The 72,089-nt window shown below is 40.7% G+C and overlaps 1 protein-coding gene across 1 annotated transcript; it reads left to right on the top strand.

Annotated features, from left to right (window-relative positions):
- The first annotated feature begins 15,912 nt into the window (after nucleotides 1-15,912).
- On the top strand, nucleotides 15,913-43,240 carry CD86 (CD86 molecule). The gene is made up of 6 exons (XM_024120337.1): nucleotides 15,913-15,954; nucleotides 16,079-16,128; nucleotides 27,104-27,439; nucleotides 29,023-29,331; nucleotides 39,828-39,873; nucleotides 42,337-43,240. Exons 2-6 carry the CDS (start codon nucleotides 16,083-16,085, stop codon nucleotides 42,431-42,433), a joined length of 834 nt encoding a protein of 277 aa, XP_023976105.1. The 5' UTR covers nucleotides 15,913-15,954; nucleotides 16,079-16,082; the 3' UTR covers nucleotides 42,434-43,240.
- The last annotated feature ends 28,849 nt before the right edge of the window (nucleotides 43,241-72,089 follow it).

The following is a 72,089-nucleotide window of genomic DNA, read 5'->3' as shown; positions in this document are numbered from 1 at the left end:
GAAGGAAGATCTTTGTGGAAAGGTCAAAGTGAGAATTGGAAAGTCCAAAAAGAAGACAGGAAAGTAGTAATAAAGACTAAATAGTGCATAGCATGCTCTGTGTCGGGTGATTTACATGCAAGACCTCATTTGTTTTTCACAACAACGCGGCAGGGAAGCTATTACTAGTAACAATTCATAGATGAGAAGACTGAACTGGGAGGCGTTCAGTAACTTGCCCAGGGTCCAGTGGCTCAAACCAGGATTTGCCCTTGGGCTGACCACCAGTTCCAAACCCGCACTACTTCCCCTGCACCACACACCCTTGCTTGGGTGGACCTCCTCCACCCAGACAACATCAAGCAGTTTTCACTTTGTCACTCTTAATTTCTCCAGCCTCGCAGGGCACAACTAGCCTCCAACAGGCGGGGAGGCATGCTCAGAGGGGGCTGCCTCTCTCCTGAGCTGCAGACTCAGAGGCACATAATTGCCCCCCAAATTGAGCAGAGGGCATTGTAGGGCCTGATCGGGTCAGAAAAAGAAGCTATACGTTTGGGGCAGCATTATATATGTGAGGCCTATTTCTGCCTAAGCACTGGATTTGGAAAAATCCACTTGGAATTCACATACTTTCGTACTTCTTCTTGTGACTTTTCCCCAGACTCAAGAGTACCATCCGCTTCCAGGAAGAGCAAACCAAGGTAACAGAAATATTCTAGCCTACGACAATTAGGATTAGATTAAGGTAATCTGAAAATAGGGGCTGTGTAGGCTCATTGGGTTCTCACAGGATACATGGAGTGGCACTCAATGAATGATTTTGTGGGGAAGGTGACAGGTGAAACACTGGGACTCTCTGCTCTTTCTCGTTGAGGACTGTCTCTTGCAACCCGACCGAGCCAGACACAGCATCTGGCACATGGCTGCCCAGTAAAACATTTGCTGAATTGAGCTGACTCTTTACCTGTAGACCTCTGTAATCTGTCAGGGAAGGTGTCTTTGCCATGTTTGTGGCGGGGCTGTCTTTGGGGGGTTTCCTCAGGGCTTTACAGTCACTCGCTCTCAGGAGTGCATTTGTAGTCATTCTCATCAGTGGAAATGCCCACCTGTCAGCAGAAGTTATCTGGAACCAGCGAGAACACTGCCACTGTCTGTGGTGTTATTTCTCTCTGGTCAGTTCCCCTTTCTGCATTTGAGATCTAGCCTCAGCCCTGACATTCTTTCTCTACTAGGAGTGTTAGGAGGTATGGGGAGCTCACAAAGGCTCCTCTTCATTTATTCTTAATACCTTGCTTCTGTGTTCCTCGGGAATGCCACTGGGCTTATGCCTCTGGTCTCTGGGAGCTGCAGTGGATGGGCATTTGTGACAGGTATGTTCTTATGAATCTTGTATGCCTGGGGGAGCATGGTATGGGATCAAGCTGCATCTGGGGCAGATGTTCAGAGGTGGGGCTGACAGCCAACAAGGGAGTGGGTAAGAAGGGGTGAGGGGTATGTGCTTAAAACCTTTGACCATCAGGCTTGATTCTCAGACTGGCTACGTCGGAGGTGGGACATTATCGAAACGTGTCTCTTCCAGTCAGATCCCTTTGTCTGCTTTGGTGAGCTAAGAGACATGACAGGCAGGAAATAGAGGGTACCACTTACCAAACAACTGGCAGCTGCTCTTGGCCTTGGAGTGCTGGGGGCTACAAGCAGCTCTGCTCCAGGAGAAGCTGTCCAAGTATGCTAGCCCCGACTGAGCCCCTTGTGCCAGTAGAAAGTCCAGAGGACGGGGACAAAACTTACACCCTCTGAAATGGCCTCTGCTTTCTTGTTTGGCCTTTCCCTTCTCCTGTCCAGAAACCTTTGCCCATTTCTTCCTCCCATCCAAGTGCCCCATCCCAATATTGGCCCCTTCTGGCACCAGAGACCAATAGCTTATTTGGAAAGAAATAGTCCTAGGTCAAAAGAGAGCCTGTGGGCTTCCCTGGTGGCACAGTGGTTGAGAGTCCACCTGCCGATGCAGGGGACACGGGTTCGTGCCCCGGTCCGGGCAGATCCCACATGCCGTGGAGCAGCTAGGCCCGTGAGCCATGGCCACTGAGCCTGCGCGTCCGGAGCCTGTGCTCCACAACGGGAGAGGCCACAGCAGTGAGAGGCCCGCGTACCAAAAAAAAAAAAAAAAAAAAAGAGAGAACCCAGGCAGTGGTTTATCGTGTTCTGTATACCATGAACGTATTTGCATTTGCAAATTGGCTTAAAATAGCGCCTCCACTAATACTTATTTAAGGCTCTGGAGAGACAGGTGAAAATAATTTTTGGCCAAGGGAACTTCCCACTCCTCTCAAATTGTAGTAACTGAGGAGTTGACCTGTTCCTCCCAACCTCAATCTTGGGACTCAGGCTCTAGACTAAAATAAGTCAATTTAATTATGTGCACAAGCTCACAGTTTTATATTACATCTTCTGTTTGCTGCTACAGATACCACTAACTCTATTTACATGAGCTATCCTGTGTATAATGGAAGCTTTTTCAAATCTCTGCTCATTTGTGTGTTCTAAATACATTTATTGAATGCTTCCTACATCCTAGGTACTGGGTTTCTAACAGGGAGAATAAAAGACTTGGTCCTTGTCCTCTTGAAGCTTCTAACCTAGTGGGAAAACAGTGCTAATTAAATAGTCACACTAAAAAATGACCATATAGCAACAGTGCTTTGAAGAGAAGAAATGGTTCTTTGTGATTGTGCTCACTGTTCAATAACTATGCCTTTGAGCTTGATATTTTGGTTCCTCTGATATCCCCAGATAACAGATGTCCCCTCCCGGTGGAGGTGAGGACTGGATTTCATGAAATTGAGGCTAGGGTGGGAGGGGAGAGAACATGAAAGGTGAAAGGGTGAGCCAAGCTAGATTCCTTAGGATAAAAATCAAGGTTCAGATACCATGCTTCAAAAATCAGATGGGCTTCCCTGGTGGCACAGTGGCTGAGAATCCCCCGACACGGGTTCGGGCTCTGGTCTGGGAAGATCCCATATGCCGCGGAGCAACTAAGCCCATGCGCCACAACTACTGAGCCTGTGCTCTAGACCCCGCGAGCCACAACTACTGAGCCTGTGCCCTAGAGCCCGTGCCCCACAACAAGAGAAGCTACCGCAATGAGAGGCCCGCACACCGCAATGAAGAGTAGCCCCCACTCTCTGCAACTAGAGAAAGCCTGCGCACAGCAACGAAGACCCAACACAGCCAAAAATAAATAAACAAATAAATAAATTTATTTTTTAAAAAATCAGATAGAGGTGAGAGTTGAGTTTAGGGGTCTCTGGGCCAGGAGATTGAAGCTGTGAAGACACAGAACTAGAGCAAACATGTCTAAACAAGCGAGGAGGTGGTGGGGAGTTTCCTGGAGTCGTTCAGAGTCCAGGCAAGTAGGGACACTTCACCTTTCATGGCCAGGAAGGACAGATAGGGCCCTAGGCTGAGCATATAACCCTTTATTAGACCCTTATCCTCATCTCGAATCTGATATAGAGACCTTCTGAGCTGCACATCAGAGTATACTTAGGCTGAGGTTTGGGAGAGAGACACCATTTTGAATATATGTAGAAGAAGAAAAGAATCCAGCACTTTCTCTCTCCCCATCAAGATGGGAAAGGTCCCATTCCCTGTTCTTCTGCCTCCTTTCATGAATATGATTTCTTTCCGAGTTCCATTTCCTATTTAGATAAATTAACTTGAACTTAACTCTTCTTTTAAAAATTTTATTTATTTATTTATTGGCTACGATGGGTTTCGTTGCTGCGTGTGGGCTTTCTCTAGTTGCAGGGAGCAGGGGCTACTCTTCGTTGTGGTGCGCGGGCTTCTCATTGCAGTGGCTTCTCTTGTTGTGGAGCACAGGCTTCAGTAGTTGTGGCGCACAGGCTTAGTTGCTCCACGGCATATGGTATCTTCCTGGACCGGGGCTCGAACCCGTGTCCCCTGCATTGGCAGGCGGATTCTTAACCACTGCGCCACCAGGGAAGCCCAAACTTCAAACTTAACTCTTAATAGCTAAAAACAAAAGACATTTCTCCTTTGCAGATGGCATTTGCATTTTAACAGGGGCTTTCAAAAAATGCCTTTACCCAAGGAATGAGTAATTTGGGAATTCCAAGCACCAGGGTAGGGTTAGTACATGGAATGGGGAGAAGGGAACATCCCTCAGATCGTGCCCTTGAAACTTTGGTTTTCTCTTTTTGACCATGATTCTGGTTCTGAGAGAACAGGAAGGGGCTCCCTTAGGTTGCCAGAATTGGCATGGCTGCCTTTTGGTGAGTTCTGTGGGTCTTATTCATGGCAGGCAGAGCCCCTGATTGGATGTTTACAGACTCAGAGAGAGGAACTTGTAAAACTTTGCATGATACTTACCAATAGGAACTTTTTGGCAAAAGGGGAAAAGTGGTTTCCAAAACCATTGATAATTTGAAAAAGCAGTGGTTCTTGACTCAAGAAAGGTCCGATTCTAGATACGACTAGGAAAACTGGGCATGTCTCATACACAAACTTGCTGTTGGGAGACTGGAAAAGCTAATTACTACTGCCATGTTACGCTCCTTCTTCTGGGCAAGTGAGGGGAATGGACTCAATTTTAAGACTTTAGTTACCTACAATATTGGGGAGTGAAGAAAAGCATCCCCCTGCTCCTTATGAATCTGCCTAGACATTTCTTCTTTGTACCTAGGCATCTTTGATACTGCTCCCCTCATATCTGTGTGGAAACACTGTGCTCCCAAATGGGTGAGGAAAAGGACAGCTAACGAAAGGAAGGCAGTGTTAGGTAAGAAACTTCTCTGCCAATGAGGGCCCAAAGGGATTTGCTCCAAGAAGAGACTGGAAACCAAGTCAGACATATGATCCAGCCTAAGCTACGAGATGTGGCTGGTGGGGAAGCTCAAGGAAAGCAGAGCTCAGGATGGGTGACGTGTATCCATACCAATCACCTCCCATGTCCACCAGACACAAGGAAGTGTTCACGTTTTCATCAAGGCATCACTCATGCCCATCTTCTTTCAAGTCATGCCTGCTGCCCCTAAGCTGGTTCAGCCTCTTCATCTCAAGGTCTACAAGCCTTTAACATTGGCTTTCTTGATCACCCTGATATCAGCCCTCGCCTCCTTCCTCAGGCCACTGACAGGATTATTTTCTTTAAATTTTCATTACATAATTTTTTTGCTCCCACACTATTAATCCCAAACTCCCAATTTTCTATCAAATCAAATATAAACTCTTTATCTGACTTTCTAGGCCTTGTTAAGCTATCCTACGCTGCTTACAGAAACTCATTTCCCATTACTTGTCCAGAGTCAACCATCAACCTCTCTTCCAGTCCAGGCTGATTTTCTTACTGTGCTATAAAAAGACCATGGTCCTTCTCCTATTTCCAGGTGTCTTAACATTACTATATTTGATTGTGGCTTAGGAAGTTGCCAAAGACTTTTATACTAGTAAGAAACATTGAACACAGGGTTCTGCCTCTGTTCTTATACATGTGCATGCACCTCAAGAATATGGCTAAAATATTTATCCAGTTAAACTCAATCAAACATTTAAAAGTGGTTCATCAGGAGGCAGCAGTTTTTTGAGACACATTAACTGGATGCCTAGGATGGTACTTCTTCAGGAATCTGTTTGAAGGGCTGTCCTGGGAAGAATTGTTGGAAGCTTGCAAAGGCTTTCAAGGACAGAGGCAGATAGCCACCACATAGAGTTCTGGACAATCAACAATTGCTAATATGAAAGGAAGACAGAAATTCTCCGAGAAAGATTCTGTTACACAGTGGCCTAGGCTGACAACTCTCTGGAATGGGAGTATCAGAATGAGTGGGCTTAGGTGGAGCACTGGGTAGAAGCCTCATCTGCTCTAACAGAACTTGACTCTCTCCAGCAAGCACTAACACCCCTAGCTTTCTCTGTTCCTGTCACCAGAGGACAGATCTGAGACCAAATCTGACCTACTTTTAAGTCCCAGGTCAGTTATCACCATCTTCACCCCACCCTCTGGACTATAGGAGTGCCTGCTGTTCTCCATCTCTTCGGAAGCCTTAGACCACATGCCAGCTCAGCAGACCCTCCACAGACCCTGGGATCCTCTAAATGCACCCTACCATATACTATGCTAAAAATAAGAGGAATGGAATTGGGTGGGGGCAGGGAAAGGTGGTGTGTCCAGGTTTTCTCCCTTATTTCTCCTCCCTCCTGGGAATGGAATGAGAAGCTTCAAGGTGAACTTAAAAGTTATGAAGTTCAACCACCCACCCAATGCAAGCATCTCTCTTAAAATGTCTCTCTGCATTATCACCCCACTTTTTCTTGAGAAAGTCTGGTGATGAGGAGCTCATTACCTCACAGGAAAGTCCAGTCCTTGGTTGTACCACTCTATTCAAAGTTCTTCATTATCTGAAGCTGAGCTCTGGCTCCCTGTAACTTCCAATTATTGGAACTACTGGCCCTTTAACAACAGTGCATGTGTCTTCCTGTGGGAGGGCCATTAAATATTTGCAGAGGGCCATCAGGTACTTGCAGGCTTCTCTTCTTTAAGTTAGTTAATCCCAGGCCTTTTAACTGTTCCTCATTTTACATACTTTCACTATTCCCTGGTGAATCCCTTGATAAACTCTAATTTGTCATTGTCATTCAAGTATAACCGACCGTGATACCACAAGTGATGTGGTCTGATTAGCACAGAGCACAGTGACCACATTCTACACTAAGAGTGAATTAACTTTTGGTTAGCCTTGCCATGCGAACGCTTATATGATTTTTACATTTACTATGGATAAGCTACTTCTCTATTGTCTATTTAACTACTTCACTTAGGTGCAGATCTTCATGTGAACCCTGAGATTCAGCATGCTAGTATCACACTTTCTTTTCAGGCTTTATAAATATTAATTCAGCTTACCAACTGACCAGTAGCTATCGGGCTCATTCTTGTGCACATTTTTATGCACATCTGCACATTTGAAAGCAGAAGTATGATTTCTGTGCTTTCATTCATAGTTTTACTAAATATGTGAAAGTGAAAAAGTAAAAAAACAGAGCCCCACAGCATCCACCATGGTATCAGTCTATTAAACAAGAATGATTCCTGGCACTCAGTTGTTGAGTGAATGACTCAATCAATACCTTGTCCTCATTCCCCATATTTAACCCATCACCATAGCCTATTGGCTATAATCCTGCTTGAACCTATAAACTTCTATCTACTTTTGCCACCACAACCATAGGCCATCTTCTTTCACTTAAACAACTAGAGTGGCCAACTGATTGGTTTTCTGGCCTCTGCCCGGGCTTCTCTACTATCCATTTGCTACACAGCAGCCAGTCATCTTCAAAATGCAAGCCTGATTATGTCACTCCTCTGCTGTTGATGTTGCTCTCAGAATAAAGACCAAAATCCTTAACTGGCCCATAAAATGAGCATGGTCTGACCCTTGCCGACCTCTCCAATCTTGTCCTCCACTGCTCTGTCCACATTGACTTCCTCTCACGTGCCCTCAGTGCCTTTGCACATGCTATTCCCTTTGCCTAGCATCCTTCCAAGTCACCCCCCCAACCCTTCACCTACTTAGCACCTATTCAATCTGTTCTGTTTACCTATTGATGCATCACAAACTGCCCACAAGCTTACAACAATGAATATCTTACTCTTTCGCAATGTGGGAATCAGAAATTTGGGCAGGCTTCTGAGTGATTTTTCTGGTCCTCATGGCATCAATTGAGGTCACTTGGCAGTATTAAACTGATGAATGGGATAGTCTGGAAGTACACTGTCCAATTCAGTAGCCACTAGCCACATGCAGCTACTGACCACTTGAAAGGTAGCTCATCTTAATTGAGATTTGTTGTAGGTATAAAATATCCACAAGATTTTGAAGATTTAGTACAGAAAAAAGAATGTAAAATATCCATTAATAATTTTTATATTGATCACATGTTGAGATTATAATATTAGGTATATTGGATTAAACAAAATATATTATTAAAATTAATTTCACCTATTTCTTTTTGAATTTTTTAACGCGGCTACTAGACATTTTCAAATTATGTATGTGGCTTGCATTATATTTCTGTTAGACAGTGCTGATCTAGAGCAAGGGTCAGTATTTTTTTTTTCTATAAAAGGCCAGATAGAAAATATTTTCAGCTTTGCAGGCCATATGGTCTGTGTCACAGCTACACAATTCTACCATTGTAGTACAAAAGCAGTCATAGATAATAATTAAATAAATGGGTACGGCTGTAGTCCAACAAAACTTTATTTGTAAAAATAGGTGATAGCCTGATTTGGTCTTCACGCTGAAGTTTGCTGACCTCTGATCTAGATGATTCAAGGTTTTATTCACATGTCTGGTGGCTTGGCAGATGGCTGGAAGGCTGGGTTCAGCTGGGTCTGTTGACCCAAACACCTACACATGGCCTCTCCAGCATGGTGGTCTCAGTAGTGGGACATCTTACACGAGTGTTCCAAGAAAGGCAGAAGCTGCAAGTCTTCTTTTGACCTAGCCTCAGAAATCCTAAACATCCCTTCTAGTGCACTCTATTGGTCAAACAAGCCTCTAAGGCCAGCCCAGACTCAAGAGAGGAGATTAGCCAAGACTATGTGTCCATCTTTAATCTATCACAACATTCTTCAAAGTTTAGACTAGACCTATTATGGGCCCTCAAAGTACCATGAACCTCTCCTCTGTAGCACTTGTCATCATTGTAATTTTACATTTATTTGTATGATCATTATCCTGCTTCTCTGCTAAACTGTAAGCAACCACATGAAGAGGAGTCCTTTCTGGTTTTGCTCATCATTCTGTTCCCAGCATCTAGCACAAGGCCTGGCTCCCTAAATATTTGTTAAATGAATGAACAACATCAGGGCACAGCTTTTCAGCCAAGTAACTGTACGAGTATATATCCCACATTTCTCCATTGCTCTCAAGCATATCATGAGACACCCTGTCAGAAGTTAAAATTCAGATACAGTCAAGTCCCAGCAACCTTCTTATTTTGCAGTTCAGAAACTTAGTAAAAAAGGAAATAAGCCTACCCTATTCCTCCCAGGGCCTCAGAGGTTATCATAGCTGCTCTAAAGGTAGAGTTTCAGGTTCTGGTGCCCTGAGAAGTGATTCATGCAGCACGTCACCCCGAGGCCAGCCAAAGCCCCGGGCAGGCTTGTCCTCCTCCAGGCCTTCACTCTCTTCTCACCCAGCTGGCTGTGCCCATCCAGCACACCTGGCTTGTCCAGTCACAATGTGAGCTGGCAGAAGGCAAAGGGCCAGGGCCTGAGCACTGGGCTGACTCCCATCTAGTCCTCCCTCCACGGAGGTTGTGGCATCTCCCACTTCGCTCGGAGCAAGGACTCTCGTATGTGCCAGGAGGAGATAAATGAGTCCACCTTCCACACTGGCCTGGAGCTTGAATGGTAGCCATTTGTGGACATTCTGTTTCTCTTTTTAGTGCTGGGTCAGGGACCAAGGCCTGCACATCTTTACACTCCCCCATAACCTCTAGAACAAGCCTGACGCTGAGCAAATTCACTACATGTTTGGAGGAGACGGTCTCAATGAACAACCTTCCTTAGACACCAGCAAACTTGTCATCATTTTTCCTGGTGCCCTGATCACCACTAATATTCTAGACAAAGTTGAGAAATAGGGAACTTTTTTTGTTGCTCCCCAACTTCTGCCTTGGAATCCTTCTCTCACTTCCTGAGTCATCATGTCTGTGCTCCCCTGTCCCACCCCATATGGCTGGCCACCACTACACCACACCTCTGCATACTGCCTTTTGCCTGAACTAGATGCCACATCCTCCTGCAGACCTGAGATGAAAAAGAGCTCTTCTTAATCCTCTCCTTTTTCTGCCCCAATACCTGTAGTTCCCCAAGCTCTTCTAGGTGAAGCTTAGCTGAAACACAGTAACATGTGTCTGGAGGTCAGCCCAGGCCAGGAAACAGATTACCTGTCTAGGGCTGGAGTGGAGAGGAGCATTCTCCACCTGGCACATAGTGGGTGCTCAAGCAATATTTGTGGACTGAATGGCAGCTCAGGACAGAGCTTTTCCTGATACACAGGAACACTTATGGCTCCCTCCTGCCCGCAGCCCAGCCTGTCCTCCTGAGTGTCACACTCTGATTCCAGGAGCCACCATCACACTTGGCCCCAGGGATGTGCTGCTCCCCTGTTGTCCTGAGAGGGTAGAACTGGGATCCTTTCACTGGGTCCTACAGCACATCTGAAACCAGCTGGAGTTTTTAAAGGAACTACACAAGTGTTAAAAAGAACACAGTGAGTGATGCATGGAAACTAAATTGTTGGTGGTGAGCAAGCTGTAGTGTATACAGAAGTGGAAATATAATGTTGTATACATGAAATTTATATAATGTTATAAACCAATGTTACCTCAAAAGAATTTAAAAAGAATGCAAGGAGGCTGTGCAGATTTAAATCTCAACCTCGGATCTCAACCTCTCAATCTCAATCTCAACCTCCAGGTGACTCGGAACATTCTTTAACCTCTCTGAAACTCCATTTCTTCATCTGTAACATGGGGAGAAATAATCTCACCTTGTTGTGGGGCATAATAATATACTTAGTCATTCAGCTGACTCTCACTCACATTCTATGATAGCCAGGTATGTAAAGCAAGGGAAAGTAGTGTCTGATGGGTACTTTTCTTTGGTTTCTGAAGTGAACCTCCAGCTAAATGGAAGCTACTCATTCTAGGTTTTTGACCAGTTCACACACCTACAGACTTTACTCTGCTCATAACTGACAGAAATCGCCTCTCAGAGAATCCTCCCTGTAAATTCTTAGGTTCTTTCCTCTCCCATTCCCCTTTTTGCTCTCTCCCTCCAAAGGCTAGAGTGTCTATTTCTCAGGTCCTCTGGAAAAAGCAGTGACTCGTAGTTGGGGTTAAGAGTTCATTGCACATGGGGCTTCCCTGGTGGCGCAGTGGTTGAGAATCTGCCTGCCAATGCAGGGGACACGGGTTCGAGCTATTGCTATGCAAGAAATTATCCATACATTTAGTGGCTTAAAAATAGCAATTTAGGGCTTTCCTGGTGGCACAGTGGTTGAGAATCTGCCTGCCGATGCAGGGGACACGGGTTCCAGCCCTGGTCTGGGAGGATCCCACATGCTGCGGAGCAACTGGGCCCGTGAGCCACAACTGCTGAGCCTGCGCATCTGTAGCCTGTGCTCCGCAACAAGAGAGGCCGCGATAGTGAGAGGCCTGCACACCGCGATGAAGAGTGGCCCCCGCTTGCCACAACTAGAGAAAGCCCTCACACAGAAACGAAGACCCAACACAACCAAAAATAAATAAATAAAATAATAAACTCCTACCCCCCAACATCTTCAAAAAAAAAAAAAACCTATAAAAAAAGAGTTAATTGCACAGGAAGCAGTGACATTTCTGCTCTTCTTCAGAGCTGAGACATTGAAGAAAACTGGCTTCCTAAGTCAAGCCTCCACCCTCATGCACACTCCATGGCTAGAGGTGAGAGAAATTTTTTACATGGGGCATTTATACTGTATAAGAGAGAATCATGTCAATCTCAAGTGTTTTAGCCCTATATTTTAATAGGGCCTCTGATAAACTAAGTGTCTAAAGTGTTGATAAACTAAGTGTCTAAAGTGTTGGCCAGGATAGTGGGCAGTCTCCAAATTAATGTTAGTGAAGTTTACTAGGAATTTCACTGCTGGGCCAGGATTTTGAGAACAAACATGATCTCTACCCCCCAAATCCATGAAGGGCTTAGATAGAAGTGTGGTAGGCTTATTCTGCATAGTTTGAGAGAACAACACCAGTATCAATGAGAGGAAGTTAAGGAGAGGCAGCTTCTCACTCGGGAAGAAAGAGTTTCCAAACAGAGAAGTCAGAAACGATGTTGACTTCCTTCTTATACCCAGTGCTCCTCCCCACTGCACGAATTACAGGAACCATCTGTCCAGGATTTCCCAGGGCCATACCAATTTCATGTAATTGTTTGAATTAAAGGTGATTCATTAAATTTATAAGAAAATATAATTTTGATTGTGTGTCCCTGTTCGACACATCACCCAGGGGAAAAAAATCTTTGATTACGTCAAGCATACTGATACTGTTTGCAAACAATGGGAGATTTTTACACTAGGTGGGAGTTCAGACTCAAAGGGTTCCTAGTCCTCAGATTCTATGATAAATAGGATGCTGGTGGTGATTTAGGATGAGGAAGTGCACAGGAATCAAATAGAGAACCCCTTTACCATATGATCCAGCAATCCCACTCCTGGGCATATATCCGGAGAAAACTCTAATTCAAAAAGATACATGCACCCCAATGTTCACTGCAGCACTATTTACAATAGCCAAGCCATGGAAGCAACCTAAATGTCCACCGACAGATGAACGAATGGATAAAGAGGATGTAGTACATATATACAATGGACTATTACTCAGCCATAAAGAAGAATGAAATAATGCCATTTGCAGCAACATGGATGGACCTAGAGATGATCATACTAAGTGAAGTAAGTCAGACAGAGAAAAGACAAATATCATATGATATCACTTACATGTGGAATCTTAAAAAAATGATATAAATGAACTTATTTACAAAACAGAAACAGACTCACAAACATAGGAAACAAACTTATGGTTACCAAAGGAGGAAGGGGGCGGGGATAAATTAGGAGTTTGGGATTAGCAGATACAAACTACTATATATGAAATAGATAATCTACAAGGTCCTACTGTATAGCACAAGGAACTATATTCAATATCTTGTAATAAGCCATATGGAAAATAATCTGAAAAAAATATATATGTATATATAACTGAATCACTAGGCTGTACACCAGAAATGAACACAGTGTTGTAAATCAACTATACCTCAATTAAAAAAACAGAGAACTCTTTTTCCAGACTCTACCACTGAGTGGTGTCAGCTCTGGCCCAACAGATAATGCCTGAGTTCTGAAACCAATTGAAATCTCTGGAAGGAAGGCAGAGCAATTGGGAGACAGCATGAGGTGCATAGACTGAACACCTAAAGTGTGCTTCAGCAACTGAATATATTTGCAATTCACTGTCACAAAGCACTAATTTTCTAATTGTTTACTAATCAGCACTAATTTTTTAAATATAAAAGAGCTCCTAGAAATCAGTAAGAAAAAAGGCCAAAGACCCAAGTTAATAGTAGGAAGAAGAAATGTACAGATATGGAACAGGAAATATTATCTCTCATACATTTGAAAAGACTCCCATACTCAGAATAAAAGAAATTCATTTTTAAATTACAGTGAGAACCACCTCACACCCATTAGCATGGGTACTAAAGAAAAAAAATACAGAAAATAACAAGTGTTGGCAAAGATGTGGAGAATTGCAACTCCTGTACATGGTTAATGAGAATGTAAAATGGTGCAGCTGCTATGAGAAACAATATGGCAGTTCCCCCAAAAATTAAAAATAGAATTACCATATGATCCAGTAATTCCACTTTTGAGTATATACCTGAAAGAAATGAAAGCAAGGTCTCAAAGAGATATTCGCACATCCATGATCATAGCATTATTCACAACAGCCAAAAGGAGGAAGCAGCTCAGATGTCCATCAACAGTTGAATGGATAAACAAAATGTGGCATATACATACAATGGAATATTATTCAGCCTTAAAAAGGAAGGAAATTCTGACATATGCTACAACATGGTTGAACCTTGAATACATTACGCTAAGTGAAATAAGCCAGATACAAAAAGACAAATATTGTCTGATTCTACTTACATGAGGTCCCTAGAGTAGTCAGATTCATGGAGACAGAAGGTAGAATGGTGGTTGCCAGGGACGAAGGGGTGGGGGAGAGTGTGGAGATAGTGCTTAATGGGTACAGAGTTTAATTTTGGCAAGATGAAAGAAGTTCTGGAGATGGGTGGTGGTGATAGTTACACAACAATGTGAATGTGTTTAATACCACTGTACACTCAAAAAATGAGTAAGATGGTAAATTTTATGTGTATTTCATGACAACAAAAAAATTTTTAAAATTACAGTGAGATGTCATTTTAACCTTCCCTATTGATAAAGATCGCAAATTAGAAACCTTTGTTGGCAAAAGCTACATGAAACTAAGCACACTCACGTTTTGTTGCTGGGAGCATAAACATAAAATTTTAGGGGAGAACAATTTTTTCAGTATCTGTGAAGATTAAAATTGCAATTACCTTTTGGTCAAGGCATTCTGCTTCTAGGAAGATAGCTTACTCTCACATATGTGATTTGGCATATGATCAAGGTTTTTCATTGCAGCAGAAGATTGGAAAAACCTAAACGTCTATTGATAGGGGCTGGTAAAGTAAATTATTGCCATCCAATAGAATACACCAGAATAATATGCGACTGTTAGAATGAGGATACTCAGTATGTGCGGATACAGAACAATCACCAGGGGAGTGGTTAGTGTGCAAAACTGCATTATAGTATGCTAACATTTGTGTTTTATAATAAAATGGAAAAAAATATGGGTATAAGTTTTCATTTCCTTTTGCCTAAAATAACTTCAATAGAGGCAAGAAACTGCTAACAGGTATCAGTGGTCACTCCAGTTATTTCTATGGGGGAAAATCAGACTGCTAGGGGGCAGGGTTGGGAGTGAGTTGCTTTCCACTATTTATCACCTTTACATTTTAAATTTAGTACCATGTGCAGGTATGATCTACTAAAATTTTTTTTAATTAAAAAAGAAAGGTTATAGTCCAGAAGGGAAGAGACAGACACTTTTGGCCCAAAGCTGTGTGCTGGGTGCTATGGGAAAAGAAAGGAAGGGTGTCTAGCCTAGCCCAAAGTCATCAGGGATGGCTTCTAGACAAATCACCCCTAAGAAAGAAATTTCTGCTATTGCATCAGGAATAGTTGCACACTTTCCCCTGAGCACTGGTTTGTTTTTATCTCATGGACAGATCTGTAAATTAATTCACCAATTAGGTTTACCTTTTCTCTCTGGCTGTTAAAAAAGCTACAAGCCAAACTTGTGACCCACACCATGCAAAGTGGGCAGAGTTCTATGGTAAGCATTTAGCATTTGCCTTGTACTCGGCTCCATTTTATACTCCTGCATTTGGTTTGCTTTTCCCCTGTTTGTAATGTTGGTCATCTTTCCTATTCTGTGCTTCCCTGTAAGCCACTCTACAGCCTTTTTGGTCTAAGTTGGGGTAAGTGGGTGAATGAAGAAAGACAGAGGGCTGGAGAGTTAAAAAGAGAGGATGGAGTTTATAGAGCAATGCCTGTCATTTTCCTTGGCTCCATCATGTAGATTAAGTGAACACTCTAGTGCAGTGGTTCTCAAAGTGGGGTCCTTAGACCAGCAGCATCGCTATCACCTGTGAGTTTGTTAGTCATGGGTTTCACTCAATCTACTAAATCAGAATCTCTGTGGACAAGGCCCAGGAAACTGCTTTGACATGCCCTCCAGATGATTTTTGTGCACAATAAAGTTTGAAAACCACAGGGAAGCCAAAGAAAAATTGATTGCTAAACATAAATACTTTCTATTTGCCCCACCATACCCATTTATTGGTCAAGATAAGTAATGCTAGCTACTGCAGTAAACAACTTCCAAAATTTCATTAGCTTAACACAATAAAGTTTTATACTTTGCTCATGTCACAGTCCAATATAGATCACTGTGGGGTGTTGAGAGCTGTTTTATCAATTTGTCCAGCAAACCAGCTTCTCTCATAGTGAGGCTTTGCCATCTTCTAGGCCCTTGGACTCCTCCTCTGAATCCTCTGCATCCAAGAAGGCAGGGGAAGGAGGCAAGAGAGAGGCTTTAGTGCTGCTGTATCTGGAAGTAACACCTGTCACTTCTGCCCACAATTCTATTGGCCAAAAACCAGTCACATGGCCCACCTAACATGGGGTGCGGGGACTGGGAAATAGGGCGTGTCTGTGGGGTTAGGAGGAAAAGAAAATGGCTTTGGTGTACACACTGTTTGATCTCTGCCACACCCATGGGCCTAAGTGAATTTCAAACTCCACTTGTTATATTTTGGTTTTTGGTTTCATTTTCTAATCAAGTTTTATCTTCTCTTTTTTCACTTTAGCACTATGGGACTGAGAAACACTCTCGTTGTGATGGCCCTCCTGCTGTCTGGTAAGCACCCTCTGAGCTTTATCAAGTCTCTAATCCTCCCACTGTCTCCCGATGAACCTGACCTACAAGCTGGGGTTTGAGACTTGATGGGTTTTACTCACTTTCTATTCAGCGTTCACAATACCACATGCAAAAGACTTTTAAGTCTTTTAAGAAGAAGGAAGTATCACAATCGAGAACAAGTATCTCAGCTGATGGCGGGCCCAGCCTGAGATGGAGCCCTACACCTTCTGTCGTCTCACACCCGTGGTCCTGGATGCACAGGGGAGGGTAGACTGGCCTGTCCATCAGTGTCCAGGGAGCTGGGGGAGGGTCCCTACTCAGACACGCCTGAGGCTTAACTCTTCTACTCCTCTGTTCCCACTTCTGTCATTCTCACACTTTTAGGAAATGGCTGACAGGATTCTCAAAGTCTCCTTCCACTAGCAATCATTGTTTTTCTCGTTCCCTACCTTCCCTCTCCCCCGCAATCCACTGCCCTCCCCACCAGCCCGTGCCTATAGATCATAGTTGGCACTGATTACTGGGAGGATCAAGAAACCCAGCTCTGCTACCACCTGCTTCAGTGACCCTCAGCTGATTTACCATCAAGCTAAGGGACTGAGCTTCAGGGCTCCTCACTTGCACAGCTCTTTCCAAACCCCTCCAAGACCCCAGGAGGAGCCCTAACAGTGTGGTCCTGTGTCTTAAGCCTTAGCAAAATTTTCCTTAATAAGATATTTTAACCACAATAAGTTAAGACCACTGTCTCTTTCCACTGCGACTTTTCTACTTTTCTATCACATTCTCCCCATGTTGAGTGGCACTGTAGTGGCCATGGGCATTTTGTTTTGTGTTCTGTATTCTTTTTCTGAAAGAGCTCTTCCCCCTCAAAAGAAATTTTAGAAGTGTCAGGCCTCACAAAACTCAGATCTTGCCTGTTTACTGCTCTCTGAGTTTCAGTTTCATCTGCAAACTGGGGTTGGCCGAGGTTCCTGCCACCCATCCTGTGACTGGGTGCCTTTAGTTTCTCCTGGCCCATCCCCTTCCTGCTGCTTGCTTTCCCCACCCTTAGCACCGAGAGGGAAGGCATCTGGTCCTGCTGTGGGGCAGACAGAGAGGGGGAGCCCAGCCTGCTGTTTGGCTACAACGGCACACAGGCTGCCCCTGACTAACTGGCCCAGCCACGAGCTTACCTCCTTCCGATAGCCACACACCAGGCCCTTGGCCACTGTCCTTGTCCCTGCTGTGGGTAAAAGGAGTCAGGCTACAAGGGAGAGATGCTCCCTCAGATTGATGCTGGCTGGGACAGGCCTTTTGTGATGTGTTTTCTGTTTAGCACCTTGGAGCTTGTTGGGTCTGTGCTATAGGTGTGCTGCCTGATCTATAGATGGGCTAACTGATCACTTGACTGACTTAGGTCATAACAGCAGCTTCCACCTCCCAGCACCAATATGACCTGTTACTCTAGCTCTTGGGGAGGTAGAAGTTATGTGTAAGCAAGAGCAAGAGAGAAAGGGGATAAAACAAAGCTTTGCAGGACATTATCCATCAAGAACTCTTCCCTTCCTATCCCACTTATTTTATTTATTTGACAAATACACAGATGTAGTGCTTACTTTGTGCCAGGTACTGTTCTAAGCATTTTATAAATATTAACTCACTTAAACGTCATCGTAACTCTCTGCTTTAGGTCGTGTTATGATTCCCCATTTTACAGCTGTGCAAACTAAAGCCCACAGAGGTTAAGTAATTTGCCTAAGACAACATTGCTAGTAAGTGGCAGAGCTTGGATTCTCACCCAGCGGTATAGATTCAGCCTCTCTTCACTTCACCTTGACATTATGCTGTTCCTCCTAACTCTTGCTGGGGAACTCTCCATAATACTAGGATTTGTCCCTTGGGGACTCAAACAACTTTGATAGATAATGTGGCTTGTGCCTTAGCCAAGTTCACAAGCTCCCCACAGGTACATCCTCCACCTTCCCAGCAGCTGACACCTTAGCTGTCCCTACAGCTCGGGCCCTGGCCCTTCTCATACAGTGACCAGCCCAGCTCTTATGACCTGGGAGAGAAGAAAGAAAAATGTCCTGGAAACAGTTTTTCAGAAAAGCCTGGATTGAGATACCATTCACCGCCTCCCAAACTTTCTGACTCTGCACATGAAAAGTGAGAATAAAACTGAGAAACCTTATCAAAACTGAGTCCAGGTGTCACTTTTGCCCTTGCCTTGCATTTGAAACTGCTTGGACACTTCCTAAATTCTAAAAAGAGAGTTATCAATATTGAAACTTTAAAAATAACTCCCCCAGATGGAAGTCATTTAAGCTTTATGGTGTTGAGAGAAGAGTAGTTATATTTTTGGCAGTAGAAATTTAAAGTGGGATAGGAAAATGGTGACACCTGATTGGAAGATAACATTGCCAATACTTAACACACGATTAAAAATAATAAAACAGATTTCATTCTTTTTTAAAGAATGAAAAAGAATCTATTTGAATTTTGTCTTTCTTCTCAGGGCACATCTCTCCTTGCTGGGCTGGCAAGCAGTGACCTGCCCATAGGCAGGAATCCAAAGGGAGAAAGGAGATGCAATTGACCCAGATAATCCACAGCAAAAATGCAGGGCTGAATAATTCATTTGACAGCAGAGATAAAACAGTACAGTGAAATAATTCTGTTTCTCCTTTTCCCTCCACATGTTCTGTGTCCTCCCCTAGTCATGGAAATCAGACATTGTAGTTGCTGCCCTGGCCCATGAGGTGAAAATTGGACGAGAGTTTAAAACTTAAAAGGGTGAGAGGGCAGCCATGGCCTTGCAGAATTAAGTTATAATTTGTGCTTTGTATTCATAAAGCTAAAGGATTGTTGAAGTGCCACTTGCAAAGGCACCTCTAACTGTCCAGCTCTGTTGGCTGCTATCCCAGCACCTCCAGTAGTACTTAAAGCTGGAGTCAGGGTGGTATTCGGAAAATCAGTAGCTCACTTATCAGGAGGAAATTTCTTCCTAGTTTGACTTTTTATGGTTGCTCTTATTGTCTGGGGGTTTTCTGGGTCCTAAGGCTTCTCATTTCTCTTGAACAATACCTCTGGTTCAATTAATGTACCAGGAGTATAGGTGGGGGTCTTCATTCACTTTAAGATTTACATAAGATTGGCTCAAACCCTAATTTTGTATCTTGTGTAAAGGTCTACTGTTTCCTCCCAGATTTCTGCAGGTTCCTACATGGGTGGCTGCATGAGGATTCTGTTTATATGATTACTTTGACTCCCACTTCCTGTTGTTGTTGATAGTTGTCACTATAATCACAGAGGTGAATAGATAGATAGTTCAGACGTAATTCCCAAAGAATTGTCATGGAGCCTAGTAGTCCTCCTATTGGAGTCACCCCTTTATGTTAAGGTACTGTCTCAGAGGCCTTTGAAATAGATGTTTGCTCCCCAGTAGGGAGTATCTTACTTCCGAAGTAGTGGATCATTTTAGTAGAGTATTTAGTAGGTTCCAGAGAGAATGGGCTGTCAGACAAGTTAATTTAGTGGAAGATGGTCACTGAATAGGGTAAGTAGAGGGCTGATTGGGAGCAAGAGTGAAATTTGTAGGGAACAGAGAGGCTCCAATGGCAAACAGACTACTTTGGGAAGGAGCAAGAGTTTGAGAGACTGTGGCTTGTTTTTACTCTGTGAGAGATCTTAATACCATTTCCAGAGTATGCAACTCGGGATTTTGGCCCCCTCGGTACTGTTAAGATTTACAGAAACAAAAACACTTGTAGCCCTTCCTTTATAGCCATTGCCAGTCATAGGGCCAAGTTCCAGGACCTCAAAATTATGAAAACTCTTTCAACAGTCTCTAAGAGTATTTACCCATTCTTAGTTCCATTTTCACTCTTTCGTTCATTCATTCTCCCTATAGATATCTCCATTACAAAGTATTCAACTCCCTCCACTACTTAAAAATCACTCCTCTGGGACTTCCCTGGTGGTCCAGTGGTTGGGACTTTGCCTTCCAATGCAGGGGGTGTGGGTTCGATCCCTGGTCGGGGAGCTGAGATCCCACATGTCTTGCAGCCAAAAAAACCAAAACATAAAACAAAAGCAATATTGAAACAAATTCAAGAAAGACTTTTAAAATGGTCTACATCAAAATAAACTTTACAAAAATAGAAAATAAAAAAATAAATAAAAATCACTCCTCTGGTCCTTACTACAGTATAACAGACAAGAGAGTAAAAATAGTTATATATAGTTGTGACCACAATATATAGGCAAATCCCTGAATATGTTCTATTCAATATTGTTTCATACACACTTTCTCATGTTTCTAAATTCTTTTCATTTTTATAATTTTTGAAAATGTATTAGTCCAGTGGTTGAAATGCTGTAATTTGCTTTATTTGTATGTGTGTGTGTTTTACTCATTCAGAAGTTATTGCCCCATTGTCTTCTTTGGTTTATGGTTGCTAAGGAGCTTTCATTCTGTCATTGTTTTATAGGTATTCTTTCTTCATTTTTTTAAAGAATGAAAAGATTCAATTCAATTCTTCTTCTTTGTAAATTTGAAAAAATATTTTATGCTTTTTGTTTAGCAGCTTCACCACAACATATCTAGGTGTGGATTTATTCTCATTTATCTTACTCGGTACTTAGAATACACTTTTGATCTGAGGACTTGTGTCTTTCTCCATTTTGAATAGTCACAATCTTTATCTCTTTAAATATTGTTTGTCTACCATTCCTCTCATTCTTTTCTTCTAGAAAATACTAGAGCTTCTCAGACTAACTCCCCTTGACTCTTAACTTGTTCTTCCACATTTTTATTTCTTTCTCTCTCTGTGCAGCACACCAGTCAAGGATCAGGTGGATCAGCACAGACATGGGGGTTCTTCTCACTGTTGAGGGAGCCCCAGACAAAAGGCTCCAGCAGTTTTATGGACCCTGGGGAGAGGTGGAAGGGAAGGATGAGGGGAAAGGGCTAAGAGTGGAAATACTGAGTCAGCTGGGGAAAAGTAATTCTCCATGGGGAAAGTGTCTCCAAGGTCCTCCTTCCCTCCTACCATAAGGCAGCCTGAGCAGAAACATCTGAAGAAGACCTCTGCCCAAGGCCCCAAATAAAGAAACTGAGGAATGAAGGTGCCTGGGCTACAAATATAAATATGTGAAAGAGCGTGACTGGCCAGTGACAGGGCCGAGTCCTTGTCTGCAACTCCCTTCAGAGACTGCAGTGCCTTCTTGGCTGTGCAACAAGAGTGAAGAGGGGAGGCCTTGAGATAGAATGTGCCTGGCATTTTGGAGGAATGGCAAGGAAGCCAGTATGGCTGGGGCACAGTAAGTGAAGGGAAGAGGTCTGAAAGGTACCAGGGGCCAGATTACATAAGACTTTGTAGGTCATGGGAAGGATTGGGGGTATAGTTCTCAGTGTGATGGGAAAGGATTTGGATATAATTTTCAGAGTGGTGGGAAGTCATCAGAGACTTTTGAACAGGAGGGTTATACCATCTGAGACATATTTTAAAGGATCAATTGGGCTTAAGGAATTAGATTTGTGCAAGGGTGGAAGTAGGGAGATCATTTAGGAGGCAATTGCAACTATCTAATCAAGAGGTAATGGAGGCTTGGCCTAGGGTAGTATCTGCAGATACAGTGAGAAATATTCCAATTCATAATATATCCCAGTGAGGTGGGAGAATTGATGGAGTGGCAATAGAAGAAAGAATGAAATGAGAAGATAAGAGGTGGTGGTCACAAGGTGAGATGCTTGATATTGAGAGTTTTTATGGGGTGCAGTGGTAACAATAGGGTCTGGGGTCTGGTCCCGGGAGGAAATGGCTGGGGTAGAGTGGGCGACAAGATACTGGAGGAAAAGAGGACAAGAAAGTGAGAGGCTAGGCACTGTGTGCAAGAGGCTGAAATCGCCTAGGCAAGGGCAGTGATGGAGAAGCCAGGTGCCTAGGAGGAGATGGATACTGGGAGCAGTGGGTAGTGTAATCTGATGGCTTGGACTTACCAGGAGCTGAATTTTTTGACATGTAATGATGTGTTTTACATTTTACATTATATGATGCTTCATATATTTTAATAGATCATATTTCATATAACATATAGTATAGTTCTATATTTTATAAAATATACAGACATTATATATCTATAATATATAAATATACATAATTGTATATACATTATATTTATATCTATAGTGGGATCCATGGTGAGCATGAGATCAAAGCAAAGCTAATCTTAACAGAAATACCATCTCAGCCATGAAAACTCCTGGAGAACCATCCCTGCCCTAGTCACCATTTAAGGAGTGATGAGAGAAAACTGACCAGGATGTCAGAGATTGGGAAAGAATAGAGTTTCAGAAGGAGAGACGGCCAACAGTATGGCGTTCAACAGCGTGGTCAGAGAAGATGAGGTTTGAAAAGTGTTCTGCGTTTGGCAGTGGGGGGAAGCCGCTGACAACATCTGCCAGGGAAGTTTCAGCAGAGAGGTGGGGACAGAGGCTGGGGGTGGAGGCAGCAATCTCCACTTACTCTTTCAGAGAGTTGACTAGAGTCTGTCATACAGAGTGAAGTAAGTCAGAAAGAGAAACACAAATACCGTATGCTAACACATATATATGGAATCCAAAGAAAAAAAAAGGTCATGAAGAACCTAGGGGCAGGACGGGAATAAAGATGCAGACCTACTAGAGAATGGACTTGAGGACACAGGGAGGGGGAAGGGTAAGCTGGGACAAAGTGAGAGAGTGGCATGGACATATATACACTACCAAATGTAAAATAGATAGCTAGTGGGAAGCAGCCTCATGGCACAGGGAGATCAGCTCGGTGCTTTGTGACCATCTAGAGGGGTGGGATAGGGAGGGTGGGAGGGAGACGCAAGAGGGAGGAGATATGGGGATGTATGTATATATATAGCTGATTCACTTTGTTATACAACAGAAACTAACACACCATTGTAAAGCAATTATACTCCAATAAAGATGTTAAAAAAAAAATAGGAGAAAGAGAAACTAAAAGCAGTAGCAGAGGGTACTGCTGAAGTAACTGCTGTGAGGAAGGGAGAGGGTGGTGAGCAGGGAGAAAAGCTCAGAGGCCAAGTTAAGTGGAACTAGAGACTACCAATTTGTAATGTCACCAGCCTGATCAACTGCATAATTTCCTCCAGGAGTGCTCAAACATTCAGTCGTAAGAACAGATATGTAGATCGAAAGTAGATTGTTCTTGGGATGAAATCTGCACAAAGGGGCATGTTTATTGAAGTTGCTTGCAAGAGAATGATTGAAAAAATATTCTATCACTGTGCTATCCAATATGACAGCCACCGGCCACATGTGGCTATTTAAATTTAAATTAGTTAAAATTAAATAAGATGAAAATTCAGTTTCTCAGTCATACTAGCTACCTATTAAGAGAGTGCTTTTGGAAAGCACTGCATTATAGGGTCTAGACTGGACAGAGCTGAGGTCTTCATAAAGTTGAAGAACAGATGTAGGTAATCAAGAGCAAACCTTGGTGGAAAATATCTTGTGGACAGAGATTGGTACATTGAGGTTTAACATTCTAGGGGCAGAGCTGTTCTTGGTGATAAGGTTTAGGATTATGTCATGGGAAAGGGGCTGCTGAAATAGCCTGTGGATGAAGATCTTTGAAGTGGGAAAGATCAAAGAACTTTGAGGCAAGGGTGTTGGTAAATTCATCCATGCCAAAGTCACCCAATTTGATAGGAATAATTGATTGGAAAGAAAGACTTGGATCTAATGCCAAAAATCTTCAGTGAGCAAGGAAGTAGTGACAAACGATTAGTAGCTAACAGCAGTGAGGGAGGAGAACACCTCAAAAGGGGAAGAGTGTTGCTCAAGGTCCCTCTGACGTGTGATACAACAAGCAGTGGCTGGAGGCATGTGATGTTCTTTGGGTTGGGCCAGATTTCAGTGAAAGCACAACCCTGGGGGAAACATTTGATGAAGAGGTTGAAGACATAGAGGAGTTTATTACAATGGAATGAGGCTTCCAGAGGGCCTAGTAAAGCTTTGGAGGAAGTTTAGTAAAAGAAGGGAAATTCATGAGTACAGATAAGCATAGTAGTATGAGGAAGATATGACCCTAGAATACATAAGACCTGCATGTGGGGTAGTAGCTGGGGAAGACTGAAGTCCCAGGTGGGGTCAGAGACCTCACAAAGTTAGAAGACTGTAGTTTTTGTCTGACAGCCAAACAGTTTCTTGCTGATGACATCCTCAAGTATCCTTTGAAAGAAATGTCTCCAGCTGATTAGGGAGGTGTCTAGATGGATTCTTGAGTGCCTAGCTCCTAACATCATCATAGCAACCAGTTATAACTAGACCCAGACCATTTCTATGACTCAAGTGCTAGGGAAGAGAGAGCATCTCAGTGCTTACCCTCCAGTGGAGCCCAGCAAGTCCCATAGCTGGGTGGCATAAGGTTTGGGGTCATAACAGGGGAGGCCTGAAACCACTTAGAAAAAACAGACTTTGAGCTAAATCTTCCCCATATCATCAGAGAGGCAATTAGCATGCATAGCTCTAAGTGATGTCATGGAAGCCAGTGGTTGGTGAGGAACTACGTAGTGTAAGTTGTGAAATACTTTCAGTTCCACTCAGAATGGACTTCAGAGTGATTTCCACCCCAGGGTGAAGAGAGAGGGTTTGGGGAAGGATGGATGGAAACAAATTTTTCTTGTTCCATCATCTCTCTGTTCCACTCTGGAGGCAGAGATAGAAATACTCTGTTGCAGCTTCTCAAACTGGAGGTCTGTTAAAAATGCAGATTCTGACTCAGAAGGTCTGGAGTGGGGCCAGGGATTCTGCATCCCCTTGGGGATGCCGATGCCTTTAGAGCACAGACCACACTTTTGGTTGGCAGGTGAGAGGGGAGCAGTTACATGGGTGGAAGAAAAATTCCGTATAATCTTTGGGAGAGGGAGCCTGGGTCTTGCATCCCTCTGTGAGTGGAGAGAATGGGTGGACAGGAGAAGAGGCTCTGTGAAGCTCTGTAGAGAAGCAATCCCAAGTCAGGAAGACAGAAGAAGCCAAAGGCAAAGTAATTTCCAGGCCAGAGGCACTGCTGAATAATAACATAATGGTGACTGTTAACTGGCAGAATTTTCAACTATGTGTTTGGTTTCCCCACCAGGTCATCTGCTCTATACCATATGGCAAGTTAGTGATAAAACCAGCGTGAGTTTCCCCAGAGATAGTTGCTAGAAGCTTTTACAGTAGGTGACATCCTTCCATTATCATTCAGAGTTTAGCAGAGGAGTAGCAGCAGCACCCCAGGAGTGCCTGATAAGTAGTTACTGAACACAGTAAGTCTTCTTTAGGTCCCCCTTTCACTGTTCCAGGTACCCAGGTAGATTTTCCCACCTCCCTCCAATATGGGAATGCATCTTGTACAGACTGTACTTTCTGCTTTCAAGGGCTTCACAGGCTTCTAGTGAGTGTAATGCAATAGGCAGTGATTCAAACTTGTGCCGACTCTCACTGATGCCTGGAGTCCCTTCCCATAGAGTTCAAGACCACCCCAGGCACCCACCCCCTTGATTATGGTTCTCACTGGGCCACTCTGCACACAGTTCAATTTCACCAAGGGCATGTCACTGTTATTTCTCTTCTATTCCCTCTCAGAAGAGAAACCTATTGATCAGATCAATTTAATTTCTCCTACCACCCCTCAAAGAACACCTCAGATAACTCCTCTCATCTCCCTCACCAACCTGCTTCTCCTTTCCTCCTTAATGTCAACATCCCCTTAGTGAAGTCTGGAATGATGAAGCTTTACTTAGAACCCATCCTAACTCCCTCCCCAAGGTGGTGTCTAACTTCATATTAACTAAGAAACAGCATTTCTCCCCTAACCCTGCACTTCTCACTCACCACTACTTAATTTCTTGGCCGGGTCTCAAGCAATTCTGTGATCCAGAACAGGTCCTACAGAAACCCTATAATCAATCACATTTAAGGAGTGAGGAGACCCAAATCCCTCCACAAACCCCAATATGCCCTCAGGGATGAAAGCCTTTCTCTGAACTCTCCCAGCACATTCTCCAGGGGTTGAAAACATTTCCAAAAGCAATGCATCCTGGGGAGAGCAAGTCTGTGGTACCTGGGGAATCCCCAGTACTCCAAAAGTACATCCTCACCTTCCCATTTATGATTCATTTCCAGCATTTCATTCATGTACCTTAAATGGCCTTCGACCACCACAATCCCAAAACAACCATCAAATTTGCCCAGTTCTCTTTCTGATCTCTGAAAGAGCTTAGAGAGGTCACAGAATACAGGCCTTGGTTGACCATTTGTGTCTTTTCCAAACTGTTTTATACCCTTGGGAGAGCTGGCCATGGGAGCAGCAGTCATGAGAGAAACTCTATAAAGGGAACTATTTGAATTTCAAACATATTATTCACTGTGATCCCCAGCTACCGAGGCATAATGAAAGGAGGGATATCGGAACTCTTTTCACCACAGCAGGCCAAGGAATAAGGGGATAGGGAGGAGAGAAGGGAGCTTTTGGTCATGGTGAAGAAGTAATGGAGCCTGTAACAGCTACAGGGAAGAGAATCAATATTCAGATTATAGGGAAGTAACCAATGGGTGAATGAGTTGTCTAACTGCTGATTTTCTCTGTTCTGGGATTTAAATTCACAGAACCATAGTACTGGAAAGAACCTTAGAACATTTAGTCCACCCCTTCATTAAACAGATAAGAAAACTGAGCCTCATAGGACTTGCAGTTTGCACAAGGCCACCCAGTTAGTTATCAGTAGAGTGAGGACAAAAGCCCCTTCCTTTCTGCACATGCCAATGTGTATGCACAGTTCCAGAGTTTAATATCTACTTCTTCAAGATCATTACTGATAAGATAGCATCTGGGTATTGTATAAAGAGAAATGGAGTTTCTGTTGTGTTTTTTTTTTTTCTTTCTTTCTTCCCTTTTGTGTCTCTTTCCCCACTTTACACCTTTCCTTCTTTTAGGTGCTGCTTCCTTGGAAAGTCAGGCATTTTTCAACGAGACTGGAGACCTGCCATGCCACTTTCCAAACTCTCAAAACCTAAGCCTGGATAAGCTGGTGATATTTTGGCAGGACCAGGATAAGTTGGTTCTCTATGAGCTGTACAGAGGCCAAGAGAAGCCTCACAATGTTCATCCCAAGTATATAGGCCGCACGAGCTTTGACCAGGACAGTTGGACACTGCGACTCCACAACGTTCAGATCAAGGACAAGGGCTTGTATCAATGTTTCATCCATTATAAAGGACCCCAAGGACTGGTTCCCATCCACCAGATGAGTTCTGACCTGTCAGTGCTGGGTATGTAGCCAATGGCGCGTTCAGATCTGGGGCCTTCTCAGATGAGATTGCTATAGGTGGGGGAGAGGGCCGCCTCGAGAGAGGCAGAGGACAGCCAATTCTGGGAAGCCCGTTTGAAGGGAGTGCAGGGCTTGGGAGTAGGGAACTAAAAGTCCTTCATACTTTTTATAGTTTACTTCTGAATGATCTGTAAGAATCTGCTTTGGGGACCAGATAGAGCTAACTAAACCAAGGTAATGTGGCTAAGTGAAAACCATGGGTGATTTGGCCCTTAAGTTTATATGAACTTATAGGTCTCAAAACTCTTTTACATTCATTTTCTCCTTTAGTCCAAGAGTTCTCACCCACTAAATCTTTGCCTGGAGCTCCTACCAAGGGTGACAGCTGGATGATTTGGGATTTCCCTTCAGCCTCCTGGAGGTTGCTTATGACTTGTTTGCTGCCCAACCATAAGCCCAGTAGACAGGAGGGAAATAACCCAAGGTGCACAATCCAAAAGCTGACAAACCAGCTCCCTTGTTTTTCCAGGCCTTGAAAAACCTAAGTGTCACTACAGATTTTTTAAAATTAAAATACAGTTAAAATTATTTTTATTTTGGTGTACAGTTCTATTAATATGAACTTATGTATAGATTTATATAACCAGCAATATAGACAGGATACAAATCATTTTCAGCACCCTAAAAAAATTTCCCCATGCTATGCCCTTATAGTCATACCCTCTCTATACCCATAACCCCTGTTTTGCAACTTATAGTCTTATCTTTGTGTGAATGTCACATAAATGAAGTCATACAGTATGTAACCTTTTACGACCAGCTTCTTTTATTTAACGTAATGCCTTTGAGAGTCATCCAAGTTGTTGCATGGATCAAAAATCTGTTCCTTCTTATTACTAAGTAGCATTTTTTTTTATCCACTCAACCCATGGAAAGACATTGGGTTGTTTTCAGTTTGGGGCTATTATGAATAGATTTGCTGTAAAAATTCATGTACACATTTTTTGTGTAAACATAAGTTTTCATTTCTCTAGAGTAGATACCCAGGTGTGGGATTACTAGGTCCAGATAAATTATTGTTAATGAGGTTCAAAGTAGGTAACACCATGGCAATCTACCTTCTACCGGCCACATCACATACAAGCAGAGTGTTTAAGGAGTGGGTGGATATAGCAAAACTTGTAACAATAACATGTGAATCACTGAAGTTTTAGAAACAATATATTAAATTATAAATTAGTATGTAGAATCTGCACAGTACCTACTGACTACAGAAGAAGAGCAAGGGATTTGGCTGGCAGAAGCGGCTAGCCCTCCTGTTGCTCAGAGAGCACCTCCTTGATTGGGGTAAGCGGGAAGTAAGCATGGTGGCCCCAAACTCCATTCCTGAAAAATAAATGTGGGATCATTATGTGGCTCTCACCGTGGGCTGAGGCCCACAATTTAGACACCCTGAGGCTTGCCAGGTGTGCCCCCAGTGAGTTCCCAGGATACCTAGTTATTTGTTGTTCCCTTCTAGATACATCTAAATTTAAATTGATTTCTGGTTTTTGGTTTTTTTTTGTATCTCTATTCTGCTTTCAGCTAACTTCAGTCAACCAGAAATAAATCTAATTTCTAATCAAACAGAAAATTCTAACATCATAAATTTGACCTGCTCATCTACACAAGGTTACCCAGAACCTCAGAGGATGTATATATTGCTAAAAACTAAGAATTCAACTACTGAGCATGACACTGTCATGAAGAAGTCTCAAAATAATATCACAGAACTGTACAACGTTTCTATCAGCATGTCTCTTTCCATCCCTCCTGAAACAAATGTGAGCATCTTCTGTGTCTTGCAACTTAAGCCAACGAAGACACTGCTTTTCTCGCCACCTTGCAATATAGGTAAGCCTGACAGTTTCTTTTATCAGGTATTATACACAGATGGGTAAGGCAGATCATCCAGTGTCCCCTGCTTGCCAGGAAACCTCCAACTGGGCCGTTTTGATGCTGTTAGGAAAGACCCAGACAGAGGGCTCCTGTTTCATCTGAGTGCTACAAGGTCCAAGAGGCTATGAACCTATGCTGCTCTTGAGGAAGCATGTTCTTAGCCTTGACACCAGCCCAGTCTTTTGGGCTACCTTTAGATAGAAGATTCTGAAGCTTAGGTTAGAAGATGCAGGATTTCTCCAGGCTAAAATTCTTCCACTCATTAAAACACACACACACACACACACACACACACACACACACACACATTCATATATACATACAGCACTTGTTATGAGTACAAAACCATTCCAGACATTGTTGGTTTTGGGGGAGAAAACCAAAAGGTATAAGACACGCTCTCTGCCCTTCTAACAGAACCAGAACTCCACGATGGACACACATGGTAAATTGGATTGTAAAACGATTGAATTAGAATCTAAATTATATCCCATGGAAATATACAACTAAATTTAAAAACAAGAGTGACTGATAATAAGATATATAGGCATTCAGAGATAGGCAAGTTCCTTGAGGGTCAGTGAAGGCTTCCTAAAGACATGGGACCTTATATTACCATAACAGAAATAACTGGGCTTAATAAGTGTGGTAAAGAGATGACAGGTACTCAAACTTGTGGTAGCTTCTGAAAAATTCTGAAACAGCATTCAGGCTTGGGAGGTGAGAGGGCCACAATCCATTAGCAGTATCTGCCACGGGCACAGGCAGTGGTGGCCATCAGTACACATGTGTCAAGGAAATACGCAGAAGCAGAAATGCTTGTGGCATGTTGACAGTGTAGTATGGGGGCCAATCCCACTGGGAAAGGGTTGAAACTAAGCAGTGTACACTAATAGGAGCCTGCCATTTTAAATTCCTGGCTTTGCCCTAGAACACATCCATATTTGAGACCCCACTTTTGAGGAGCAGTATTTGCGTCTCTCCTGCAATAAAGGCACTCTGTACCCACACTGCCTTCAACACTGCTTGTTCTGATCCTGACCCCTCCTTCCACCCATCTGCCTTCTGTTTGCCTTGGCCCCTCCTCCAGCTCTGGCCCCTTGGTTTGCCCCCTCCTAAGGCATCCATCCAGCTCCTTGCTCCATCCTCTGGCTTTAATGCCTCCCCTCTCCTGGTGTTTCATTGTTCAAACATAACTTGGCCTCTTGATGCATTCTTACGGACAGCCCCTGGGGCCAGTCCCCACCAGCCAGCTTAGCTGTACCAGTGGGCCAGTCCCCTTTGCAGGTGCTGATTTCCTTCTGATCAGACACCTCTGACTCTTGACAGTTCAGTAACTGGCAAGGTCACCCTGCCTGTCCTGGTTGCTTCCACTGTTGCCTCTCTTGGCCTGATAGAAGCCTCTCCCATGCTGTCCTGAAATTTAGCACCTTCTTGGCACTGCCAACATCACCACACATGACACACCCTGGGGCTCCCTGCCATGACTCCCACAGGAACAGAGCCTCGCCACCACTAGAGCCTCATCGTGGCTCACCTTTCTGCCGTTTCTCAACTGCTGCCAAAATCTTCCTAGCTGCCGCCATCTTCAGAAATGTTTCAGCTCTAGCTGCCTCAGGAAGATGGGGCTTGCCTCTCTGTGTCCCTATTCTATGGCTAGATTAGATATAGGTTAGGCCCTGTGTCAAGGAATCTTTTTGGGTATCAAAAGGTAGCAGCCTCCGTGTTAACAAGTATTACCCTCCATTACTGGGATACCAAACAGGTTCAAGTGACATTAAACTGGGACAGACTCGGGCTTCCCTGGTGGCGCAGTGGTTGAGAGTCTGCCTGCCGATGAAGGGGACACGGGTTCGTGCCCCGGTCCGGGAAGATCCCACATGCCGCGGAGCAGCTAGGCCCGTGAGCCATGGCCGCTGAGCCTGCGCGTCCGGAGCCTGTGCTCCGCAACGGGAGAGGCCACAACAGTGAGAGGCCCTCGTACCGCGCAAAAAAAAAAAAAAAAAAAAAAGCCACAACTGGGACAGACTCAAAAAGTGTTGAATGTGGCCTGCGGTACCAACAACTCCTTTTCTTAAGGTCCCAGAAACAGGGCGTGGGTCCACAAAATGCCCCTAAGCTAATGGGAGGTCAGCTGGTCCTATTCTCCTGTAATTTGAGATTAACTACCAGACCTCTTCCCATAAATGTCTATAAAATGGGCCACTCAGTCCTAATTTTTCCGCCCAAAGCCTGTTTTTTAACTTCCTGTAAGTTTAGGAGTCCTTCTGCAAGGAAGTAAGTCCTGACTTCCCAGGAGCTGATTCTGACCCTGATCCTCAGAGCATGAAGACATATCAAAAGTTTTCCAGTAGTAGAGACAGGCTGAAAGCCACTCTTGAGGAAGTCCACCTAGACATCAGGGGAAAGAACAAACAAAGCTGGAGATGGGGGCCTGTAAAGAGGCTGCTATGTTTGTCCCGGTGAGAGGTGTCTGGAGCCTGATTTAGAAATGATAGTGAATGGAGGAATTACTATAAGAGAAACTTCAAAACTTGGGGCCTGACCACATAGGGGGTTGAGAAAGCCGGATGCTGCCCAGATGACTGTACCTTCAGATCCTCAGTACAGGTACATTACCCAGATTCCAGAACCAAGGGCCAAGGTGACCCTTTTCTAGATCACGGTCATTGTCATCTCAGTCTCTGGGAAAGGAAGGCAAGGCAGCTCAGTGCAGGCACTTGGTCAGAGTCACTGGCTTGGTTCTCAGTCAGCTGCCGAGGCCCTGAGACTGGGATTCTCTATGGCCCAAATCATGTGGATTTCAGGCTGCTCTGGCAGTAGAGCCCTGAGGAGATGCTGGCATGTAAATAAAGAGAAGATCAGCAATTATAAAGCTTTTATAATCAACCTTCCTGGCTGATTGAAAACTTGGGTTCATTTTTAGATGCAAAGCCACCTGTGCCAAGCCCCCCTGTCCCAGACCACATCCTCTGGATTGCAGCTCTACTTGTAACATTGGTCGTTGTGTGTGGGATGGTGTTCTTTCTAACACTAAAGAAAAGGAAGAAGAAGCAGCCTGGCCCCTCTAAAGAATGTGGTGAGTCAGTGCTTGTCCTCCCTGCAGATTGCCACTTTGCAGCTAACTTCCCAGTCAGCTGCCTTCTGGAGCTCATTGGCTGAGCCCAGGCTGGCAAAAAGTCAGCAGCTGTTTGGAGGAAAAGGTTCCCTCAGGGTTTCGAGCCCATATATATGGGATTCAGCAGTTGATAAGGTTGCCTGGATTTCCAGGAAAGGCAACACTTCTAACCTAAGGTTTACAAATGTACTTCTGGTTTCCAAACAAAGCTGATTATTCCTTGCCTTACCTACTTTATTTCATGAGGTTACTGTGAGAATTCAATGAAGTAAAATGGTGAAAACACTTCTAAATGTTCACCGTTATGGACCTAATGATGTTCAAGCAGGGATGTTCAGTGGGAGAAGGGGAGGATTAGGTGACCATAAGATTTGCCTTCTCATCTCTAAAAGTCTTGGTTTACTGAGAAGTAAGTTAGATGAATTATTCCCCACTGACTTTAAAAAATAATATTAACTCATATGGATTACCAAGTAGTACATATCCATTACCAAACATACTGAAAATAAAAATCACCTATAGTTCTACTAGTAAGAAAAAATGATTACACCGACATTTTAGTGTATAATTTCCAGATTTTTCTATGTATTAATCTGTTACTTTTCCATAAGTCGGATAGTATTATGAGGACTGTTTTTCACAATTTTAATAATATAACATGTACTGTTTTCTAACTTTTTTATACTAAATGTTGGAAGAATATTTTCAGTGTCACTAAGTAGTATTCTACAGCATCATTTAAAATGGCTGCAAGATACTCTGTTATGTGAATACACCTTAATTTATTTAACCAAGTCCATATTGTTGGACAGTTGGGTTGTTCCCATAGTTTTGCTATTTTAAACAGCACTGCATTGAGCAGCCTTCCCATTGACTTCTGTTGTAAAAATGCCCTGTGTTTAATGGGGGGCAAAGTGGTCCCTGACTTTATAAGAATCCCACGCCTGTTTGTGGTTTGGGCTGGTTTGGATGAAGTTGTAAGATAAGCTTGGACTTTATCTCAGTAACTGCCTCCAGTAAAAGTTTGGTTGGTGCTAATAATTAAGGTAAAACCTTCTTACTCACTTATGGTAAAAAGCACAAGATGAGTAATGCTTCTGGTCAGCGTCTTAAGATTTCAGGGTACTGATTTTAAGATCCATCTAGAAAATAGATGGATGACATTAGCAGTCATTCATTTCAACCAGCTGTATTCCAAAAACAAGAAATTTAGGAGCTATAATCCAGTTTCAATACATTAACACAAAGCATATGGCAGAGCCAATCAAACTGCCAAAGTACAGGGTATACAGAGAGATTTCTATGATACAAAAGTGTAAAATTCACAGTGCAGGGTCAGATGTACAGATATATCATGCTTGTCCAGGCTTTGACTTTTCAAAGTGAGAGTTTTGAACTTCTCTTTCTCTCAATCTCATTGCCATTTAGAATTAGCTAAATGTGCAGAAGCAACCTTCTGCTTGGAAATAAGCTGTCTCCTAAATTTGGTTTTGCATTGGAATGATTAGCTTACAACCAAAACAAAGAAAAGGGATGGAGAAGAGCCAAGTAAAATGTTTCTTCCCCTAAAAAGCAATCAGAAAAATTCAGGAGACTAGATAAGGAGTTAAAGAGGATGTGTCTGTATACATGAGAGAGTTGGAAGGGTGTCTGTTGCATTTGAGATGGTCAAATTGAGCTATGAGTATTAAAAGGCAGAAGACCACAAGAGAGCATAGTACATATATGACCCCCTCAAGAATGTGATAAAGAATATTGGTAGATAAAAGTTGTTTGGTCAGATAGTCACATGTGCCAGTAAGTTTGGTCAAAGAGAAGAGCCTTGATATCACTGGAGGAGGGAGATGTACCAAGTAACCATGGCACGTAGATATGAGATGTTTGTAAAACTGGGTTTTGTAACTTCAGCAATGTCTGTACTTGTTTGTGGATACCCCTGGCATTGGCTGTATGATAGGCAGAATAATGCCACCAACAAGATATCCACCTCATATACCCCAGCATCTATAACATGTTATCCTACATGGCAAAAGGGACTTTGCATATGTGACTAACATACTGAGTTTAAAATGATGGGTTTATCCTGGATTATCCAGGTAGACCCAATCTAATCACTTGAGTCACAGAATCTTTCCCACCTGGATTAGAAAGATGAAATGGAAGGAGGAGAGATCCAAAGCTTGAGACAGGCTCAACACACCACTGCTGCCCTAGAAGATGGAGGAAGGGGCCGTAAGCCAAGAAATGTGGGTGGCCTCTAGAAACTGGAAATGGCCCCCAGCTGAAAACCAGCAAGGAAATGGGGATCTCAGTCCACAAGGAACTAAACTCTGCCAGTAGACAAACATGGAAACAGTCATGACCCATCCACAGACACAAGCTTACTGATGAGTAGAAATTTCTCCAACAGTGCAGCTTCCTCCTAATCCAATATTAATCCTTTTCTCAGAGGAGACAGCCCTCCAACTAACTAACTTGGTGTCAAAAGTCCTTTCCAGTGATTGTTCAGTAGTTACAGTTTTTCTATTCCTCAACCGTACATATTTACCCTGTTTAGGCTGCTAAATGAATAAAAGGGAAATGCCACGGTTGTTCTAGCTGGTTTCTAATCTCTCTTCTCTTTTTTTGTTTTGTCAAACAGGGCAGTTAAAGCATGAGAAATTGTAACCTTCAATTACTGTCTTTTCCCAATCAGAAGTTACCCTCTCAGCTTACCCATTGGGGAGAAAGACTAAAATAGCTCCTCCTGAAGTTTTACTTCCTCATTTGGTTCTTGTCTGACTAAAATCTGTATTGTAATAGTGCCTAGCAACCTACAATTTTTACAACTTGCCTCCCTCCTCCAAATTTGGAAGAGTCTCAGCTCTTTCAGGAATGATTTCTTAAAGGGCAAATGTCTTTTCCAAAATAAATCATTTTTAACCACCATTTAAACAGAAAGTTTCACAGGGCTTAAAAACTGAAACCAGGTGATATCATCATATCTACTCTTCAAAATGCCAAATTTGTAATCAAATCCAAAAGTTTAGATGCTGTCTTTTTATTGTCTGCTTTCATTTTAAAATAGAAGCTTTTTTTAAAAAAAAACGGTGGTGATTTTGTCATGAGTATGAAAGGATAATATTATTTGTGTTGGTGTACAAACATCCTGAAATACTGTATTCAGCTATAAGCACCATTATTTTTAAGAGGAACTTTGACAAAAATAGAACGTAACTAGATTTACAAAGTATCTGGACGATCAGTCAAATATACAATGGAAAATTACTCAGCCATAAAAAGAAACGAAATTGAGTTATTTGTAGTGAGGAGGATGGACCTAGAGTCTGTCATACAGAGTGAAGTAAGTCAGAAAGAGAAAAACAAATACTGTATGCTAACACATATATATGGAATCTAAAAAAAAATGGTACTGATGAACCTAGTGGCAGGGCAGGAATAAGGATGCAGACATAGAGAATGGACTTGAGGACACGGCGGGTGGGGTGAGGGAAGCTGGGGCGAAGTGAGAGTAGCATTGACATATATACACTACCAAATGTAAGATAGATAGCTAGTGGGAAGCTGCTGCATAGCACAGGGAGATCAGCTCGGTGCTTTGTGACCACCTAGAGGGGTGGGAAAGGGAGGGTGGGAGGGAGGGAGATGCAAGAGGGAGGAGATATGGGGATATATATATGCATATAGCTGATTCACTTTGTTGTACAACAGAAATGAATACAGCATTGTAAAGCGATTTTACTCCAATAAAGATGTATTTTTTTTAAAAAAGAAATATCTGAAATAACTGAGAATGCTCAGCCAGGGGGAAAAAAAAAGCCTTGGGGAGGACACAAGTGCTGCCTTTAAATATCTAAAAACTGCCATAGGGTGCAAAGATCATACTTAACTGAGGCTCTAAAGGGTACCTCGATGAAGGTTATAAGAAGGTAGAAGGAAATAAGAGACTTTTCTAACAGTTAAAGCTCTTTTAAAATTATATAGAAGACACAGACTTTTCCTTCCTCCCATTAAGAATTAACTGCTACAGGAATTGCCCTCCTGCCGTAAACAACTAGAATCAGACAAAATATATGTAACAACTGTTTTCAGATATTGGACAACAGGCTACAGAAAACTATAGTCCCTGAGAGAAGGGAAAAATGAGGTGAGCCCTATGATTGTCCACAACTTACTGCCTGGAGTCAGTTTCTAGGCTGCTCTGAAGGCAGGGGGAGCCCTAATACCAAAACTAGAAAAAGACATTACAAGAAAAGAAAACTACACAGATCCCTTGTGAACATAGATGCCAAAATGCTCAACAAAATTAGCAACTGAAATCTAGCAATGTATTAAAAGTATTATACATCATGATTAAGTGGGGTTTATTCCAGGAATATAAGGTAAGTTTAACATCCAAATATCAAGCAATAAAACTCACCTATTGAAAGACTGAAAAGAGAAATCATGTGGATACAGAATACATGTCAATGGATACAGAAAACGCATTTGGCAAAATTAATACCCATTCATAATTTTTAAAAAGAAAGATAAACTCTCATAAAAGTAGGAATACAAAAGAATTTCCTCAACTTGGCAAAGAACAGCTACTAAAATCCTTTAGTTAGCATCATAGTTAATGATAAAAGACTGATTGCTTTCACCTAAGATCAGGAATAAGGCAAGGATGTCACTCTCACTGCTTCTGTTCAACCTTGTACTGGAGGTCCTAGCCAGTGCCACAACTCTAGAAAAAGAAATAAAAGGCATACATATTGGAAAGAAAGAAGTAAAACTGCCTTATTTTGCAGATGACATGATCATGTTTGTAGAAAAGCCTAAGGAATCCATTAAAAGCTATTAGAACTGATTTAGTGTAGTAAAGTAGCAGGATACAAGGTCAATACACAAAATCTATTGTTTTTCTACATACTAACAACAAACAATTGTACACTGAATTTTTTAATACCATTTACAGTAGCATCAAGTAATATTAAAGGCTTTGGAATTAATTTTTAAAAACAAGTACAAGACCTGTATGTATACTGAAAACTAAAAAACATTACTACTGACAAAAGTTAAAGTAGACCTAAATAAATGGAGACTTATGCTGTGTCCATGGTTTAGAAGACTAGCTATTAAGATACCAGTTCTCCCAAACTGATCTATGGTTTCAATGCACTATCAATCAAAATCCTGGCAGGCTCCTTAGTGGAAATTAAAAAGCTTATTCTAAAAGTTATGTGGAAATGCAAAGGATCTACAATTGCCAAAACAATTCTGAAACATGACAACAAAGATGGAGGACTTATACTACCTAATTTCAAGATTTATTATATAGCTATAGTAGTCAGAGTGTGACACTGGTGAAAAGACAGACATATCAATCAATGGAACAAAATGGAGAGTCAAAAAATATGATTTTTTCAATTGATTTTGACAAAAGTGCCAAGTTAATTCCATGCAGAAAGGATAGTCTTTTCAACAAATGGTATTGGGTCAGTTAGATATCAACATGGGAAAGTATGAACCTAGACACCCAAAAAAATAACTTGAAGTGGATCATAAACCTAAAATAAGAGCTAAAATTTAAAAACTTTTGAAAGAAAACATAGAAGAAAAATTTTGTGAGCTTAGGTTAGGCAAATCTCAGGACACGGTAAGCACAAACTGTATTATAAAAAGATAAGATTGATAAACTGAACTTCATCAAAATTAAAAATTTTTGCCCTTTGACTTTGTTAAGAAAATGAAAAGTCAAGCCACAGACTGGGACAAAATGCTTACAAAATATAAATATAATAAAGGACTTATAACCAAAATACTTACTTATATAATACTACTCAGTAATGAGAAGACAATCCATATAACAAAAGGAAGAAAGTAAAAGACTTGAATAGATACTTCACCTAAAAATATACACAAATGGCCCATAAGCACAGTCACACAGTCGTAACACCATTAGTCATTGGGGAAATACAAATTCAAACCATAATGAGATACCACCCCATACCCACTAACATGGCTAAAATTAAAAGGACTGATAAATATCAGATGTTGGAGAGGATGTGAAGCAACTGAAATTCTTATGTTCTACTATACAACCCAGCAATCCTTGATATTTACCCATGAGAAATACAGACTATGTCTTCACAGAGACACAAACACAAATGTCCATAGCAGCTCTCTTCATAATACTGAAAACCTGGCATCCTGAATTTTTGCAGTTGGTGAATGGATAAACAAATGGTGCTATATACATACAATGAAATACTGCTGAGGTATAGAAAGGAATGGACTACTGGTAACATGAAACAACATGAATGAATTTCAAAAGCATTACGCTACGTGAAAGACACTAGGCACGAAAAGACTACACATTACATGAAATCCTAGAAAAAGCAAAACTACTGTGGCATTAAGCAGATCAGTGGTTACAGGGGATGGGGTGGGGGGAAGGAATTGATTGAAAAGGGGCTGGAGAGAACTCTTTGGGCTTATATAAATGTTCTATATCTTGGTTGTGGTGGTAGTTACATGACTGCATACATTTGTTAAACTCATCAAAATCTTTATGGAAAATGATTGGATTTTACTGTGTATTTTACCTCAATAAAACTGATTATTTTTAAACACACACACATGCACACACAAAGAGAACTGCCAAAGATAGGAAGTGTTCAGAACCATCAGGAGTGTTGTTGAAAGGATTGCTGCGGTCCCTAAATTCCTCCATGGACCCTGGGTTAACAACCCCTGCTGTAAGGCTCAGAGTGGGACAACAGCACGGTCATAACAGCCAACATACAGGAATTTTCACCCAAAGTTGCATCAGTAGTAAGTCCATGCCAGTAGGAACTCAGGCTTTGGGAGGTCTAGCCCACTAGAAATTTCCCACTTGAGCCTCTCCATGCAACCTTGTGAATTATTTGGTAGCACCAGCTGGCTAACCCATTTAGGCACCAACATCTGCAAGATTTCCTTTTCCTCCTCCTTCTAAACCTTACTTTCAGAAAAGGATTGGAAACTTTTTTCCCCATCACTAAATGATTGCTAAAACTAAATGTATTATACCTCCCAGTAGTATTTTTATTTTAGTAAAGAATAGAGCTGTAAGTAAAACCTATTCCCAACATTAGAACTTAAGGCACAATGAACAAAAGAAGCATTTACTTTTTGGAGGAAAGAAGCTCCTTCTCAGTCCCCATGAAATTTCATCAAGGAACCATCTACTCCACATATATGGCAACAACGATTTCTCTCTGAGTCCTAGGACTTAGGAGCCTCCTCAAACTTTCCCTCTTTTAGTATTTATGGGCAATACATTTTCTGAAGTTGTTTTTGTTTCTTTCAGAAACCATCAAAGTGGAGGGGAAAGAGAGTGAACAGACTGAGAAAAGGTGAGTCCTGACCCTACAACATTGTTGAAAGAGGTGCAATCCCCAGAGAGTCTATAATTTAACTAGGCTTGGTCTGAGGCATGCTGGGACCTCAGCATACATGAACTAACGGAGAGGAAAAGGAAAGTGAGACTAGTTAGGACTTGGAGGAAAATGTCCTAGCTCTAAATGGATGGCAGTGTGCCCTATGCACAATGCCCAAGGGTCATGGCAAGTTCAGTTGTGGTCAAGTAAAAAATTAATACCAAAAGGATCTGATGTGGTGAGCATGTGCTGCATCTTATTCACCATGGTAACCGCAGTACCTGGCACAGTGCCTGGGTGTCCTACAAGTGTGGAATGAATAAATAAATAAGTGAGGAGTGATAATATGTACCCTCTAGCCTAAGTGTCTTTGCATCTGCTGTGCCCTCTGCTTGGAATGTTCTTTGCCACTTTTTCACCTCATTCTTCAGACCCTGACTCAAGTTGCACTTTCTTAAAAACCCTTCGCAAACTAGATTGTGTCAGTCTGTTATAGTATCATGTGCATTCCTGTGTTTTTTCTTCATAACACCAGGTTATACTTATATATTGGTGTAATTATATTATTAAACTCTATAAACTTAACTAAATCAAACTTTATAGAGGGCAGGGAACATATCACTGAAGCTCATCATTGTGCTGCCAGAACCTAGCACAGTGCCTGGCATATAGTAGGTGCTCAATAAATTTTTTGAACTGTGAAATTGCAGCAGCAGATATGTTTGGATCTATAGAAAGTAGCCTTTTAATAATACTAACAGTTTACAGTAGTTGTAATTTTCATGGTGAATACTGGTTGAAAGATGACAGGACTTATAGAATTTACACTCTAATGGTTTGATAAGTATATAACATGTTGAAAAGGAGTTTTGTGGAAAAGTAAACATTATTCTGGGCTTTAGTTTCTCTTACGTTTGCTTTCAGCTGAGCAATAATTTAAGTTGTTTGTTTGATTTGTACTTATTTTTCATTTATTTGGCTTTCTTTCTAGATCCTTTACCTAATCAAATCCAAATAAGAACAGCACTTAAGTAACCCTAAATATGGCATAGGGAGAAGTGTGTATATCCTTTTCTTTATATTTTCCTTTGTTCGCGTACGAGGGCTGTGGAAGGCAAAATTTGGTGAGGTGCTTTTTTTCTTTAAGAGTTCAAGTTTTCAGATTGTTTTTAAAAATTCAATTTATTTAAACAAAAAAAAATTTACCCATTTCTCCTACCTCCATACCCCCCCCACCTCTGGCAACCATCAATCTGTTCTCTGTATCTATAAACTGATTTTTTAAAATTATTATTATTCATTTATTTTTAGATTCCACATATAAGTGAAATAATGTAGTATTTTTCTTCTCTGACTTATTTCACTTAGCATAATACCCTCGAGGTCCATCCATGTTGTCACAAATGGCAAGATTTCATTCTTTTTTATGGTCTACTGTATGTGTGTGTATCACAATTTCTTTATCCATTCATCCATCAGTGAACACTTAGGTTGTTTCCATATCTTGGCTATTAAAATAAATATTTGTTGAAAGAACGAATGTATGCATGAAGGAATACACAAAGATTCCTGGTGATCCATCCTTTCACAGCATGATGCAATCAGATTGTCTGTACCTCCACCCGCCCTGAGAAACTGTACCCTCAAGAATATCAAGGCTCTGGTCACATAGTCATGGGGTCAAAGCAACCCTAAGTCAAAAACCTGGTCACAGGGCTTCCCTGGTGGTGCAGTGGTTAAGAATCCGCCTGCCAATGCAGGGGACACGGGTTTGAGCCCTGGTCCGGGAAGATCCCACATGCTGCAGAGCAACTAAGCCCATGTGCCAAAACTACTGAGCCTGTGCTCTAGAGCCTGCGCGCCACAGCTACTGAAAGCTGCATGCCTAGAGCCCGTGCTCTGCAACGAGAAGCCACCGCAATGAGAAGCCCGCGTATCTCAACGAAGAGTAGCCCCTGCGCACCGCAACTAGAGAAAGCCTGCACGCAGCAAGGAAGACCCAATGCAGCCAAAAATAAATTAAATAAATTTATTTTAAAACCTGGTCACAGAGACACAAGTCATGATCCCAGGGTGCACAGCTCCCAGTGTGCCCAGCACTTATCTGGATACACCAGCCGCTGTGAGTCTCGGAATCCAGGATGGTGAGCCCAGGTGCTGAGATCTTGCCTGCCCTGTCAGACTTAGTTCAGAAGTGGTCCAGAAGAGCTGCGGAGGGAAGGCAGCAGGGAATCAGCATAGGGCAGGGGCAGGCCCAGACAAAAATCAAAGATAGTAATTTAGGAAGCGTGGATGTTACATCTCCACCTCTCTTCAGTAGTTTATTTCTCCTCATTGTTATTGCAATGTCCCCTTATATTCTGCCCTATCATTGAAATCTAGAAAGAGAAAGTGGCTCTACTGTGAAATCTCACTTAATTCTTTTCTCTGTTTTTCCAGAGCAGAACTCCAAGAACCTGAAAGATCTGATGAAGCCCAGTGTGATATTAACATTTCAAAGACAGCCTCCGGCGACAAAAGTGCTACACATTTTTAATTAAAGAGTAAATGCCATAGGACTATCCGGTTTTTATATGCTTTTCTTTTCAAGTTTTGACTGACCTTTTTCTTGTCTCTCTAAGCCTTCCCAGAAGGCAAGAAAATATTACTATTAATAATAGAGGGGGCTTCGCGATTCCCTCTAAGTGAAACAGCCTCCCTACAATGCCAGCTCTGCTCTCTATGCCAGGAGCAGATTTTAACTGTTTCTTTTCATTTCAGAGCACACTTGTGGGTCAAGCCCACCTAACTGGTTCCTGGCTCAGGAATCATGTGTAAGACTAACACCTCCTGTTTCAGATTCAGTCCTTTTTCTTAATGTTATAAATTGTGTTTTATGTAAAACTCCCAATTCCTGGAATTGTGGCTTTTATCTACTCTGAATCTCAGGTAGTGCCTCATTCCATCTCGTATACCTGTGACTGAACAACTACCTTTTCAGTCCGGGTGGGAGTTATGTATTTTATGGCCTTATAGTGTTAATATTAACATTTTGAAGTATAAAGAAATATGTACTATAATAATGTAATTACTGAGAAAAGTCCACCCTCTACTAAGGAGTTCCTGTCCCTCTGTGAGGGTCAGTAAGGACAGCGGTGGCCCAGTGTGCTGACACCAGTGAGCAGACCAGCTCAAAATCTGAGAAATCAGAGGCAGAGAAGGAACCAGTTCTGTAGCCATTACCATCTGGGCTGTTGCTAATGTTAAGGAGGATCCACCTGCCCAAGAAGCTACTGCTGAGCCTTAGCAAGGAGGGCTGGATAAAGCAGGAGAGTGCTGTGCATCATAAACCCTGCTTCTCTTCTCAAAGAAAATGACTGAGACGATGGCCTGGGGCAACTGTTCAAGAGCCAAGAGAGAGATCGCAATACTCAAAACAGGAAAGAAAATGAAAGATCTTGACCAACAGAAATACACATGAATGTTCAGTCTGTCCAGTCCTTCGACAAGCCATAGGAAGAGCAACAAATGGACAGTCTGTCCAAATGGACTTAAGGCCGACTGCAGTTTCCTTGGAGGTTGGTGAGGGGTTTTGATGACAGCCACGTTGTTGTGATGTTTCATCTGGCTGGAAGCAGAGCTGGCGGGGGAGAGCTATCATCTTAATAATGGGGTGAATGGAAGGAGGCTTAGGGCTCTTTCAATGAATGGCTGAGACAGAAGGAGCTGGAACAGAATTAAAAGGACCAGAATACAAATTGCCCAGAGGCTGACTTAGCCTGCAGATGTCCTAAGGAGGTGATGGCTGGCCCAGAGCAGGGCTAGCAAACTTGTGTCTGAGGACTGTCTATGCGTCATTCTCAATGACAGGAAACCTGGGCGCGAGAGAGGAATATATTAGCCCTGTAGAAATGAGCTAGGAGACTCTGGCTCTAAGGCAGCATCACTGAGGGATGGAGAAGCCTCAGTCCAAACCTAAAGAGAACTTTGGGAAAGCCACAGAAATAGCAGTTCTTCTTATTCTACATAAAGGACCCTAAAGGGTTACAGACAGCTATGCTAGCCATGCTTGTACTTGTAATAGTACCATTTGTGTGCTCTGCCCTGCCCTTGCCTTCATTAGGCTCTAAGCATCTTGCTGTTTTGTAACATGGTTTTTTTTTACTTTCTATTTTATATTGGAGTATAGTTGATTAACAATGTTGTGATAGTGTCAGGTGTATAGCAAAGTGATTCAGTTATACATATACATGTATCCTTATACAGAGCAGTTCTCAATAAATTTCTATTAAAATGATGTAAAAGTCTAAATTTTCTTCTTCTATTTTAACTGTACTTATAGTCTGATATTACTCCCTCTATCCTCCTAATGTATGTCCTTCCTCTTAACAGCTCTAAGGTAGCCCCATTCTCCAGTCACCTAGCTAAAAGCCTCTGACTCACCCTAAACCCTCTCCTCTTCCCTTTCGTCTGTGTCTCATATGATTCTATGTTTATCTAGTTACTGAGATATATGTCAGGTAAGGGATGTTGTTTCTCCGGATAACTAGGAAATCTGAAGTTAAGGAAGGGATACTTGCTTTTCAGTTTGAAATGTTTTATACCATGTAATGTGTGCTTGCATGTACGTTAAACGAAAGCTTAGTATAAAAATTTATTCACTGAAAATACTTTGATTATAAAATAAATGCGTGTAATTGTATTGTATATTTGAAAGTTGCTAAGAGAGTACATCTTAAAAGTTCTCATCACAAGAAGAAAAATTCGTAACTATATGTAGTGATGGATGTTAACTTATTGTGGTGATCATTTCATACTATACACTATATCAAATCATTATGTTGTACACCTAAAAGTAATACAATGTTATATGTCAACTATATCTCAATTAAAAATAAATAAATACATGGCATGTGAGAAGAGTCATTATGGAAATTATGGAAATTACGGAAAAAAGAAAACTGTCCAGGCTCTGTGAGGGCAGGAATGTGTCTAATTTCTTCACCAGTGGATCCCGGGCACCTAAGGTAGTACCTCAAAACTATTTGTTTAAAAGGGACTTCCCTGGTGGCACAGTGGTTAAGAATCCACCTGCCAATGCAGGGGACATGGGTTCGATCCCTGGTCCGGGAAAATCCCACATGCTGTGGAGCAACTAAGCCCACGCACCAAAACTACTGAGCCTGCGCACCACAACTACTGAAGCCCGCACGCCCTAGAGCCCGTACACCACAACTACTGAGCCTAGGTGCTGCAACTACTGAAGCCCGTGGACTCTAGGGCCTGCATGCCTCAACTACTGAGCCCGCGTGCTGCAACTGCTGAAGCCCGTGTGCCTGGAGCCTATGCTCTGCAATAAGAGAAGCCACTGCAATGAGAAGCCCGCACACCACAACAAAGAGTAGCCCCCACTTGCTGCAACTAGAGAAAGCCCGCATGCAGCAATGAAGACCCAATGCAGCCCAAAAATAAAATAAAAAATAAATAAATAAATAAATAAATAAAAAAGAAAGATTGAATAAAACATTAACATGCCCTCTGGTGAAAACATCCCCTCTTTGTACATTAAATTCTCTAGGCCTTCTGTGTTCCAAGTCTGAGAGAAAGAACCCCAAGAAAGGTGAAAAGTGGAACAGTACTAGCTAATATTACTGGTGTTTATTTTGTACCAGGCATTCTTATAAACCTTTAAACTCACTATCCCATCTAATCCTCACAACAACCCTGTGATGAAGGTACTGGGCCATTATGCCCATTTTGCTGATGAGGAAACATAGGCACAGAGAAGTCAAAGTGATTTACCCAAGGTCATTAACTTAGTAAGTGGCAGAGCTGGGGAAAATTTTGCGAATCATCATCCTTTCCACCTCTTTATTTCCCAGCCTTGTGTTTTCTGGCCATGGAAGAGGCCACATTTTGGTTGGTTATAGGTTGAGTGCCTACACTCCATCTTACACTACACTACCTCAGCCTTCCAAGGTGGTGCCTCCAGGAGACCCATCACTGAGTTTTCCAGAAGCCATTCCATCATCTCATAAGTCCAGAAGCTGTGGATGATAAGGCACGTGATATGACCAATGAATATGTTTTTGGTCAGAGAAAACGTGAGCTATGGTTGCTGACTCTAACTCCTTCCCCTTATTATACTTTGGCAATCCACCCTCCTCCCTCTGCCATTCTGAAGCCAGTTTCATCTACTCAGTGTCCTCACATTTTTGAACCCAGGCTAGAAAGCAAGGAGTCATCTCTGACCACTGCCCTCTGACCCTCCCCTTGGTGCCCACCTCCCACCCCCACCCTCCTGCCACATCTGGTCATCACCAGGCCAGGCAAAGTTTCCTCCAGCTTTAGCACCCACCCACTGTTTTCTCATTCAAGCCCTTATTTCCTCATTCCAAGAACATGACAATCACCAACCAAATAATCCCAGTCTATGGTCTCTCTTACCCTGCATTTTGTCCAAAACATCAAAAGGAACAAGGAGATAAATAGTGAAATGAAGGTCTCCCTCACATTCCTTTTCCCTAGCCACGAAGAGGCAGCACTGATCTCCAGCTTCTTATGCATCTTTCTATAGATACACTATGCCTCTAGGTGAGTGTGCATGTGTGTTTAACATGTGTATACATATATAGTATGTGTATACATATGCATACATACACATACATTTATATGTGGGTGTGTGTTTGTGTGTATGTTTTCCCCTTATTCAGGCAGATTTGCTTTTACTCTATACCTAAGCAACCTAAAGAGACTAAACTAAGGATCTTGCAAAGATAATTAAGAGAGATACCAGTCTTTAGTATGACCCTTCAAATTAAAAACGTACTTCTTTCATGTGTCAGTTTTCAGTCTCACCCATATGCCAGAATTATTATGGATCTTATAAAAGTGAGGTTCTATTGGCTTTCACCATGGCTACCTGTTCACACCAGGAGAAAAAATACATATAGATACAGAGTCCTGCACTGTCTTGAGACACAAATTTCCAAACCTGTTCCAATCTGAACAAGCTAGATCCTAGGTCTGGTGAACAAATTCTGCACTGGATCTCTTGTTTCCTGCATTTCATGTATTTGTCTTTATTTACTCACTCACTTTGGTTGTACATACATATCCACCAGTAACTTTCTGAGAAAGAAAGGTATGTAGGGATTAAACTTAATGAGATTTTGTGTATCTGAAAATGTATTTATCCTACTCTCTCACTTAATCATTTGCCTCAATAGAGAATTTTGGATTAGAAATCATTTCCATTGTCTCTAGCTTCCAGTGTTTCCCTTGAAAAATCGGTAGATATTCTGATTCCTTATCTTTATGTGGAAGTTTTTGGGATCTTCTCTTACCTCCAGTGTTCTTACATTTTGTAATGAAATACCTATTCACCCACTATTATTAGCACTGAGGTGGCCTTTTCCATCTGGAAACTCATGTCCTTCACTCCAGGAAAATGTTCCTGAATTGTTTCATTGATTATTTTTCCCTCTATTTCTCTCATCTCTCATTCTAGATTATTGGATTCCAGTGTTGTACCTCCTAGAATGATCTTCCTATTTTCTTATCTTTCTCTCCTCTTCTCTGTATTTTTGTCTTTGTTCTATTTCTTAAAGGTTTTCACAACTTAATTTTCCAATCTGTTTGTTGTATTTTTAAATTTCTGCTATCATGTTTTAATTTCCAAGAGCTCTTTTTTGTTCTCTGAATATTTCTTTTTCCAAGGACCTTGTTCTTCATGGTTGGAATATCATCTATCAACTCTCTGAAGATATTAATGATGGGTTAAGCTTTCTTTTTCCTGCATTGTCTCTGTATACTCCAAGTTGTTTCTTCCTGCTTTGGTATATATCATCCATGTTGGGGGATTCCTTAAATATCTAATATTCCTTGACTGCCTGTTCATGTTAAAAGTGCAGAACTGAAGATTTGTTTGGAGGATCTGAGTCTATGGATGGCCTTGTTAACTTTAGCTTTACTGTAAAGGGATCTGGCAGGAGCGCTTTGTCAGGAAACCATCTTTAGGTCTTTCCTGTTGGGCTGGTAGTTTTCCAGTATCTTGCCTGAAAGGTAGAAGTCTGGCTGTCAGAATTTTGGGAGACAAGTGAGAGAAGAGGGGTGTGTGTATACGTGTTAGTGGTGGAGTCTCTGCAATCTTTATTCAGTATGTATAAATTTACTCTGTCCCTATGTTTTCAGTAGGGTAACTCCATCCTCAAACATGTGAGATGTCCCTCTTTTCAAACACTTTCTGCTTTTCCCTCTCCAGATAATAAAACTCCAGATTTCTGCCAGGGTGGGAGAGGAAAGTTGCCCAGTGGTATGGAGTGGAAAAGAGAGCTCAGCTTCTCAAACACCTTTTACCCAGTATTCCTTATTTTGGCCCTCACACTCACTGTCATTGGTTCCCAGTCTTGCCATTTCCTGAGGCTTTTGATGACTCTGGGGTACAAATTGGGTTGTTTCTTGGTTTCTACACTGACAGAAAAGATTTGGCTATCCTGATTTCCTAACTTAGTTACCAGGCATCCATCTATTTTTCAGATTCCAAACTGTTGTCTCCTTTCTTATTCTTGTACTTGAAACTAAAAAATATTTTTTCTTTAGTTTTAGTGGAATTTCAGGAGGTAATGGAATTAGATGTGTGTATTTAATCAACCCTCTTACCTGGAACTCCACTATTCAAAATTTTCAAGGACTCTACCATTGACTGCCTTCAGCCTAAAATCCAAAGTCATCAACAATGTGACTCAAAACTAACTCAACTCTTTACCAACCTTATTTTTCCCTCTTCTCATATTGGATATCCATGATGCTGCCAAATTTAACTACTAATAGTTTCCAAAATATAGCTTGTATTATCTGGGTTGTTTTCACTTGTGCTATTCTGTGTGTCTCTGGAATATTTCTCACCATCTCTTTCTGCTTATCAGACTCTTGTTCATCATTAGAGCTCGGCTCAAATACCACTACTTCTGTTGGGCCACATACCTCACCCACTAGCCAGGCTGCACACAATTGACACAGTTATCTTGTGATCCAAGAATACCCATTCCAGCAATAATTCATTCCTGTCCCAACACTTCCTCTCCCCACCAAGCACCATGACTCTGGCCACTGCAGTATATAGAGCAGCTCCAGGTTTCCCAAGGGGAACCTCAAGCCACTGAATAAGCAAGTGTTCTTATTCATAGCCTTAGTCCTAAACTTCTTGGTCTGGATAGTTTCATGCTCTACCTGCCATCTTCACCCCAACCATCCTAGCTCTCAACCGCCCAGCTGCCTCCTGTCCTTGCCACAACACTCAGACCGGACAATCAGCTCCACCTCCCAAGTTAGAACTTTAGTTTCCCACTCTAAGAATGACTTGGATTTACTCCCTTATAAAAGCTGCCTCTGGCCACCTAGGATAATCATCCCCCCATCATCTCAGCCTTCAGAACCCATCATTTCAGAGCGTTCACACCAGATGAGCTCTTCCCAGCCAACAGGAAGCAGGATCACAGAGTACATACTTGACTCTATACAGGAGGTAGAGGTATCTACTCTGTATATACCCCTCAATTTTAGTAGAGATCCTTATTAATTAAAGTAAAACCTCTCATTTCGTGAAATCATATAATTCTAGAGCTTAAAAGAAGTCAAATAGTCCTTGGCCCTCATGGGAGATGGAGGCTAGTTACCACAGGAATTGGGAAGCAGGGTCTGGAGAGATGGGAAAGAAAGTGAAGATTCATTCAGAGATGGGTGGGGTGGTGGCAAGGTTAAATTAGACTAGAAAAGGAAAAATGTCCATTAGAGCAACATTTCTGAACCTCGCTACACTTTGTTTGCTTCTAATTAAGTAGGCAGTTATCTATCTGTTCCTTATAACTTTCTTAAGAAAATACTTTCCTGCTGACAGTGCATTAACAAACATTAAGGACAAAAGGCATGATAATGAAGGAAACAAAGAGATCAGAATCAGTAGTTTCCACATCTTATATGAAGCACATAAGATTTCCCACTGCTCAACTTATTTCTTATTAATCTACACTTTCAATTAGAGTGATTAATAAATTTTCTTTAGTGGACAAGGGCAATACATCTCAGTATGTATAGTGTCCTAAAGTAGTACTCTACTTTAGTAGAGTCTAAATCAGAATCACAGAGTTCGGGGACCCATAGATGCTATGCCTTAGGTCAAGGCTGTCTACTAATGACACTTTCAGAGGAAACTAATACCTAGCCTTCCTCATGCTGGCACCAATTATGTTCTTCCCTATTCATATGTACACAAGAACAATGAAGTATTTTTCATAAACAAGTATAACTCAACAAAGATTAGAGTGCTCAGTACCTTTTAAGTGTTTGTATTATGAAAAGATGCCTTTTAAAAATACACATGAACTTATTTCAGGAAGTAGCTCTCCACCCTGGCAGTAGTGCCAGCTTGATACTACCCAGCACATGTGGCAAAGTGGCACCTCTTCCCATGATCTGATTGTAAATAATTGTTCCTGAGGTTAAATGCTGTGAACTCATGGATTTCCTAAATATAGAGAGTACAGAGTAAAGAGTCACTAAATAGTCCTAACAGTCTATTAGAAATGGAAGAAACATAGAAAGCATACAGTAGAGCCCTTCCATTTTATGTGGCAAATGAGGGCAGAGGAGAGGGATTCATCAAACATTAAAGAGAGCTATGACCAAAAGTCAGGTTCCCCAGCTTCAGTCAAGGGTGCTTTCCACCTTACTGTGCCTTTCCATGCTTCCTGTTACCTGGACCATCTGGGAAATGGGCATTGACAGAGTATAACGCAGCAAGAGCATGGGCTTTCAGTCAAGTAGACCAGACACTGCTATAGTTGGCATGTAACCTTAGGCAAATTACTTAATCTTTCTGATTCTATGTTTTCTTATGTGTAAAATAGGGTTAATAATACCTCCTTACCTACCTCATAGAATCAGGGGCAATCCAAAAGATACAAGGATTATACAGTTAAAGAAGAGAAGGGAAGGGAAGGGGCTTCAGCAAACAAGCAATTGGGTACCTTGTTGCAGCAAGTTGGGGTTGGCGGTGGTGAGGGAGCATTAGAAGTAGGAGAATGGGAACAGGAAGCGATCGTGGAGTAATAGGGGTAGGCATGGGTTCTTTCATATAACACTCAGCCTAGAAGTCCCTCCACACCCTGCTGAAAGCCAGAAATGCTCCTACAATACCTCCCGCATCAGCCTCACTTGAAGAAGTCTCTCAGCATCTAAACCCAGGGACTGAGATGATTCATGCCATCATGTTATGCACATGGGACTTTTCCATCCTTACCGTCTGAGGCCAAAGCCATCTTTCTAAGACCCTCTTTATATTTCCTTTGTCAAGATTATTTCCAGACATGCAATAATATCTACTTCTCTGTCATGGTGGCAGAGAGCTCTGTCCTTACTAAGTATAACATGAAATTCTAAGCAGTCAGACTGAGAGGAAAAAGGGGATCTCTCAAGGGCTAGGGCCTCCCTGTTAAGATTTTGGAGGACTTAGTCTTAAAGGGTAGTCGTGCAGAGGACAGTTTGTTGGGGGAGGGGTGTACAGGAAAAACAGGAAACTGGCACAATTAACCCCTACAAGTTTGGCATTTCTAAGGAGATGAACTAGGAGAAGCCTCCTGACATTTCCAGGCTGGACCCCAGAGCCCAGGCTCATCAGACAGAAGGCAGAATCAAGTAGACTCCACTACAGAAGCAGACGCAAATGGCAGGGAAATGAAAACTTAAGTGAGCTGCTTTAGGAGAGATGGACCACAGGAGTTCTCTGCACTCAATCATAATGGGAGGAAAGAAATCCTAACATTGGATATTAGAAAAACTATATGATTCAGCATAGCCGGCAGACTGAAAATAGTATTATCAATCACAGTCTTTGATTTAGTCACCAAAGTGAAAAAACCTTTTTCTATGTCATAGACCCAGCATGGGGTTAGGGCAAAGGTTAATTTCAGATGTGAGAGCCCAGAGACACAGAGCAGGAAGCCGGGGCTCTTTGCTCCCAGAACACTGGTTACCTAATAATTAAAACCCTCCCTTAAATTCATATTTGCAACCCAGAGCATATACCTGAAGCTTATTATTAGAACAGGCCAGGGTATGGTCACCGTGCTAACTGGTAACACAAACTAGTTACATGCTGTTTCCACCAGTCCACCTGCCACTTTTTAACTGCACACATCAAGTATTTACCCTCAGGCTTCAGGCCTCACAATCTCTGTAAGAACAGTTGAGCTGTGTCTACTTGATGGGAAAACATCAAGCCCATTCCATTAAAAAAAAAAAAAACCAAAACAAACAATTAAATCAGTCCTTTACATTTTTTTTTCCTCTGGTTTTCAATTTACTTGTTGAACTCTCTTGGAGTCACAGCTTCAGAGTTATATTTGAGACTCTCATTATCAATTTAAAAAGAAAGGAAAAAGAAGGAATGCTTTTTTAATATTAAAAATAAATCTTGGGCTTCCCTGGTGGTGCAGCGGTAGAGAGTCCGCCTGCCGTGCAGGGGACACGGGTTCGAGCCCTGGTCTGGGAGGATCCCACATGCCGCGGAGCAACTAGGCCCGTGAGCCACAACTACTGAGCCTGCGCGTCTGGAGCCTGTGCTCCGCAACAAGAGAGGCCGCGATAGTGAGTGGCCCCCGCTTGCCACAACTAGAGAAAGCCCTCGCACAGAAACGAAGACCCAACACAGCAAAAATAAAAAATAAATATAATTCAGCTGAATCTTCATAGATACATTTAAAAAAAAAAAAAAAGAAGAAGCAGATCCAGGAGATAGATCCTGGTGATGTCATGCAGGACCTGTTCCCACCACACCTGAAACAAAAGTACTCCTGGGCTCTCCAGTTATGTTTTTCTTTCTCTCTCTCTCCCTCTCCTCTCTTCCCACTCTTTTTATTCCTCAAGTTGGTTTTATTCCTTAAGTCATACTTTCTGTTCTAGACAACAAATATATTCCTAATTGAAACATCATAGAACAGAAAAACCTTGACTCACCTGAGTCCAGCACAATCAATATTTTTAGGCCACTCTCTTTCTCTCTCTAGCTTCAGTTTGGGCTCCGATTTTCTCTGCATGTTGATCTCTTCTCCTATGACAGGCATATTCCTTCGGTGGAGCTAGAAAAGACATCCACAAGCAACTCTAACTTATGTTGTCCAGAGCATCTTTTCTGTTAGCTCCAGCAGAAATATCCTTGAGAGGAAGCTGATTGGGCTTGTTTGGGTCACATGTTCAACCCTAAAGTAATCACCATGGCCAGAGATTTTTGACCTTATGAAACAGGTCCAAGTATTATTCTCCTCTTCTCCCTCCCCAAAATGCTAGGGGAATGGAGTCAACCCAAACTTAAATACATGGAACTGGGGAAAGGTGGTGTACTGGCTGTTGCTGATGCCCCGCCCAGGCCCCCTTTATCTGCATGGATCCCCCAGATGCTGTGAATGTTGACTGACAACGAGCCACAGCTGCCCTCTCTTTGAGACTTGCCCTTGGCCAAATAGGAATCTCCTCCCCTAATTCTCTTTATTTAAAATTTGACTTCATTGTGAGTTTCGGGGGTTAATTTTGATTTATTTAAAATATTGCATTAAAATAGTATTCACCTTGATTACTGAGATTTTGGTACTCCTCTAACTCTACCCTGCTCACCTCACACTAGTCCTAGCCCTGGCTAAGAAGCTGCACTCCAGCCCTCTGCCATCCACTCTGGGAGCAGACCTCAGCCAATGATTAACTGATGTAGGGGTACAAAAGGTTAGCCCCCTTGCCTCAAGATAGGACTAACTCTGCAGTTGAACTTTGTTCTAGAACTCCCCATGGGATCAGATTCTACAGCTAGTCTTCAGCTAGGACCACATTCCTGCTGGTTTTCATTCCTGCCCTGTTCCTGCCTTCCTCACTCTTTTTCTAAGAGCATTCATGGCAAGTTACTTGGATAAGAGTCCCTGTCTTCAGGGAACCCTACCTAAGATAGCTGATACCAAAAAAGGTCATAGGAAGCAGACACTAAAAGTGTGAGATTTTGTAGTTGGATTACTCACCAGCTGGATGACAATGAGGACTAGATTTTGAGACTGCCTGGATGCTGTGGTAGTAGACTAAGGCTTACCTGTAATGAGCTATAGAGAGATACAGGTACAATGGGATGTACTAACTGGTACAATGTCCTAGCATTAAAGTCACCTGGTAATCTCTTAAAAATTCCTAACCAAGACCACACCTAAGACTAATATTGCAATTTCTTGGGGCAGGACACGGGCAGCAGTACTTTTAGAAGCTCCCAGATGATGCCAATGTGTTGACCAATTTAGGAACTACTGTGTCATGCAGTTGAGGGGTATGGGAGCAAAAAGAACTGTAAGGAAGAACCGTGGGATCAGATAGCTGTTGGTAATCACTACTGATTCTTTGCAGAGAGAAAATCACAGGCTCAGCTGTACTCATCAACAACTTTAAGCAGTGAAAGAGTCAGAGTATTTCCTTGACAGCATTTAAAAAGACACTCATATCCTACAGCTGGAGGCGAGGCACAGCTGAAGATCAGGCTGAGGATTTAATGAGAACTTTGAATTGCCTGAACCCTCTCGGCCTACCGAAGTGACCAACTCTCCCTTGTTGGAAGAGAGAGGACTTCCGCTGCTTAAAGGCTATAAAGAGGCCTCAAATGAGGGAGTAGGGTCACCAGATAATGTGCAAGATGTGCAGTTAAATTTGAATTTCAGATAAATAATGAATAATATTTTAGTATCCTAATCTCCTGTATCCCATTTTTTTATTTGCTAAATCTGGCAACCACACTTTCAAGGCAATCCTTGCCCTCTTCAGGATCTGTTCCCACCTCCACCTGGCCACGAGATGCACAGTTACGAGCAAGACTCTGTAAAACCTGACTGAGGGAATACAGGCTTGATAAGAGAAGAAAGAGAAAATATACCAAAAGAACTGCAGGACCAGGCTAGCATGTACTGGCAGGAACTGGGAGTAGATCCTGGGGGTGCTGGATCAAGGGAGGAAGAATAAATATCTAAAAAAGGGATTTAACATCTGGTTATTAAAGGGTTCTGAGTGACAGTTCTAATACACCACTGGGATGGTGCTTGAAGATTAGAAAAAAACATGACACGTACATAGCAAATGAAGTAGAGATGCAAACTGTGGAGGAAAGTCTCAAAGGGCTTTGGGAATTTGGAATGCTAGAATAAGCCTGCTTATAAACCTGAAAACCTATCACTGTCTCTGTTTCTCAGCAGGACCTGGAAGATATTTCATTAACCAAGGCGATGAGAAACATGCTGGTGAGAGAGGGACACACATTTTCAAAAGTCCAGTAATATCTGTTCTCTGTAGGCCGGGACTGACAGTAGAAGACACTTCTACAGAAGTGGGCTTTACAGTATCAAGGGGGATGACAAAATTCTGGAATAGCGGAGACCAGGGGTGGCACTTAAACATCAGAGGTATTGGTCATAGTTAATGTGATGGGCAGCAAGTTTGGAACAGCAGCCAGGGGGGCCTCAGAGATCCCTAGAGATGGCTCATAAAACACGGTATTCCTGGGGGCAAGAAGATAGGCTGCCATCAGAGGCCCTGTGTGACTGCCCTAGTTGTATGCCCCATGAAGCCGACCCTGCATAAAATATTCATACAATATTCATACAATAGAACAACATAGAGCATTTAAAAGGAAGATGCTAAAGGTGCACACACACTATATGTATAAGTCTCAGAAACATAATATTGTTTGAAAGAAATTAGTCACACATAAAAAACCATACAGTATAACTCTATTTATATAAAATTTGGAGTCCTGGGCAAATTAGACTATATTCATTAGGGTGCATACATAGTCTGTAAAACCATAAATCAAACAAGAAAAGGTTTATCACAAAGGCAGGATAAAGACTACCTTTGGGGGAAATGGTGGGCTTTTGACCTCAATTTTCATCTCATTCATTTTTGATCCCAGACAATTACTGATCTGCTTTTTGTCATTAAAGATAAGTTTATAGATAGTAGATTGATTTTCAAGAATTTTACATAAATGAAATCATACAGTGTGTATTGGCTTGATTACTGGCTTCTTTCACTCAGCATAATTTTGAGAATCTACTTATTCTTTTTTAAAAAATCTTTTAAATTTTTTTGACATATAGTTGATTTACAATATTGTGTTAGTTTTAGGTGTACAGCAAAGTGATTCAGTTACATATATTTTTTCAAATTATTTTCCATTATAGGTTATTATAAGATATTGAATATAGTTCCCTGTGCTGTAGAGTAAATCCTTGTTGCTTATCTATTTTATGTATAGTAGTTTCTATCTGTTAATCCCATACTCCTAATTTATCACCCCCTCCTTTCTCCTTCAGTAACCATAAGTTTGTTTTCCATGTCTGTGAGTCTGTTTCTGTATACAGATTCATTTGTATTAATTTTTAGATTCCACATATAAGTGATATCATATGATATTTGTCTTTCTCTACCTAACTTACTTCACTTAGTATGATATTCTCTAGGTCCATCCATGTTGCTGCAAATGGCAATATTTCATTCTTTTTTTATGGCTGAGTAATAGTCCATTACATATATTCCATTTTATACACACACACACAAACACACACACACACACACATATATATAAAATCTCACATCTTCTTAAACCAATTGTCTGTTGATGGGCACCTGGGTTGTTTCCATGCCTTGGCTATTGTAAATAGTGCTGCTATGAACATTGAGGTGTGTGTATCTTTCCAAATTAGAGTTTTCATCTTTTCTGGGTATATGCCTAGGAGTGGGCTTCCTGGATCATATGGTAGCTCTAGTTTAGTTTCTTAAGGAACCTCCATACTATTTTCCGCGTTTCTCTAATAATTAGCAATGTAGAGCACCTTTTCATGTGCCTGTTGGCCATCTGTATGTCTTCCTTGGAGAGATGTCTATTTAAGTCTGCCCATTTTTTGATTGGGTGGTTTGGTTTTTTTTGATATTGAATTGTATGAGCTGTTTGTATATTTTGGATATTAACCCCTTGTCAGTCGCATTGTTTGCCAATATTTTCTCCCATTCCATAAGTTGTCTTTTCGTTCTTCTTTTCTGATCTACCTAAGGCTATAAAGTTCCCTTTAAAATCTGTCTTAACTGTATCCCCCAAATATGCTATGAAGCATTTTCATTATTGTTCAGTTCCAAATATTTTCTAAATTCCACATGGGTCATTTATAAATGTGTTCCTTATCTAAATATTTAGGGATTTTTTAGTTTTTTTGTTTCTTTTTGCTTTTACCAATTTTAGCTTAATTACATTGTGGTCAGAGAACATGATCTGTATAATTTCCAGTCTTTGGTTCTGCTGTGACTTCTTTATGGCTCAGCATGTGGTCAAATTCTTTAATATGTTCCGTTTGGGCTTGAAAAGGAAGTACTTTCTGTAGTTGTTGGGTACAGTGTTGTATATAAGTTCATTATGTAAAAATCTCTTAATCATGTTAATTAAATCATTTAAATCCTTATTGAATTTTATGGGAGATTGTTGTTCTATCAATTACTGAGAGAAACTTAAAATCTCCCACTATAGTTGTCCATTTTTCTATTTCTCTTTGTAATTCTGTCAATTTTTGCTTTGTATATTTTGAGGCTATATAATTAGGTGCATTATAAATTTTAAATTGTAATGTCTTCCTGTGAATTGAGCCCTTTATTGTTATAGAATGATTCTCATTAACTAATTCTTTTTGCCTTTAAGTCTTCTTTGCGTGATGTTAATTAACATACCAGCTTTTCTTGGTTGGTATCTGTATACTGTATCTTTTTCTGTCCTTTAACTTTTTTTTTTTTTTTTTTTTTTGTCCGGTACGCGGGCCTCTCACTGTTGTGGCCTCTCCCGTTGCGGAGCACAGGCTCCGGACGTGCAGGCTCAGCAGCCATGGCTCACGGGCCTAGCCGCTCCGCGACATGTGGGATCTTCCCGGACCAGGGCACGAACCCGTGTCCCCTGCATCAGCAGGCAGACTTTCAACCACTGCGCCACCAGGGAAGCCCTGTCCTTTAACTTTTAACCTCTCAGTGTCCTTATATTTTAGATGTGTCTAAACATTTATTTTTAGTTTTGATAAATCCAGTTTATCAATTCTTATTATATTTATTGTAATTGCTGATATATTTCAGTTTATATCATTTTATTTTGTGATTTTTATTTGTCCCACCTTTTCTGTGTATATTTTTCTATAATTTCTTGCCTTCTTTTAGATTATTTCCCAACATTCTAGTTTTTTCCTCTACTAGGTGTGAAATTAAACAATTTTTTTCCCATTATTTTAATGATTACTATAGAAATTACAACAGCCAAACTTACCAAAGCGTACAGTTAATCACTATCTCCTCTTGGACAATACAAAGCCCACAGAACACTTTTAATACCATTTAAACCCCTTCCAACTTACATGTTGTTTTTATTATGCATTTTATTTTTTTAATTAATTTTTACTGGAGTATAGTTGCTTTACAATGTTGTGTTAGTTTCTACTGTACAGCAAAGTGAATTGGTTATACATTCACTTTGTATACAAAGTGAACATATATCCCCTCTTTTATTTCCTTCCCATTTAGGTCACCACAGAGCACTGAGTAGAGTTCCCTGTGCTATACAGTAGGTTCTCATTAGTTATCTATTTTATACATAGTAGTGTATATATGTCAATCCCAATCTCCCAATTCATCCCACTCCCCCCTTCCCCCCTTGCTTTCCGTAAGTTTGTTCTCTACATCTGTGTCTCTATTTCTGCTTTGCAAATAAGTTCATCTGTACCACTTTTCTAGATTCCACATATAAGCAATATTATATGATATTTGTTTTTCTCTTTCTGACTTACTTCACTCTGTATGACAGTCTCTAGGTCTATCCATGTCCATAGTTGCTGCACCAATTTACATTCCCACCAACAGTGTAGGAAGGTTCCCTTTTCTCCACACCCTCTCCAGCATTTATTATTTATAGACATTTTTTTTTTTTTTTTTTTGTGGTACGCGGGCCTCACACCGCTGTGGCCTCTCCTGCTGCGGAGCACAGGCTCCGGACGCGCAGGCCCAGCGGCCATAGCCCACGGGCCCAGCCGCTCCGCGGCATGTGGGATCCTCCCAGACCGGTGCGCGAACCCGGTTCCCCTGCATCGGCAGGCGGACGCGCAACCACTGCGCCACCAGGGAAGCCCTATAGACTTTTTGATGATAGCCATTCTGACAGGTGTGAGGCAATACCTCACTGTGATTTTGATTTGCGTTTCTCTAATAATTAGCAATGTAGAGCACCTTTTCATGTGCCTGTTGGCCATCTGTATGTCTTCCTTGGAGAGATGTCTATTTAAGTCTGCCCATTTTTTGATTGGGTGGTTTGGTTTTTTTTGATATTGAATTGTATGAGCTGTTTGTATATTTTGGATATTAACCCCTTGTCAGTCGCATTGTTTGCCAATATTTTCTCCCATTCCATAAGTTGTCTTTTCGTTCTTCTTTTCTGATCTACCTAAGGCTATAAAGTTCCCTTTAAAATCTGTCTTAACTGTATCCCCCAAATATGCTATGAAGCATTTTCATTATTGTTCAGTTCCAAATATTTTCTAAATTCCACATGGGTCATTTATAAATGTGTTCCTTATCTAAATATTTAGGGATTTTTTAGTTTTTTTGTTTCTTTTTGCTTTTACCAATTTTAGCTTAATTACATTGTGGTCAGAGAACATGATCTGTATAATTTCCAGTCTTTGGTTCTGCTGTGACTTCTTTATGGCTCAGCATGTGGTCAAATTCTTTAATATGTTCCGTTTGGGCTTGAAAAGGAAGTACTTTCTGTAGTTGTTGGGTACAGTGTTGTATATAAGTTCATTATGTAAAAATCTCTTAATCATGTTAATTAAATCATTTAAATCCTTATTGAATTTTATGGGAGATTGTTGTTCTATCAATTACTGAGAGAAACTTAAAATCTCCCACTATAGTTGTCCATTTTTCTATTTCTCTTTGTAATTCTGTCAATTTTTGCTTTGTATATTTTGAGGCTATATAATTAGGTGCATTATAAATTTTAAATTGTAATGTCTTCCTGTGAATTGAGCCCTTTATTGTTATAGAATGATTCTCATTAACTAATTCTTTTTGCCTTTAAGTCTTCTTTGCGTGATGTTAATTAACATACCAGCTTTTCTTGGTTGGTATCTGTATACTGTATCTTTTTCTGTCCTTTAACTTTTTTTTTTTTTTTTTTTTTCCGGTACGCGGGCCTCTCACTGTTGTGGCCTCTCCCGTTGCGGAGCACAGGCTCCGGACGTGCAGGCTCAGCAGCCATGGCTCACGGGCCTAGCCGCTCCGCGACATGTGGGATCTTCCCGGACCAGGGCACGAACCCGTGTCCCCTGCATCAGCAGGCAGACTTTCAACCACTGCGCCACCAGGGAAGCCCTGTCCTTTAACTTTTAACCTCTCAGTGTCCTTATATTTTAGATGTGTCTAAACATTTATTTTTAGTTTTGATAAATCCAGTTTATCAATTCTTATTATATTTATTGTAATTGCTGATATATTTCAGTTTATATCATTTTATTTTGTGATTTTTATTTGTCCCACCTTTTCTGTGTATATTTTTCTATAATTTCTTGCCTTCTTTTAGATTATTTCCCAACATTCTAGTTTTTTCCTCTACTAGGTGTGAAATTAAACAATTTTTTTCCCATTATTTTAATGATTACTATAGAAATTACAACAGCCAAACTTACCAAAGCGTACAGTTAATCACTATCTCCTCTTGGACAATACAAAGCCCACAGAACACTTTTAATACCATTTAAACCCCTTCCAACTTACATGTTGTTTTTATTATGCATTTTATTTTTTTAATTAATTTTTACTGGAGTATAGTTGCTTTACAATGTTGTGTTAGTTTCTACTGTACAGCAAAGTGAATTGGTTATACATTCACTTTGTATACAAAGTGAACATATATCCCCTCTTTTATTTCCTTCCCATTTAGGTCACCACAGAGCACTGAGTAGAGTTCCCTGTGCTATACAGTATCTCTGCCAATGGCACTATTTCATTCCTTTTTATGGCTGAGTAATATTCCATTGTATATATGTACCACATCTTCTTTATCCATTCCTCTGTTGATGGATATTTAGGTTGCTTCCATGTCCTGGCTATTGTAAATAGTGCTGCAATGAACATTGGGGTGCATGTATCTTTTTGAATTATGGTTTTCATCTTTTCTGGATATATGCCCAGGATTGGGACTGCTGGATCATATGGCAGTTCTATATTTAGTTTTTTGAGGAATCTCCATACTGTTCTCCATAGTTGCTGTACCAATTTACACTCCCACCAACAGTGTAGGAGGGTTCCCTTTTCTCCACACCCTCTCCAGCATTTATTGTTTTTATGATGCATTTTAATATCTTATCTTTTTTATACCACAAGATGTCATTATTGTTTTATATAGTCAATTTACCCACATATTTATTAGTTTATTGTCCTTTTATTTCTTTTTTTTTTCTTTTTTTTGGCCACACCAGGCGGCATGCAGGATCTTACCACCCCGGCCAGGGATCAAACCTGGTCCCCCTGATTCTTAACCACTGGACCACCAAGGAAGCCTGTCCTTTATTTCTTCTTACATTGCAGATCTTCCCTGTAGGATAATTTTCTGTCTATCTGAAGTACATGTTTTAGAATTTTTTTCTTTCTAAAACCACTTTATTGAGATATAATTAATATACAAAATGCTGTACATATTTAACGTATACAACTTAATGAGTTTGGAGATAAGTACACTCCAGTCAAACCATCACTTCAAACATTACAATTTCTTTTAGTGATGCGCTGCTGTTGAAAAACTCTCTCAGTTTTTGTTTATTTACCCTTATTCTTGACAGAAGTAAAATTCTACTTTGGCAATTATTTTCCCAGTGCATTGAAGATACTACTTCACTGTCTTCTAGCTTTCCTTGTTAAGTTGAGAAGTCAACTGACAAGCTGTCACACCTTTGAAAGCAGTCTGTATTTTTCCCCCTCTGGCTTTTTTAAGATAGTCTCTTTGTCTTTGTCTTTCTGATGTTTCATTATGATGTGCCTAGATATGGATTTCTTTTTATTTATGTTGGTTAGCTTCTTAAGTTGGTATATTGCTGTGTCTTTTTCATTTTCAGTGAGTTACCCATTATCTCTTCATATATTATTTCTCCGAATTTCTCTTTCCTCTCCTACTGCAACTCTGATGAATTGATTTAGACCTTCCCATACTATCCTCCTTGTCTCTTAACTTATCGTTTGTATTCCCCCAGTTTTTTTTCTCTAGACATTTTTTTCTGTCCTATCTTGTTATTCACTAAATATATCTTTACCTATATCTAACTTGCTGTTAAACATTTGACTTTGTACCTACTATGAAATATAATCCCTGGTCCTTCTCAGGATGTAATGGTTGCCATGCATTCATTCATGTATTCAATTAATACTTACTGAGTACTTTCCATGTGCCAGGCACAGTGCTAGGCCTTGGATATACAGTGGTGAAAAGCACTCAAGACCCCTGCTCTCATGGAGCTCACAGTCTAGTGGAAAGAACATACATTAAACAAGTAATTAAACAAGCACATTCATTTCATATTGTAGTAAATATGATGCAAGAGAAAAGGTGCTGTGAGAGAGAATGAGTGTTAGAGCTTCCACTGTGCCTGGCTCACCTCCACAGTAGCTCTCATCATGATTTATTCTAATTGTCTGATCCCTGTGGCTATTATTTTGCCTGACACCATTCCTCCCTAACAGTGATAGACTCTAGTTTGACTCTGCTTCCCTCTCTCTGGCTGCCCTGCTGACTCAGCATGGCCTGGGTCACTCTTGCTCTGAGAAACAAAGTTCTGAGAAAACTGAGCCAACAAGCAGGTGACAGAAAAATAAAACTCCTAGCATAAGGGATTTGGAGCATGTAGGGGTGGAAAAATCACTCTGGAGTTGTCAGATGAAACTGATCCAGATAAAATACTCGGTGCTTAGATGAACCAACAGATAGTGCGGTAAATAAAAGTACATTTTGAGTACTGTTTGAAGCAGTGGCATGTAAATGCCTCCTATACCTTGAGAAAGGCCCTCACAAGAATAGGGGAGATCTTGTCACAAAACCAAACCTAAATATATGGACTATGAAAAAAACAGAAAATAGAACATGCAGTCAATGAATCCACATTTTCTCTGTCATCATCATCTGGGAAACAAGGCATTATAGCCTCAGGGTTTCAGGATCTTAGAAGTCCTAAAATGACAGGAAAGTGCCTTCCAGTGTCTTCCCTGAACTCAGGGCCTGGCATTTCCAATCAAATCTCTGCTCCACCAGCTGCATGGTCTTGGGCAGGTTGTTTAACCTTACTCACCCTGGGCTCAGCTTCTTCACGCATAAAATATGAATAATAATGGGTCCCCTATGGTTCCCACCCCCCAGTTTTATTAAGAATCCTAGGGGGTTTTAAATATTTAATATATGAAAGGCATTACACTTTTATAATATTTAATTTTTTCAGCACACAGCTCAGTGCTGAGCACATATTAGGTACCCAATAAATGTTTTATTGTTTGATTAGCCGTGCTTTTATTACTGGGGCCTCTCTGAAATAGTGAGGCTGCATCTCTGAGATAAATGAGTAGGTGGTCTCTGTGACCCCAAAGAGGCTTTCAGAGGCCTGGTGATAAGTCTACAGAGTGACTCAGGGGCATTCAAAGACAGCTGAGCCAAGATAAGGCCCTCAGGGATGGAAAAGAAGAGCCTTCCTCCATTTACCTGCTCAAGTGCCTTGCTAGACTTATTTACCTTCCAACTTCCTAGGCAGACCTAGTCACAAAAGCAGACAGCAATATGGATATTCTTTGCCTAAATGAATAAATTAAAAGCACTGGGTAATGTATATTGCACACTCTTAGTCAAGTTTAGCTAAAAGGAAAGCTCAAGCTGGCCAGAGGCTTTGCCAACCACCTGCTCAACACATAAGGTTGTATGATGCTAGTTGGACACTGACCCTGTCCCAAGCCCCACACCTGGATCTGGAGGTTTCTTTCCTAACCAGAGCTCTATCCCACACCCTGGTGGTCTTCAGTCAGCTCACATGTTTTAACTTTCCCAGTGGAGCAGCAGGAACTATCTTCTCTATTCTGTCATCTGCTTCGTCACCACCCCACGCCAAATCATGAACTGTCAGAGGATGGAGTTGAGGCCTGCCTGCAAGGACACCACCTCTGGCTGCTTCTGTGATTGTTTAATGGAAGCTTTAGCTCTGCAGGGAACTGTGCTCACGGGGGCCCAGAAGGAGCTCCCTCTGAACTGCACGCAGTCCCAAACCAGTCTGTGACATGGAGTAAGAAGGGATTTTCTCAGAGAAGTAGAAAGACAGTCTGCACATCTCCACCTGAAAGGGTAAGGATCATCCAAGATATTCTGATGGACCCAATCAATAGATTATCTGAAACTCAAGGAGATTTTCTTCTACCACAAAGAAAAATAAGGCTAGAATTTTCCTTCTCAAAGTAGCCTGAACCACTACTTGGAAAGGAAGTCTGATATTTCTAATTATGGTTTTCTTAGTAATCAGCTGACAATAATTTTAAAAATCGAGAACTGAGATAGAATTAAACACTCAGATATGAGCTTGGTACATCGCAGTTAAGGACAATACTGAAAGCGTAAAATGATTAATCTTGGGTTCACAGCTGTGGGATAAGACTGAAAGAAAAGTTTATTTCCTGAAAGCTAAAGACCAGGCTCTCTCTCTAATCCCAGACCGTATTATCCTGATAAATAAGGAAGTTGTGCTTATTAACAGGAGCTTAATAAGATTGCAGACCCTTTAAATATCCTGAAGACACCAGCCGCTTCCCTCTCCAGCAGCAAATTGTGGTGAGCAACTCAAGGTCATTTCCTGCCTTGTCCTTGACTACCAGCTACAGCCTGTGGACATGGCTGACCAGGGCACGGAGACACATGAGTCATCTTTCTTCCAGCATATGGATATGAGGGCAGCACCATTTCACAGGAAAGCACAATTTTGTTTTAATTTGTCTAATGTGGTTCTGGGACAGCACAAGCTGTCCCTAATCTGAGGCGAGAGAATTTGATTTCCTCTCTTACCTGTGGAAATGGGTTCAGCATATAAGCTTATTTAATCACAAACTATTAACACTAACCTTACTAAGATGGCCAGCCCTGGGCCACCACAGATGCAGCGCGGATCCTTCTCGCTGAACCTCGCTCCAATCTCAGAATACAGAGCTCTTGGCAGCCCCATCAACCACAGGAGGCATGTGTGATCGAAACCACCATATATTTCCTCAGTTCAAAGATGCATATTTTTATTCACTAGGAGAAGAAAACACATTACTACTTTAATAGTTGACACCAGAATTCCACTAAGGGAAGAGTACAACCACTTCTCCCAACAGTAATGTACATTCATTTTGATGCTCTTTCCAGTGCTATTTTCAAATTCCTCTCTGTTATCCCTAATTCCTCAATCAGAGTCTAGTATAGACAGCCACCTTGTATTCCTGAAGAGTTGGGGAATAAAGGAAGAAAGGTGGTGCCTGTGTGGGGTGAAGCAGGGGGAGACAGGACCACAGCTACTGATGCTGAAAGACAGGGTAGAAGCCAGGAAACAGTAGAGAGGCTGGCTGCAGTGTGGACAGACTAAGAGAGAGACAGACACAGGAGAAACCCTGCAGTTGAGGGGCCAGGGAAGGGAAAACAGGTAGATGGGGCTAGAAGGCCTTGGGGCTGTTATATGGAAAGGGGCTTTCCAAGTGATAGGCAGGTACTTGTTTAACACATCTGTGATGATAATTCATGAAAATCTAGTACCTTGACTATTTTTGCAAAATATAATCTCAGTAGCACTTTCTATGTTAATAATATATTATCTTCATGAATATCATTTTCAGTGGTGTCATAGTCTATTGAGCAGCTTTACCATGGATTACTTAACATTTCCCTATTTTGGACTTTTAAATAAATTCAAAATTTTAGCTATTAAGGATGATGCTATGAATATCTTTATGTATAAAGCTTTTTCATAGTTATGATAATTTCCTCATGATAAATTGCCAGCAATGGAATTTACCAGTTCAGATGATATGAAATTTTTGAACTCTTGTTAACATTGGTAAAGTAGTTTCTGCTTCCATCAATACTAGGGGAATCCCATTTTTCTTTACACAAAAGAAGCTCTCTATTAACTTCCACTTATTCTCTGGAGGGAGATATTCTTAAGACTGATTGGTATTCTTAGAGGTATAATTGCTAAGTCAAAAGATATGCATATTTGAACTTTTGGTAGATAATGCCAAATTACCTTCCAAATAGGCTATACCACTTAAACTCTCATCAACCATGTATGAAAATACTCATTCCTCCACATTTCTGCAAACATGGGTATTATAAAATTCATTGTAAAACTATTTTGGTCAATCTGATGGTCAAAGATATCTTATTATTATTTTAACTTACATTTCCACAACTGCTAGAGAGGCTGTCTTTTCATATTATCAGCCACTTGTATTTTTTTCATCTGTGAATTGCCTGTTCACATACCTTGACCATTATTGTATTAGATTGTTCATATTTTACTTACTGATTGTAGAAGGCCTCTAAATATTACAAAAATATATTGCCTATTACATATATTGCAAATATTTCCTTCCTTCTTTGTTTTTAATGCTTTTTATTGTACAGAAAATTTTAATTTGTATGTAGTCAGATCCATTTGTCTTTTCCTTTTGAACACCTGTGTTTTTTACCTACCTTAGAAGGGTCTTACCCATCCAAGATTATAAAAATATTCTCAGAAGATTTATTCTAATATTTTTGTTTTTTATAGTTAGCTATTTAATCTATATGTAATTTAGTTATGTATAAAGTGTGATTTCATTTTATTTTTCCAAAAAAAATAGCAATTGTCCATTTATCACAAAATAAATTCATAGTCTTCTTGGATCTAGCTTTTTTTTGTTTTGGGCCATGTGGCTTGAGGGAATCTTAGTTCCCTGAACCTGGGCCCTGGCAGTGAAAGCGCCAAGTTCTAACCACTGGACCACCAGGGAATTCTCTTGGATCTAGTGTTATACTCTCTAATTATTACCTTCATAATAGGTTTTGTTCTGCTAGAGAAATTTACTCCTTGATATTTTTCCCATTTTAAAATTTTATGGGTAATTCTTGTATATTAACTTTTCCAGATGAACTTTAGAATAATCTGAAGAGCATTTTTTTAAACAATTAATTTTTTTTGAGACTACACTGAATTTGTATACTAATTTGGGGATGAATATTACCTTGCTATAATATTAAATCTTTCTATGCATAAAATGGCATTACTCTCCATTCATTTATTTACTGGACTACTTTTCAATTTATTTTTATTGGTATTTTCAAATTTTTCACTTTGTCTTGATTAAATTTTAATAACAGCTTTATTGAGATACAATTCACGTATCATAAGGTTCATCCTTTTAAAGTGCATTATTCACTGGTATTTAGTGTCTTAATAGAGTTGTGCATTGATCACCACTGTCTAATTGCAGATTTTTATCATTACTTATAGAAACTTCATACCCATTAACAGTCACTCCCCATTCCTTTCCTCCCCCTAGCTCTTGGCAACTACTAATCTATTTTCTGTCTCTGTGAATTTACCTATCCTGGACATTTCATTTAAGTTGAATCATACATGGCCATTTGTGTCTGTCTTCTTTCACTTTGTATAATGATTTTAATGTCCATCTATGTTGTAGAATGTTATCAGAACTTTACTTCTCTTTATGGCCAAATAATATTCTGTTATATGGATATACCACATTTTGTTTATCCATTTATTAGTTGATGGATTTGGGGTTGTTTCCACTTTTGGCTATTACGGTAATACTGCTATGAATATTTGTGTACAAGTTTTTGGTGGAGGTATGATTTCAATTATCTTGGGTACAGATATAGGCATATATACTTATACCTATATATATCTGCAATTACTGGGTGATAATGATAACTCTATTTATAACACTTTTAGGAACTGCCAAACTGTTTTCCAAAGTGATTATACCATTTTACATTCCCACCACCAATTTATGGGAATCCTAATTTCTTCAACTCCTTGTCAACACTTCCATTTTTTATTATAGCCATCTTAGTGAGAATAAAGTTGTATTTCATTGTGGTTTTGATTTTCATTTCCCAAATGACTGATGATATTGAGCATCTTTTCATGTGTTCCATTTACTCCTATGTTTTTTTCTAAGAGCTTTTTGGTTTTAGCCGTTATATTTAGGTCTATGATCTATTTAAGTTAACCTCTGTATGTGATCTGAAGTAAGGATCCACCTTCATTCTTCTGCATGTGGCCATCCTGTTTTCTCAGCATCATTTGTTGACAAGACTATTCTTTCTCCCAGTGAATGGTCTTGGCACCCTTGTTGAAAATCAGTTAACCATAGATTCATGGGTTTATTTCTGGACTCTCCATTCTATTCCATTGATCTATATGTCTATCCTTATACCAGCACCACATAATCTTGATGATTGTAGCTTTATAGTAGCTTTGTAATCAAGAAATGTAAGTTCTTAACTTTGTTCTCTTTCAAGATTGTTTTGACAATTCTGAGTGCCTTGCAATTCTATATGAATTTTAGAATCAACTCACCAATTTCTACCCAAAAGTTCAGGTGAGATTCTGATAGGAATTACATTGACTCTGTAGACCAATTTAGGGAGTATTGTTATCTTAATAATATTAGCTCCTCTGATTCATGAATATGATATGTTTTTCTATTTATTTAGGTTTTCTTAAATTTCTCTCAACTATGATTTGTCATTTTCAAAGTATAGATCTTCTATTTGTTTTGTTAAATTTATTGCTAAGTATTTCATTTTTTAAATACTATTGTAAATGGAATTTTGTTCTTAATTGCATTTTCAGATTGTTCATTGTGTATAGGAACTTGATTTTTATATTGATCATGTATTCTTCAACCTTGTTGAACTCATTTATTTGGTCTTATAGTTTTTTGTAGATTTCTTAATATTTTCTATATAGAAGACCATGTCATGAAGATAGTTTTACTTCTTTCTTTCCAACCTGAATGCTTTTTATTTTTTTTTTTTTGCCTAACTATTCTTACTAGAACCTTCAGAACAATGTTGAGTAGAAGTAGTGAGAGCAGACATACTTGTCTTGTTCCTTATCTGAAGGAGAAAGCATATAGTCTTTTACTTTTATGTGTGAAGATAGTTGTGGATTTTTCAAAAATGCCCTTTTTCAGGTTAAGGAAATTCTCTTCTATTCCTAGTTTTTTTAGTGTTTTTATCTCCATAAAAGGGTGTTGGGTTTTGTCAAATAATTTTTCTGCATCTATTGAGATGAACACTGTCCTTTATTTTATTAATGTGGTGTATTACAATAATTGATTTTCAGATGTTAACCCAACATTGCTTTGCTACTATTTTGTTGAGAATTTTTGTTTCCATATTCATAAAGGATATTGGTCTGTAGTTTTCTTTTTGTGTGATTTCTTTCAATGGTTTTGATATCAGAGTAACATTGACTTTATACAATGAGTTAGGGAGTTTTTTTCTCCTCTTCTATATTTGGGAAGAGTTGGTGAAAGATTGGTGTTAATTCTTATTTAAATGTTTGGTGTAATACATCTGTGAAGCCATCTGGGCCTGGACATTTCTTTGTAGGAAGAATTTTGATTACTAATTCAATATCTACTTATTATAGATCTATTCCAATTTTCTAGTTCTTCCTGAGTCAGTCTTGGTAGGTGTCTTTCTAGGAACTTATACATTTCACCCAGGTTTTCTAATTTGTTGGCATATAAATTTTTATAATATTCTCTTATAATCTTTTTATTTCTGTAAAGTCAGTAATAATGCCCCCTCTTTAATTCTTTATTTTAATAATTTGTGTCTTCTCTCTTCTTCCTAGTTAATCTAGCTAAAGGTTTGTTAATTTTGTTGATCTTTTCAAAGAATCAAATTTTTGTTTTACTGATTTTATTAGTTTACTAGCCTCTGTTTCACTTATTTCCACTCCAGTCCTTTTTTCCTTTCTTCTGCTTGCTCTAGATTTAGTTTGCCTGCTTTTGCAGATTGTTTCTTACGGAAGGTATTGTAGAAAACTAGATTATTGATTTGGGATCTTCCTTCCTTTCCCATAGAGTTGCTTACAGCTATACATTTCTCTCTAAGCACTGCTTTGCCTGCATCTCATACATTTTGGTATGTTGTTCATTTTTATTCATCTCAAAGAATTTTCTAATCTATCTTATGATTTCTTCTTTGATATATTTGTTATTTAGGGGTAATGCTGTTTAATTTCCACATATTTGTGAATTTCCTGAATTTTTTAATGTAATTAACTTCTAACTTCATTCCATCATGGTCAGAAAACATACTTTGTGTGATTTCAATCTTTTTAAATTAACTGAGGTATGTTTTACGGCCTAACATATGGTCTGTCTTAGTTCATATAGGCTACTATTAAAAAAATATATACCATAAACTGCATGGCTTGCAAACAACAGAAATTTATTTCTCACAGTTCTGGAGGCTGGGAACTCCAATATCAAGACACCAGCAGATTTAGTGTCTAGTGAGGGCTTGCTTCCTGGTTTAGAGATGACTGTCTTTTTTCTGTGTCCTCACATGGGGAAGGAGGCAAGGGAGCTCTCTGGGCCTCTTTTATGGGGCTCAGCACTCATAACCTAATCACCTCCCAAAAGCCCCACCTGAAAATAACATCACATTAGGGATTAGGTTTCAATATATGAATTTGGGAGAGATACAAACATTTAGTCTATAGCACAATCTATCCTAGAGAATGACCCACATGTACTTGAGAAGACTGCATATTCTGCTGTTTAGGGGTAGAGTGTTCTAAACAGTTATCTGTTTAGGCCTAATTGGTTTATACTGTTGCTCAAGTCTTCTATTTCCTTGTTGATCTTCTTCCTAGTTGTTCTAGTTGTTTCAGCTGATGAAACTGGAGTACTGAAATCTCCAACTATTATTGTTGAATTGTCTATTTCTCTCTTCAATTCTATCAGTCTTTGCTTCATGTATCTTGCAGCTCTCTTGTTATGTACATATATGTTTAGAATTGTTATGTCTTTCTGATAGATTGACTCTTTTATCACTAAAAAATAACATTCTTTATTTCTAGTCATAAGTTTTGTCCTAAAGCATATTTGTCTGGTATTAGTACAGCTGCTCCAGTTCTCTTTTGGATACTGTTTGCAAGGTACATCTTTTTCCATCCCTTTATTTTAAAGCTGAGTGTGTCTTTGAATCTTGTGTCTCTTATTACAGTATACAGTTGGATCGTGTTTTTTAAATTCATTCTGCCAATTTCTGCCTTTTGATTGAGGTTTTGAATCCATTTACATTTACTTACATTACTGCAAAAGTAGGATTTATGACTGCCATTTTGTTGTTTGTTTTATGTGTGAATCTTAGGTATTTTTGTTCCTCTATTTCTCCATTACTGCCTTTTATCAGATAAAATATTTTCTAGTATAACACCTTAAGTCCCTTTTTGTTTATTTTACTATATATTTTTTAGTTATTTTCTTAGTGATTGCAATTAACATCCTAACTTAAAACAATCTAATTCAGATTAGTACCAACTTAATTTCAATAGTGTATAAAATTCTTTCAAAGCTCACCAACACAACATTATAATTATTCTTTATGTGGTTATCTTTTAAATTAGATAGGAGAAGAAAAAAAAACATTATTTTTTTCCTTGGTAGAAAAAAATAATAATAAATTAGATAGGAGAAGAAAAGTGTTACAAACAAAAATACATTTATATCCTCTCATAATTATCTCTGTAATTACCTTTACTGGTGCTCTTTATTTCTTTATGTGGATCTGAGTTGTCATCTAGTGCCCTTTCATTTGAACCTAAAGTATAACAGTTAATATTTCTTGTAGGGCTGGTCTCTCACTTTTTGTTCATCTGAAAATGTCTTAATTTCTCTTTTGGTCTTGAAGTACGATTTTGCTGATTATAGAATTCTTGTTAGACATTTTTTTTCTTTCAGTACTTGAACATGCCATCCCTCTGCCTTATATCATGTGAGGCCTGAAGGCCTGTATAGTTTCTGAGAATTCTATC

This window comes from Physeter macrocephalus, chromosome 1 (genome assembly GCF_002837175.3).
Source record: "Physeter macrocephalus isolate SW-GA chromosome 1, ASM283717v5, whole genome shotgun sequence".
Taxonomy (NCBI): domain Eukaryota; kingdom Metazoa; phylum Chordata; class Mammalia; order Artiodactyla; family Physeteridae; genus Physeter; species Physeter macrocephalus.
Note: the sequence above shows the minus strand (reverse complement) of the source record. Positions and strands in the feature narration are given on the sequence as shown.

Bases quoted from the DNA above. Each gene is read 5' to 3' on its own strand.
- CD86 (XM_024120337.1), top strand. From the start codon at position 16,083: ATGGGACTGAGAAACACTCTCGTTGTGATGGCCCTCCTGCTGTCTG. The intron at 29,332-39,827 runs GTAAGCCTGACA...TGTTTCTTTCAG, and splicing joins CTCGCCACCTTGCAATATAG to AAACCATCAAAGTGGAGGGG. The intron at 39,874-42,336 runs GTGAGTCCTGAC...CTGTTTTTCCAG, and splicing joins AGTGAACAGACTGAGAAAAG to AGCAGAACTCCAAGAACCTG.